We start from the raw sequence: 66,931 nt of genomic DNA, 5'->3' as shown, positions 1-66,931 counted from the left end.
TTGTGAACGTCCGGAAGGGGCAGGGGTTGCTGCTGGAGCCACAGCCCGAGTGCTGTCAGGGCTCAGGGGCGCCACACGTCGGGATGGGGCTGTTGGTCCGGCGGGCGGAGGGACATCTCCAAAGGCGGCGTCTCAAGAGGGCGGCATCCACCACAAGGACCCTCACCACCCCAGGACATGCCCTCTTCACGTTACTACCCTAGGGGAGGAGGTACGGGAGTCTGAAGACCCACAGTCAACGATTCCGGAACAGCTTTAATTCCCCTCCGCGATCAGATTTCTGAACGGTCCATGAACACTACCTCTTTTGCACTATTTATTTTCATTAGACAGTCATTTTTATGCCTTGCACTGTACTGCTGCCACAAAACAACAAAGTTCACAACATATGTCAGTGATAATAAATCTGATGCTGAGGGATTGCAGCCAGACTTTATCAACATTATGCCTGGATTCCCAGAGTTAGGTTATGAGCAGTGAATGTAGAGAAAAATTAAACCGCAGGTGCTGGAATCTGAAACAGAAATGCTGGAAGAACTCTACCAGTCAATCAGCATCTTTGGAAAGAAACGAGTCAACATTATGATTCAGAATTCTGAGGAAGAGTCCCTGATCGGAGATGTTAACTCGTTTCTCTTTTCATGGATGCTGCTTTACAGTTTGAGATTTTTTTTCCAGCACTTATGAGCAAAAAATTATGGTGAGGGTAATTTAAGGTTTCCAGGACATTATGGGCACTGATAGGCAAATAGAGAGAAAACATTTCTGTTGTTTGGGAAAATTTCTAACTAGATTACAGACTAAAATTACATCCACATCATACTTAACCTCTTTCCTGTCAAGATGTCAGTAACTAGATGATGTCGGCTTTGTTCTTAATTAGAGGGATCAGAGAATGTTTACAGCATATTGTGTCCATGCCAGCTCTCTACCAAAGCAACTCACGAGTTCTACACCTTAGCAGGTTGGGGAACATCTCTGGAAAGAGAACCAGTCAGTTTGAAGACCCTTTGTCAGAACTGGGAAAGAAAGAAATAAGTTGCAGAGAAGGTGAGGGTGAGACAAGTGCAATAGATTGAGGCCAGAGTTGCTGTGGGAGTGAGTTGTTAATGGAATAGATAGACAATGACAAAGAAGCAAATACCTGGTCAGGGTGCGTTAATCGAAAAGAAAAAAAATTGTGTCAATATCACAGATACACAATTTAAAGAAATGGCTAGTTCTGATATGGACAGAGAAATTGGAAATTGGAGAATTCAATATTGAGTCCAGAAGGCTTCATCGTGCTGAGATGGCAGATGAGGTGCTGTTCCCAAAGTTTGTGATGGGCCTCGTTACAACTGTGCAGGAGGCAGAAATGTCAGAGTGGAAGTGGGACAAAGAATTAAAAGAGGCAGACAACAGGAAGCTCAGGATTGCTGCTGTGAAGACTGAACACAGGTGGTCCACAGAGTTTCTCCAACATAAACGAGACCAAATTGTGAACACCAAATGCAGTAGACTGGATTTGCAGAAGTGCAAGTGAATCGCTGCTTTACCTCCTGGAGAGACAGTTTGCCTCCTGGAAGGTGGGAAGGGAAGTGCTGAAAGGACAGGTGCTGCATTTCCTGCAGTTACTTTGGGAAAGTGCCATAGACAAGGAGTGATTAGTCACACAAAAGAGCAGGCTGCGGAGTTATGAAGGAAAAAGTACTTTCAAAAGGTTGAAAGTAAAGGAGAGGGGAGGATGTGTCTGGTGGTGGAATCTAGTTGGAGTTGGCAGAAATTGTGAAGGAAGATCTTTTGAATATGGGGGGAGAGGGGTTGAAAGGAATATGCAGCAAATAGATGAGATGCAATTAAGGGCTCTCTGCACACTGTTGCAGAGAAGAAGCCACAGTTCAGGAAGAAAGTTAAGAAGCAACCACAGGTCCATCCCAGCTTACAAACACCTAACATGTGCAGCCCATACATATGAACAGGCATTTGGGAAACTGGCAGAATGGATTTGACGGCTGCTGCAAGGCTGCAGGCAGCTTCAGCCATGTGGGAACTTGGTTTGTGGCCACATTTCAGACTTGCAAACTGGGTTACAAACAGTTCACAGGAAATGAACCCTACTGTAACCTGGGGAGGACCTGTGTGTGTAAAGGCAACAGGAAACTCAAGGTCTATACCCAACCCCTTCTCTGTCCGCTGGGGATTTGGGAAGGTGGTGGAGGAAGAAACCCTCTGTCTATTTAACAAAAATCTGGATGAGTATTTGAAGAGCCATAACCAAGGCTGCAATCAATGAGCAAGGAAGGGGGATAAACCTGAAAATGGGATCCTGTCTGTAAATTTATATAATTCCATGAGTTGAAGTAAAGAAACAATTCTTCACCCAGAGGGTGGTAGAAATTTGGACACTATTCTAGAAATAGCAATTGTGATCAGTTTGTCTATGTTTACCAGAAGTACTGAAGGTTAATACGTGGAGCTATGTCATAGTTCAGCTATTATTTTACTGATTGGCAGAACAGGTTTGAGATCCTAAATGGTTTTTCCCTGTACCTATGTCCACTGCTCCTGTGTAATAATAACTAAGATTTATCAATTTTTTGTGGTTTGGGGAGACCATGTAAAGGACAAAACAATGATCTGAAAAATACAAATATAATATCCAAAAATTGATGAGGAAAACATTCACCTTAAATCTCTGTCCTCTGGCAACTGTCCTATCTGCCAATAGAAAATAATTTCTCCTTGTTCATGGTGTCAACACTATTTGAACATCTATGTTAAATCTCCTTGCTCTAAGAACAATCCCAGTTTTTCTATTCATTCCATGTTATTGAAGTCTGTCATTTCTGAGCTCATTCTGGCACATCTCTTCTGCATCCCCTCTCAGGCAATGATTTCCTTCCCCTAGTGTTCCAGGTGAGCCGAAAGTATGCTGCTTTAAAAAATGTTTATCTCAACTTTCCTTTTGTCTGATTCCATTGTTCATCAAGATGTATATTGGGAGTAGAGAGATGGACACAAATCAAGCAAGAATCCCAGAAATAAATTCAGCCTTTGTGCTTTTTAATTTATCCAGTTCATGAGAATTTTACTTTTGATTTTAGGATACAATCAGCGGAAGTAGCTGTGATGAGCCAAGATGACACAACCTTGGCTCCAATGCTTAAAAATCAAATCCAAAGATGTAATTTGGGAGTATTGTGAGGTTCAGAATAAAAACAGCATTCATAGAAAATGGAAATGGAGTGGTCAGTGCTGTGACTCCAAATAATGACCTCTGGCCAGGTGACTCACCTGTCAGTGGGTGAGCAATTGGGGAACAGTGACTACAGCTCATTAACTTTCAGGATAGCTGTAGATAAGGATAGGTATGGGGCTAGTGGGAGAGTTTTAAATTGGAGCAGGGCTAATTATGAAGGCATATGGCAGGAACTAGGTAGAGTAAACTGGGAACACCTTTTTAGTGGCAAGTCCACATCGAACATATGGAAAGTGTTTAAGGTACGTAGGGTACAGGATAGGTATGTCCCGATTAGAAGGAAGGACATGAATGGCAAAATAAGGGAACCTTGAACGTCCAGAGAAGTGATGAACTTATTCAAGAAGAAAAAGGACAAGTATGTAGAGCTTCGGAAGTTAGGATCAGATAGAGGATGTGAGGACTATAAAGAAGCTAGAAGTGTACTCAAGAAAGGAATTAGGAAAGCCAGGAGGGGCCATGAGAAGTCCTTAGCAAGTAGGATTAAGGAGAATCCAAAGGCATTCTATACCTACATAAGGAATAAGAGGATAACGAGGGAAAGAATAGGACCACTTAAAGATAAAGAAGGGAATCTATGTTTGGATGCAGAGGATGTGGGTGAGGTTTTGAATGAGTATTTCTCTTTAGTATTTACCCAGGAAAGGGACATGCAGGACACAGAACTTGGAACTGACGGCGTAAACATGTTAGGGCATCTAGAGGTCAAGGAAGAGGTAATGTTAGGTCTCCTAAACAGCATTAAGTTGGATAAATCCCTGGGGCCCGATGGGATATACCTCAGGTTACTGAGGGAGGTGAAAGAGGTTATTGCTGGGGCCTTGACCAGTATCTTTGTGTCCTCTTTGACCACGGGTGAGGTCCTGGAGGACTGGCGAGTGGCTAGTGTTGTTCCTCTATTTAAGAAAGGAACAAGGGAAAATCCAGGGAACTATAGGCTGGTGAGTCTCACATCAGTTGTAGGGAAATTGCTGGAGAAAATTCTTAGAGATAGGATATATGAGCATCTGGAATCCAATTGCCTGATTAGGAAAAGCAAGCATGGCTTTGTGCGGGGCAAGTCATGTCTTACTAACCTGGTTGAGTTTTTTGACAAGGTGACGAGAGAGATTGATGAAGGTAGAGCTGTGGATGTCATCTATATGGACTTCAGTAGGGCATTTGACACGGTCCCACATCATCGGTTAATCAAGAAAGTTTGGATGCATGGGGTCAGTGGAGAATTGGCTCTGTGGATCCAGCACTGGTTTGCCCACAGAAGACAGAGGGTGGTGGTGGTGGTTGAAGGGACTTATTCGGGCTGGAGGCCTGTGAGTAGTGGTGTTCCGCGGGGATCTGTACTGGGACCTCTGCTGTTTGTGATGTACATAAATGGCCTGGATGAGTATGTTGATGGGTGGGTTAGTAAGTTTGCAGATGATATCAAGATTGGTGGAGTTGTGAATAGTGTAGAAGACTGGTGATGGATACAGCGTGATATAGATCAATTGCAGATGTGGGCAGAGAAATGGCAGATGGAGTTTAACCTGGATAAATGTGAAGTATTGCACTTTAGTGGGATTAATGTCAAGAGGCAGTACACTCTAAAGGGCAAGACCCTTAACAGTGTTGAAGAGCAGAGGGGCCTTGGGGTGCAAATCCATGGCTCACTGAAAGTGGCTACACAGGTAGATAGGGTGGTAAAGAAGGCCTATGGAACACTTGCTTTCATTAATCGAGGTATTGAGTACAGGAGTCAACGTTGTGATGCACCTCCATAGATCTCTGGTTAGGCCGCATTTAGAGCATCGTGCACACTTCTGGTCACCTCACTACAGGAAGGATGTCAAGGCTTTAGAGAGGGTGCAGAGGAGGTTTATTAGGATGCTGCCTGGATTAGAGGGCAGTTGCTATCAGGAGAGGCTGGACAATCTTGGGCTCTTTTCTCTGGAGCAGCAGACGCTGAGGGGTGACCTGTTGGAAGTGTCTAAAATTATGAGGGGCATAGATAGGTGGACAAGCAATATCTTTGTCCTATTATTGAGTGATCCAAGACCAGAGGGCATGCATTTAAGGTGAGAGGGGGTAGGGTCAGAACAGACATCAGGGTAATTTTTTTTTACTCAGAGTGGTGGATGCCTGGAATGTGTTGCCTGATAGGGTGGTGGAGGCAAATTCATTGGGGGCTTTTAAGAGGGGCTTGGATGGGCACATGAATGAGAGGAAAATAGAGGGATATGGGATTTCTGCAGGTAGAAATGATTAGTTATGTCGGCACAACATTGTGGGCCGAAGGGCCTGTTCTGTACTGTACTGTTCCATGTTCTTACTAGCTGGGGCTTGTGAGGTGCTGAAGAGAAATGCTCTTCAGTAATTGGCTGAAGAAAGTTGCAGCCACAAAAAATGCTATGCCTGGAGATTTCCCAAGAGGTCAGCAATCAGAGAGTAGAGTCATATTTCTGGTGTCAGTGCTCAAATCACCGAGAGAATTTGCACATCCACATACATCTTGCACCGTGCCTCACTCCAACCTCAAACTGCCTAATTAAAACTGATCCATCATATAACTTCTTACAACCACATACTTGGTATGTCACCCATCCTTTCCTTTCAAGACACAATCTCACATCCTATTGATCTCTACATCTACATCTTTATGCAATATCATGTTGAACCAACAGAGTTATCATCCCCAAATATACTGCAACTGAAGATGACCACATTTTAGCAATAGGAGAGAGCAAAAAGCAAGAGAACAGCAACTGGAGATGGTGATCCAGGCATTGATAGGGAAGTGAAGGTTCCCAGCTATTCCATGACAATTTAAAATAGTGACTTACGGTTGAAAGTACCAAGTCATTAAATGATAAATTGCAAAATTCTTGCCTTGGCAGTAATAATACATCTTTGTTATCTCAGGCAGCCTTCACTAGTGAGGCAGAAGTCATGGGTGATTGAGGATGACAACTCTTAGAGGAGATAAATCCTTCTTAAGGACTGCCATCACAGGACTCGTGGATATTAAAGACGACTTCAAATAATCAGATTCCAACGAAATATTACAGTGTTGCATTTTCACCTGGTGATGGTAGTTGCAAGGACAGCAATGGGAGATCAGTGTCTAAAAATTCAGTACCCGCCATGCTGTGGTGAGCTGTGTACAGATGATGTACTCTGGAGGTCATTAATGAAAAGGAGAAATCAATGAACAGCAGTAGGTAACATGCAAAGCACTGACAGATATACTGACTGTTATAGAGAGTACAGAGGAGTCTGCCTGAAGAATGTGTTGGTTGATGTCATGGGCATTGCAATGATGTGCTCTTACATCGATAGTCTAGTCAACTTCAAGGAACATCAAACATCAATCAAATGAGCCTATGAAAAGCAAAAACTGAAGATACTGGAAATTTGAAACGAAACCAAAACATTCACTCTGTTTCTCTTTCCACAGAAGTTGCCTGATGTGCCGAGTCTCTCCAATATATTCTTTTTTAAATTAGTCCATGCATGCCTTTACTACGTCAATGCAAGATCTGTATGATAACATGTCTGCTAAATAGGTATTTGGTACCTTGGATGCACAAATTCATTTGGGAAAGAAAAAATAATGATGACATTAGAGGTTATTCTGAGATCCAGAAGTGATGGAGAAATATATTTCAGTCCTGCAGTGTGAGTCTCTGGACGGGAACCAAACTGCAACTGAAGCTGAAAATCCAGCAGGACTCACAGGTGAGACATAATCTCAAAAGGTAGCAGCAACAATGGAGGGAAGAAGCTTTAAACTGAGCAAAGTTATTTAGAATGTAAGCAACTGAAAAGAATATCAAAGACAAAGCAGCAATGTCCAGTACTGTGTTGCCTAGTGCAGAGGTATTGTCTTGATGTTCAGAGAAATCCATTAATCTGGAGCCTAAAATTGAGAAAAAGATCTATTAATGTCTGAGGAAACCAAAGAACAAGCAAAATGGTATGGACTCTGGCTGATCAATTGGCTAATTGACTCCCTATTAGGGCTAAAGTATACCAACTTTCAGACCCATGATAAACTGCATTGCTCAGAGGAATCCTAATATATTTCTGTATGAAGATAAAAATGGAAATTGATGCACTATTTGATAGTAGAATCGATGATCCTGTATGCCTAGTGGGTTGCTTCATTCAAAAGCTGCATCAAGCTGGAAAACTGGCACTGAAATTGGTAACATGGAGTAGGGAATCAAACTGGAAAGGAAGTGCATTGTTGTGCATTCAAATTTAAAGTGAAACACATAGCACTGCAGTGAAAAAGGTAATTCATTTTTGATGAAAATGCTTTATTGATTTTAATTTCCTATTGAACAAATGAAAAGTTCCAATAGAAGATATGATCTAGAGTCTACATTCCCACTTTCATCACTTAGGTAATTTGGAACAGATACCATAATATTTTCTTAATATCACCAAGAAACTATTGCTTATTCTATCCAGGGTAATTTGCACACTAAACATTTATTTTATAATTTTCTGTAAAATTTAAAATGTAATCATGTAAACTCAATTCTGTTCAGTTGCCCTGATATACAAACTACATCCATCTTTTGTCCTTGCAAAGTTTGCACGTGCATGTCTTTGCAGAGGTGTATTTGTACTTTTGAGTCTTCCCATTCTTGCATTTCAGTGTTGCTTCTTTTTGCTCTATTTCACTTTCTTGACAGCATTTGCAGTTCTGCATCATGCGATTTCTTTTGGAATCAAATCTGAAAAATAACCAGATCACAGCAGGTCAGCTTTATACAAATTTTAATCAAATTAAGATGCAGCAAAGTGCATTGGCATCATGGTGGAATATATCACAAATATAAGAACAAACTAATTCTAACCAAATACACAGCACAAGAAAATAATAGTAGTCAGCTACCATGCCCTTCAAGCCTGACCTTCCATTCAATATGATCATGCTGAGCTGCCCCAGAAGGTGGACAGGGTGGTGAAGAAGGCTTTTGGCATGCTGGCCTTCATCAGTCAGGGCACTGAGTACAGGGGTTAGGACGTTATGTTGCAGTTGTAAAAGACCTCGGTAAGGTCTCACTCAGAGTATTGTGTACAGTTTTGGTCGCCCTGTTATAGGAAAGATGTCATTATCTGGAAAGCATGCAGAGAAGATTTACACAAGTATGTTGCCAGGACTCGAGGACCTGAGTTATAGGGAGAGGTTGGACAGGCAAGGACTTTATTCCTTGGAGCTTAGGAGACTTCGGGGTGACCTTATAGAAGTGTATAAAATCATGAGGGCATAGATAGGGTGAATGCACACAGTCTTTTTCCCAGGGAAGGTCACAGGTTTAAGGTGAGAGGGGAAAGATTTAAAGGGGACCTGTGGGGCAACTCCTTCACACAGAGGGTGGTGGGTATATGGAATGAAGAACAGGTTGAGGCAGGTACAATAACAATGGTTAAAAGGCACTTGGACAGGTACGTGGATCGGAAAGGTTTGGAGGGATATGGGCCAAATGCAGGCAAATGAGACTAGCTTGGTGGGCACCTTGGTTGGCATGGACAAGTTGGGTCAAAGGGCCTGTTTCCATGCTGTATTACTCTAACCTCAATTCCTGTGCCAGTTCCCCAGAGCCCTCAATTCCCCAACAGTTCAAAAAATTATAAACCTCCTTGAAATATCTCCAATGATCAATCTTTCACAACCCATCAGGATAGGGAATTTTAGAGCTTCACCATCCTCTGAGAAGAAATTCCAAAAACCTGTTTTAAATGACTGCCCCCTTATCTTGCAACAATGTCCCTCATCTTTGAGACTCTCCCACCAGCATCATGTCCCATTGGGATCTTATATGTTTTAAAAGTGATCACCTCTCATTCTTATAAACTCCAAGGAATACAGATCCAGCCTCTTTAGCTAGATATGAATGGACAACCTTCTCATCATAGGAATTAGCCTCGTGAATCTCTTTTGGATGGTCTCTATTACTAGTGTTATTCTCCTGAAATAAGGGGACCAAAATTGCACGGTACTCAAGGTGAAATTGTAACAGTATTTCCCTATTTGTCAACGCCAATCCACTTGTAATAAAGGCCAATATTCCATTTGTCCTTCCAGCAACTCTGCACCACATGCTAACTTCTTGTGATTCATGCACAAGAACACCTACATCCCTCTCTATTTCACTCACTTGCATTCTCTCGATTGAGGTAAGAGTCTGCTGTTTGATTCCACTAACTAAAGTGTATGACATCTCTCTTTCCCATATTAAGCTCCATTTGTCACCTTTTTGCCCACTCACTCAACCCATCAGTATCCTATTGCAGATGTCAAATATTTCCATTGTAACTTCCCCCTTCAGCTATTGTACTGTTATCGGCAAACTTGGATACCTTATACTCTGCCCTCACCCTCAGGTCATTAATATAAATAGTATATAATTGAGGGCCAAGAAGTGATCTTTGGGGAACTCCATGTGTTATATCCTTCCAGCATGAGAAAGCCCTGTCTATTTTCAATTCTGTGTTCATTGTGATAATCAGTCTTCAGTCTATGCCATGTGCTCTTGTGCACCAGTCACACGCTTTCTGGAAATCCAAATGTATCAAATCTACAGGTTCCCCTCCATTGACTCTGCTTCATATATCATCGAAGAACTCTAGCAAATTTGTCAACACACACAAATTGCTGGAGGAACTCAGCAGGTCAGGCAGCATCTATGGAAAGAAATAAACAATCAACATTTTGGGTCGAGACCCTTCATCATGACTCCATAGATGCTGCCTGACCTGCTGAGTTCCTCCAGCATTTTGTGTGTATTGCTCCAGATTCCAGCATCTGCAGAATCTCGTGTCTCAGCAAATTTGTCGAACATTATTTACCTTTCATTACACCATGATTAAATTACATTAAGTTTTTCTAAATTACCAGCTATTCTTCCCTGATTATAGACTCCAGCATCTTGCCAACAACAGAGAAACAAAGGACTGCAGATGCTGGAACCTAGATGAAAAACGTGATGATGCTGGAGGAACTCAGCAGGTCAGGAGGCATCCGTGGAGAAAAGCAGGCTGGCAATGTTTTGGGTCAGAACCCTTCCTGACCTGAAACGTTGACCGCCTATTTTTCTCCACAGATGTTGCCTGGTCTGCTGAGTTCCTCCAGCATCATCGTGTTTTTCACCTTGCCAACAACAGTTGTTAAGCTAAATGCCCAATTGTTTCCAGCTTTTTGTCTCCCTTGTTGAACAAGGGAGTCACATATGTGTTTTTCCAATCCATTGGTATCCTCCTAAAACATGATGAGTTTTGAAAATCTTCACCCAATGGTTCCACTTTCTCTGCAGCCACTTCCTTGAAAATACTTGGTTACACACCATTGGGTCCTGGCAACTTATCTACCTTCAGTCCATTAGTGTTTCCAGTACCTTATCCCACATGAATAAGGATTGTCACAGGTTCTTTCATATAATTTGAAACTAGTCCATTTGTTATTTTTGGGATATTTACAGTGTCCTTCTCTGTGAAGACTGATGCAAAATATTGTTTTAACTCGCCTGTCATTTCCTTGTTTCTTGTTATTAATTCCCCAGTCTTATCCTCTGGGGAGTCCCATATTACCTTAGCCATCCTCTTCATTTTTCTATATCCATAGATTACTTGCTGGTTTTCTCTCATAATTAGTTTTCTCCCAGCAAGTCTCTCGCTGCTGGCTACTGGTCTATCACTAGCCCCTGCCACTCTTTAAGTTCCAGTTTTAGATTTAATCTTTTCCTTGACCTCCTTTGTTAATCATGGATGGTTCATCTTTCTCATGGAATCCCTCTTCCTAAATTTGAGAAGTTTCTATTTATTGTTATGAATTAACTGCTTAAGTATCTGCCATTGATCATCCACTGACCCATCACAGCCAATTTACCCAGCCCATTCTGGACAAATGTATCTTCATACCCTGGTAATTGCCCCTAATTAAGTGAAGGACACTGGTTTTGTGCCCAAGCTGTTTGACCTCATACTGCATCTGGAATTCTACCATGCTGTGGTCACAACTTCCTCGTGGATCCCTAACCGCCAGGTCTCTTATTTATCCAAACTCATTACATGTGAGCAAATCTAAAAAGGCCTATTTCCGGGTAAGTATTTAACATGCTACTCCAAGAAGCAATCCATGACAGAATTCCTCTTCCATGGTACCCTTGCCATTTTCATTAGTGCAGTCAATCTGCAGATTAAAATCACCCAATAATAATTGCAGTTCCCTTACGTTCCTTCGATATTTCCCCATTTATGCTTTTCCCATTGAGAAACAACACTTCAGGGGACTGTAGACTACTCCCATCCATGTCTTCTTTCCCCAGCTATTTAGTTTTTCCACCCAAACCCATTCCACATCACTATTCACTCCATCTCCATCATGACTCAGCATCGCCTTGATACCTTCCTTGATTAGCAACATCATCCCAACTCCTTTGCCTCTTTGCTTATTCTTTTGGAACATTGAATAACTTGGAGTATCGAGTTCCCTGTCCTAGTTACCCTGCAACCAAGTTTCATTCTGTCCCTCACAATTCTGTGCCAATGCTCCTTCATTGCTTTTTGATTGATTAAACGTCCAGCCACTAGAATCCTCCCCACCTGTAACGAGCTAAAAGCCCTGTTACAGCTGTCATTTCGCAATTTGCCAGTACACTGATAATAGGACAGTTCAGATGAAGCCTGAGCCAATTAGACAGCTCGATCCCCAGCACTGGTGTCAGTGCCCCATGAATTGGAAACCATTTCTTCCACACCAACTTCTGAGCCAAACATTTACATCTCTAACCCTATTTACCCACCATCAATTTGCATGTGGCTCAGGTAATAATCCAGAGATTATCATCCTTGCGGTCTGCTTTTCAATTTTGCCCTAAACTGTTCAGAATCCCTCAGCAGCACCTCTTTCCTCCTTATAACTATATTTTTAGTGCCATGAACCACAGTGGAGTTCACCAGGTCCCACATGTTGCAACCACTACGCATTTCCTGCCCAGCCAACTCTGTTCTATATAATTAGCTAGATGAATTAGATTAATTAATTTGAATGGATTGAGTTGTTTTAAACTTGCACTCCTGAGATAAACTAATGTCCCCTGATTTAAATTTCTTGGTTAATCAGAAGAGACTGGGAAGAAATACCTACTGCTCACCTGTCACATCACACTCAGTAACTTAAAATCAGAAACAAACTGCATCCAGGTCTGTATCTCCCCGTTCTTTAAAACTGAACTCTGCTTCACACTTCCCTCTTTCTCTGCTCTCAAGTCTTGGGCCTTCTGCTCTTTTTAAATGCACCTCAACTCATTATATAGCATTATATTTAAACATAAAATACTGATTACTGTCAAAACAAAAGGAGTTAGAAGCTCAAAATGCTTAAAGTTGGCCTCCTACGCATTCACTAACTTCTGCAGTTTTGTGTTATTGCTGGATGACAAGCTTCCCTTTCCATTACTTTAGCTGTTAAGAGGCAGTAATCATTCTGCTCTGTTTCTTTGCTTTTCTCTCCCCATTTCTGAATCTATAAATATTCTTTTAAATCTGTTAGGAGGATATGAATCCAAACCACAGATTCTCTAATCTGCCAGAAATTCTCACCTTTTAACTTGGTCTAATTCATTCTTCAATTTAAAACACAACAAATACATTAGATTACATGACTTACATGGAAAATGACTTGCAAAATCCTTCACATGAATTCACTTCAACAAATGCTGAACAACTGTTCTTCGCTAATTTAATCCGCTTGGGTTGAACTTTACATTGTTGGACTGTGAAAAAGTATAACATGGAAATTACATGAATCAATAAGTATTTTTAAATCATTTTAAATGCATTATAAATATAACTTGAACTTTAAATTAAACCAATTAAAAAGTGAAAAAAGGTCCATTTGGTAAAATGTTTTTTTCATGTTTTGTCAAACTCTACATCTGCAACAAATGGCAACCCCCATAGAGAATTTCCATTTTGCATGTGGTTTTCAAACTTGCTCAAACAAACACATTTGTCTATGGGATGTGCGAGTTGTTGGTGATGGTCAGTGGTTAACAAGACCAGAAGAGTGAAAGCATGGGCAGAAATGGGACAAAAACCAAAAGTGTGGACATCTGCCATGTATTTGCTCACTCCTTCAACCTGCTCAAATTAACCTGGCCCTTCTCTGCATCCTCTTCATGGTGCAGCCTCCCACCCAGCTTTATGAAGTTTGCAAACTTGGGAGATATTATATTTAATTTCCTCGTCCAAATCATTAATATATATATATATCATGAAAAGCTGGGTTTCCAGAACTGATCCATGTGGTACTCAGCTGCATTTTTGAATGACAGAGCTGGACAAAACCTATTCTGATCAATTACTGGCTTTGACACAAGTCAAAGTTACACACTAGCTTTTCCACTGTGAAAGTCTGTCAGTGGCATTTTGGGAACAGGGCAGCTGAAGCTTATCGGCACTCAAATCCAGCATGTGGAGGGCCAGCAAGATCAACCTGCTGATGCAAACCAACTGAGTGTGGATAGGCAAGGACCACAAGTGGCTCTCAGCAACAGGCCAAGTTCAGTAAGATCTAATTCAAAGATTTTGAGTCCAGACACTTGAACTTAATCTTCATCAACTGATTTTGTTCTGGCCAAGAAGGCCTAAGCTCACAATTTAAAAATTGTGAAAAAACCTGCCAGGAATATATCTTGCTTCAATATCCTCTTATATAGAAAGATATAATAGAAAACCTCAGGACACAGCACAAGCATTTTATGGCTAAATTAAATGTAGTCAGTCTTATATAATGGAAATGGTAAGTTTCTCCAGTTATAAATTTCCTCATTTTTATAAAATGTATAATATATATAACATGGTTATGATTCATACCACTCAAAAGATTGCTTACAATACAGATTGCTTAAAAACTACTTACCTTTTGAGGGACAATCATAGCAACAGTGAAATTCATCCCATACTTTGGAAGCCTAAATAAGTAGAAAATATTGAATTGCATTGTTGTCCACATTTTATTTAAATTTCAATTGTTATGTGTGATATTTACAAATTACACAGGAAATACAAAGAAAGATATTGGTGAAAAATAAGTTCCGGTTAAATTATGGCAGAATGCAGATGTAATTAATCACCTGTCTTTGAAACATGATTACTATTCCAGGTTATTATACAAATATTTATTTCAGTCATCTATAGCAAGGATATGGAGATGGCCATTTCATTGTGATGACAACTATCTATCATGCAGGGCTAAATGTTAACATGTCTGTTTTAGGTTGATGGTCAATTTGCATTTTACTATTTCTGTATATTTCACAGCACTTAGATCTGTGTTCCTTTCAATTGGGTTTTGAATTCAGTTGTGCACCATGACAGTCATGGTGAAATTACAATTAGACTTTGGAATTTTGTTTCACTGCCATCTTTCTTTCAATCATTTATCATATACTCTGTAATTTCTAATAGATATTGTACATAAATGCAATAAATCTACACATAAATGAAATACTTACCTGCAGTGTCAACAGTAAAGCCTCCCTGCTTAGTATATCAAAGAATTGTTGCAGAATAAAATCTTGTCAACCTATTTATGTTTCTTTACCCTCATTTCGGAACTATAACAATGTTTATTTTGGTAAACCTTGCATTGTTATCAATATGACCAGAATTGAGTGGATGAACTGCTTTAGCTGGGAGGGAGGGGAGCCTGATGCTGAAATGGAATGAATTGAATTAGTAGGATGCACTGCTAGGTCAAATATAGCATGTCTAAATGTAGATTAAGGCTCTCCCTATTCTGTCTCAATGAACTGACATATAACATACTTGAGTGAATTGAACAAAACCATTGCAGCTTGGAGTTTCTCATTCTGACATGATTGCTATTTTCATGTCAATTTGTAATTTGTTCCCAACATAAGAGAAAGTAATAAGATTAGTCAATTCTTTTTTATGAAAAATCTTTAATAACAACCAGAAGACAGCATCCATCCCAGTAATCTGGGCTAAATCTTTGTTACTGAGATGAACTGGCATAATGATGGTTCCTGCACAATCTATATCTTGAAAGGATGGTATGTTAATCCTCTGAGCCAAATAATCCTCATAATGTTAAGAGATTTTGTTTTACCTTTCTATTACTGGTAAAATCTTTCTAACTAATTTGGATTTGTTTCTTGTTTTGCTGTTCTTTTATGTTTACCACTGATTGGTCAATTTGTTGCACGAATAAGAATTATAGAAAATCAAATCAATATATCAGTGACAAAAACAGAAAACAGTAGAAAGACTCAGAAGGTCAGACAGCATCAATGGAAAGAGAAACAGAGTTAACCTGTCAGGTTAAAGAATCTTTGTCAGAACATTTCATCTGACAAAGCATCTTTACCTGAAATGTTAACTCTATTTCTCTTTCCACAGATGCTTCCAGACATGCTGAGTGTTTCAAGCATTTTCTGATTTTGTTAATTTTCAAGCGCTTTCAGATTTTCCAGCATCTGCAGTTTTTTTTTTATTTTCAGTACATTGGTGTTATGAAAGTCGGGATAAAAGGAATCTAGTACAAATCAAATCGTGTATTGTACAAACCTCATTACAGCTTGGGCGAGAAGAACATGTAAATTTTGTCTCTACTACCACACCCTGTGTACATCTGAAGTGAATACATGTATTATTGGGATGAAGCCAAAATTCACCTTCCTGAAAGAGAAGAAATATAGTCACAAAAAAAATTAAATAAACCCAAGACATTTATTTCCAGTTGAAAATGTGGGCAGAGAAATGGTGGTTTAATCAGGACAAGTGTGAGGTGTTGCATTTTGGGAGGTAAAATGTAAGAGGAAAGTATACAGTAAATGACAGGACACTCAGGTGCATTGATGTACAGAGGGATCTGGGAATACAAATCCATAGCTCCCTGAAAGTGGCAACGCAAGTAAATAGGATAGAAAAGAAGGCATATTTACATTCATCAGTTGGGGTGTTGAGTATAAAAGTTGGCAAGTCACATTGCAGCTATAATAAAGCTTTGGTTAGGCCAAATTTGGAGGGTCGTGTGCAGTTCTAGTTGCCATATTATGGGAAAGATGTGGAGGCTTTGGAGAGGGTGCAGGAAAGGTTCACCAGGATGTTGCTTGGATTAGAGAGTCTTACTATAAGGAGAGGTTCGACAAACTTGAATTATCTCCTCTGGAGCATTGGAGGCTGAGGGGTGACCTCATAGAAGTATATAAAATTATGAGAGGCATTGATAGGGTAGATATTTAGAGTCTTTTTCCCAGGGTGGAAATGTCAAAAACTTTAGCATAGCTTTAAGGTGAGAGAGGGCAAGTTTAAAGGAGATTTACAAGACAAATTTTTTCACACAGAGTGGTTGGTGCCTGGAACATGCTGCCAGGAGAAGTGGTGGAAGCAGATCCATTAGCAATGTTTCAGAGGTATTTCGACAGGCACATGGATAGGCAGGGAATGGAGGCATATAGACCACATGCAGACACACAGGATTAGTTTGGAATGGCATCATGGTCAGCACAGACATAGTGGGCCGAAGGCCTGTTCCTGTGCTGTACAGTTCTATGTTCAATGTAACTCCTCTCAACATGATTCAGCTGCCTTTAGGAGTAAATATTTGAATTATGTGATCCAAAAGGACCAATTTTGACATAATTAACATCAGACGATGAAATATTGGATCAATGCAATTGGTATTTGGTTGGGAAAGGAAGAATCCTGCCTTGATTTATATCTTGCCACTCCTTCTCAATTAGTATGTGGATATTATGCGAGATCTGATCTCTCAGGTGTAATTTCCCACACAGTTGTCTGTGAATACCTTGCAACCATTCAATGTCAAGGTTCATACATAAAGCATGGTCATTCTATGGATGTACTGATGGATGATCATTGGCTGTAAGATAACTCTTAAACATAAAGAGATGATGAAAAATTGACATGAAGAAGCATAAAAGAATTACAATGCAACCAATAAATCTCTGTGAACAATTAGATAGTGGTGCATTTTCCTGCTTTAATGTACTGAAGAAATGAAAACATATTCCAAAAATAATTCCCTTTTCTCTCTTAAAAGTACTAATTGGAGGGAAAGGCCTATTGTAATGAGATCAAACTGACTTAGAAAGACATGCATAGTTCTGACAAAGGAGCTACAACCTGAAATGTTAACTCTGTTTCTCTACCCACAGGTGCTGCTTAACCTGCTGAATGTTTCCAACATTTTCTGCTTTTATTTCAGATTTCCAGCATCTACAGTTTAATTTGATTTTCATGCACAATGAATACCTCACTTGTCCGAAAGACCAAAGACACTAATTCCGTAATTGTTGGAAATTCAGCCCATGAGTGTCAGGAACAATTCACACTGAGAACACCATTGTACTCAAGTCTGCACCCATTCCCCATGTATTTATTCTCAATATGTGGACTTTCCAGAAGAACTTTTGCTGAATAATATTGGTAATGTAAATCCTGATTGATTTATGTTTCCCTTGCTTGGACGAATGTGGGCTAATTCAGGAATTTAACCATGGGATTTCTTGTTCTTTTTGACTTGGTCAAAGGGGATTTCACAATGTTAAAATTGTTACATGGACACTTGAGCCATCAACACCAAGTACATTTTTAGAAATTTTGCTGTGAAAACAGCCACATTATATCAAGATACAATGTGAGCCTAACTGGAAAATAAAACAGCATCAAAAATGTGAAACTATAGGCAAGCAAAGCAATATTCAATAAGGTATGACACAGGAAAAAACAATGAAAAGAATGGAGGAATGCAACTGTGAGACAGAGCTTCAAAATTAAAAGGAGAAGGAGTGGCATGATAGAAAAAGTAAATTTCAAGGTGTGTGGGGCCGATGGAGATTCAAACCATTTGACTTGGTGTATTCTGGAATCAGATTAGGAATTGATTGCCCCCTTTGTGCCTTAACAAAACTGAAACTGCACTGTATTAATAGGAAAGTGACAGTATAATTAGAGACCAATAAAGAATGAAAATCTTTGATAAAGTAAGTAAGGAAAAAAACCGTGACTGCACTCACAGGAAGTGCAATAATGAGAGGGGAAATTAGAAGAGGGAAATGCAGAGAACTATTTTCACCAATGAACTATTATTGAATGTACTGCTTCAAAGTGTGATGGATACAGACTTAACAGTAACTTTGTTCTGAAATTGCAGGGGTACTAGGAAGAGCAGTGCTGTGGGTCTAATTGGATAGTCACAGGCACAATGATCCAAATGGACTCCTTCTGTGTTGTAGACCTTAAAAACTGCATTTGAACAGTTTTACCATGTAACTAATAACATCAGAGTTTCATTTGTTGAGGCTTCAATATGACTGCAGAACAATAAAATCATGAAACATGGTTAACTCAAATGATGTTAATGAACTGCAACTATAAATAAGGATAGTTCATTCTCTTGGAAAATTCTGTCTAGATGTTCAACAAACATTGTAATGAGAAGAAATAACATGACTTAAAAATATCAATTCTAATAAATCATTGAAAAATTTTCAAGTACTCACATTTCTTAATTTTCCTAAATAGTCTTTGCATCCTAGAGAAAAAAATGAGGCAATGCACAATTAAATATGTACATGCTTTCCTAGTATTAAGGAAGGTCCACAATTATTTTTTCCTATTTTAATTGTGATTTATAAACATTTGTAACTCTTCATGGAAATATAACAACTCACAAGTACATGAAGGAACACATTGGGTCTCATCTTCAGATAGCATCTCCAACATCCATTCCAGAAGTTTTTGGGTTGAAACTGATGACTCTCAATGCATACTATGATAGTTTGATGCCCACCAATGGTTTACCCAGGGATGGCCTGTACTACAGATGATGATACAGAAGCCTCTACAGTGTGGAGACTCCATCTCTTATTTTCAGTTGTCCCTACCCGTCAAATGCGAAATATTGAAGCTGGATGACCAATGTGTTGTCCAGTAAGTTACTATAAATAGCATGTTTACTTATAATTATCATTTTGGGAAATGCTTTTCATGCTCAGAAGGACTGTCTGATTTAAAAGCCTTTCAATGAAAGAAAACTGTTTCAGTGTATCTATTAAAATAATTTGCAACAGTCTGTACTGAATATGTAGGCTAATAACCTCCTGTAAGAATGGACCCAAAAGGTAGAAAAGCAAACAAGTGGACTTTCATTGTGACAAGCTGAGCTTGAAATTAAACAAATGTATCTAAATATATCTCTGGCATATATTGAAAGAAGCCAACACTTACGTGTTGTGGAGGAAATGGTGGTTGGTGTCACAGTTGTAGATGTTTCTTCTGGAAAATAACAAGTTCAAGTTACAAAGCCAACTCAATTCTTACACTTCTCAAGCAGAGTTCAAACAAAAGACCAATAAAAACAGAAAATGCTGGAAACATGAGGCAGGTAAGGCAGCATCTGTTGAAAGGAAAACAGAGTTAACATTTCAGATTGAGTACCTTTCACAAGAAATGGAAACTTTAGAAAGAAACTAATTTTATGCTGCAGAGAAATAGAAAAGAATGAAGAAAGCAAAATAGAAAGTCTGTGATAGGGTGGAGACCAGGACAAATTGGGTGACACAAATTTACTTAAGGAGGGAGAGAAAGGATAACAAAGAACAAAGGGCATGTCTGGAGGAGGTGCTACCATGAAGAAACAAGTAAAATCCAAAATTACCAGAAAAGTCAGAGAGTATATAAAAAAAAGGAAGGTCCATAGTAGAGCGGAGGCCAAGAGAGACTGACTGTTATATATATTTTGAGTGTGAGAAATTGTTTGTAATTTTAATTCTCTCCACATTCCCACTCTGACTTCCCTATCTCCAGCACTGTTCTAATAAAGCTTAGTACAAGCTCAAGTTATCACACCTCATCTTTCAACTATGCATAGGACTTCAGGACTCAAGACTGAATTTAACAATTTCAGATAATCAGCTCATTTTGTATCTCTCATTTGGTCTTTAATCTCTCTCCACTTTGGTACCTCAGATTTCATTTGTCTCCTCACGTATATATAACATCCAATCATGAAGTTAGCACTTCCTTTCCAATGTCATCATCACCATTTGCGACATTCATTCTCTCCTGGTTTTGCTCCCATCTGAAACATGATCAAACTCTCTTCAAACCTCTGTCTTACAACTTAAAGCTTCTTTCATTTCTAACATTTCCCAGTCCTTAATAAAGGTGAAGGATATGAAAACACATCTTTGGTTCTCTATCCAGAGAGCTTGTCTGAACTAATGACAATATTCAGCATTGTCTGTTTTTATTTCAGACATCCAGCATCTGTTCTTTCCTTTTACACAGGACAAATGAAATTGTGTCGAACAAAAATAAGTCATGAACCAAAAGTAGATTTACATTCCTCAACTCAAAAGCAGCAAAGGTCTGGAAGTAGAATGTAAATAGATGAAGTTCCAATGGTGCAATTGTTTGAAAGGAATTTCTAATGTTAATGCAAGCAATGCCCTTGGTCTGCCCTGTGTCAGACCACCAACCAAGAATGAACCCTTAAGACTCTAAACTGGGATATCATTCCACTGACTTGAAATTGCAAAGACTGAAGCAAGTCAATAAAATTGCAATAAAACATAGCTGTATTTAAATATCCATTAATGAATACTGAAAGAGGGAATCACTCACCTGTTGTGGAAATAACAGTAGACTCAGTTGTAGTTGTCTCTGGAGTTGTTGATTCTTCTGTAAATAAAAGCATTCAGGACAATTACATTCAAATTGATGAATGACACAACTGAGACAGTTTTAAATGAACCCGTATTTATTGTACAGATCAAAAGAGATGGGGCAAAATAATTTCAGCAAGTGACTCTAAACTTATATTCATACTCTATCCAGCAGTAATATTTACTGGGTGTTTCGTGTGCATCATGATCAAACTCTACATCAAATGAGCATCATTTGGTGAGCACGAGTGTTAGCCTCATTCAGCATAGTGTTGATGAGAAGGAACTTCCAAGTGTAATGCTGAGGAATCATTGAGAACATGAAGACAATTTAGATATGGAAAAATATCTCCCATCACTACAAACTTGCACAGGTGGAGATGTAGCAGCAACAGCATTGTAGAGCCCTGCACGATTTATTCTCAGCTTTGAATCCCTCTCAAGATCTCAGTATAGTTTGGTGTGGTGTAATTAGATATTCATAACAATGATGAAAAGGTGACAACCATTGCATGTTGAATTCGAGTAGCAGATTTAAAAACCCTTAAGAGAAATTTTATTCAGGCAAACACAGGCTGGCTGATTTTGGTAGTTATCATTTGAATAAGAGGATTACAATTAATTTCTGTAGAAATAAATTGCAGAATTCGACATTCAATATTTACACCAATAACCAATTCCCTGTATTGGTAATAATACTCAAGCGCTGAGGGCAAATGAATGGAATTTCATTGTAGTCAAGTTAAAGCTGAAATTGGATGAGTGGACCTAATGGCTGGTAATAAAAGGCTGACAGTGATGATCATTCAACACTTGTGGAGGTCGTGGTGGTTGTTGTTTCTTCTGGAAAATAATAAAGGCATTCAAGTTGTTTTGAACAAAAATAATAATGTATTGCAAGTGTACTCTGTCCACCTAAGTGCAAAAAAGTGATCTGGAAGAGGAATGCAATGGAGCTGAAAATGTTAGAGTGAACTTGGTTAAAAAGATTCACAAAAGTTAATTGAAAAACGCATCACTCACCAGTTGTGGATGTGGTTGTGGACTCAGTTGTGCTGGTGGTGGTCGACGTTTCTTCTAAACAGAAACAAAAGCATTGACAGTTACTTCATCTATTATTAATCGTAGAGTTTGAACAACAGCAATTCAGCAGATTTTGCACAATGCAAAAGAGATTGTGCAAAGTAGAGATAAACCTCCTTACCATCTTTTGTGAGACAAAGTACTCATAGCCAAGGAATTGATCTGAAATATTGGTGCCTGCTTAAATCCAGGGAAAACTGCAACCAATACAATGCTTCATAGCATAAAGACTAAGGTTAAAGTGGCCAAATAATATTTCCGAAAAATGTTGGTTCAATCAGTGTTATTAGTCAGGGTGGTGGAAAGATTTTACTGTTCTTTTAAAGATTTTGCCACAAGATTTTATACACAACATACAGCACATTCACAGCCGAAGAACTGAGGCAGTGCCGTTCTTCACTTGTCATGCGACACAGCGCCATCTAGAATTAGCACAAAAGAATCTCAAATGGGTTTTCATTCCATGAGCTGATCTGAAATTGCAAGAGTTGAAGTATTGGAGGACAAAGGCCAGTTAATGTACATGAGCTTGTGCGGTATATGAGCAAAGTCATTATAAGCAAAAACAGTTTGTGTAAATTTAAAGAAGGCACCAGTTGTGGAATTGGTGGTAGATTCAGTTGTGTTTTAGCAATTTTAGCAAGTGACTCCAACTTTAAGATCAGACACTATCCAGCAACAATAGTTACTGGGTATTTTATCTGCACCACAAACAAACTCTACATCAAATAAATATCATGCAGTGAGCATGAGTGTTAGCCTCATTCAGCATACTGCTGTCCAGTTGGAACTGACAGACATAATACTGAGGCATGATGGAAAACAATGAAGACAAATTAGATATGGAAAAAATAATTTCCATCACTCCAAACCGTCACACGTGAAGATGCAGCAACAACAACATTGTAGAGCCCTGCAACACTTCTTCTCAGTTTTGATTCCTCTCAAGCCCTCAGCGCAGCTCACTGTTGGATAATGAGATGTTCATGGCAGTGACCAAAAGGCTACTACCATTGCAATTTGAATTTTAGATTCATGATTTAAATATCCATGAGTGAAATTTCACTCAGGTTAACACTGATTTTAGCAGTCATCTTCTGAAGAAGAGGGTTCCAATTAATTTCTGTAGAAAAAGTTCGTAGAATTCTTCATTCGATATTTAGACCAATAACCAATGCTCTCTGTTGGGAATCATACTGAAGTGCGGAAAGGGCAAATGAATGCAATTTTGACACAGTTGAGAGAGTAATAAGAAAATCAGCATATATTGCACAAATTAAAAGAGATTGACAGTGGATGAAGTAATAACAGACTGAGAGTGGTGATCACTCACCGGTTGTGGAGGTAGTGGTGGAAGTGGTGCTTGGTGTCACTGTGGTGGTTGTTTCTTCTGCAAAATAATAAAGGCATTTAGAACACAAGAAGCAAATCTGCACCTAATCTACTCCAGCAGTGCTGCTCCATCTGCAAATGCTGTTCCATGGGCTAGTGAGCTGAAATTGCAAGACTTGAAACAAGGAGGTTCAAGGCCAGTTACTGAACATGAGCTTGCAGTGTGTATGAGCACAGTTCTGATTGAAAAAACATGTTGGTGTACATTGAGAGGAGGTATCACTCACCAGTTGTGGAACTGGTGGTGGATTCAGTTGTGGTCGTCGGCGTTGTTGTGGTTGTTTCTTCTGTAAACAAATGTATACACGGCCATTACATTTAACTGGAACTATGACAAATTTGAGAGAGTAGTAAGAGTATCAGCATATATGGCACAAATTAAAAGACAGTGTGCAGATTAACTTCAGCAAAATCACTGCAAACATCTGATCACACTCCATCCAGAAAAAATATTTCTTGGATTTTTCATCTGCAGCCTGGGAAACTCTGTGTAAAACGACTATAATTTGGTGAGTATGAATAGGAACTCCATTCAGCATACTGCAGTCCAGTTTGCACTGCCAGTTATAATGCTGAGGAATCATTGAAAACATAAAGAGAATTTAGACAGCAGAATATACTTTGGGCATTGCAGCCCTTCCTCTGTGCTGCATTAAAGTGCCAATCTGCTTTGGATCCTCAAGACTTGGGGATGCGGTAACGTTCCATGGCGTGCTCAGCTGAAATTGCGACAGATGAAGCAAGGCTGATCATGGTCAGTTACACACACAAATTATAGGGTTTATAAATGTAGCTGTATTAATATATCTTTCAGTCAATATTGAGAGAAGGCATCACTCACCAGTTGTGGAACTGGTAGTGGACTCAGTTTTAGTTGTCTCTGTGGTTGTTGTTCCTTTTGGAAATAAAAGCATTGATGACCATTGCTTTCAATTTGAAAAATGACTCCACTGAGACAGGAGTAATAGAATCAACATTTATTGTATGGATTAAAAGAGAATGTGCATAGTAATTTTAGCAAGTGACTCCAAATTTAAAATCAGACTCTATCCAGCAATAATATTTACTGGTTATTTTATCTGCGCCACAAACAAACTCTACATCGAATGAATATCATGCAGTGAGCATGAGTGTTAGTCTCATTCAGCATACTGTTGTCCAGTTGGAACTGACAGACATTATACTGAGGCATGATGGAAAACATGAAGACAGATTAGACATAGAGAACATAATTTCCATCACTCCAAACTATCACAGCAGCAACAACACTATACAGCCCTGCAGCCCTTATTCTCAGTTTTGATTCCCTCACAGTGCTAGATGCTGCACATGTGCTTGTGGTTTATATGAGCATAGTTGTGATAAGAAAAATCTGTTAGTTGACATTGAGAGAAGGCATCACTTACCAGTTGTGGGGCTGGTAGTAGATTCAGTTGTGGTCGTTGTTGTTGTTTCTTCTGTAAACAAATTCATCAATAGCCTTTACATTCAACTTTAAAGATAACACTTTTCAGAGAGTAATAACAGGATCAGCATATATTGCACATATTAAAAGAGATTGACAGTGGATAAAGTAATAACAAGCTGAGAGTGGTGATCACTCACCTGTTGTGGTGGAAGTGGTGCTTGGTGTCACTGTGGTGGTTGTTTCTTCTGCAAAATAATAAAGGCATTTAGAGCACAATAGGCAAATCTGTACCTAATCTACTCCAGCAGTGCTGCTCCATCTGCAAATGCTGTTCCATCAGCTAGTGAGCTGAAATTGCAAGACTTGAAACAAGGAGGTTCAAGGCCAGTTACCGAACATGAGCTTGCAGTGTGTATGAGCACAGTTCTGATTTAAAAAAAACATGTTGGTGTACATTGAGAGGAGGTATCACTCACCAGTTGTGGAACTGGTGGTAGGTTCAATTGTAGTTGTTGGTGTTGCTGTTATTTCTTCTGTAAATAAATGCATACATGGCTATTACATTCAACCGTAACAATAAAAAATTTGAGAGAGCAGTTAAGAGTATCAGCATATATTGCACAAATTAAAATAGTGCAAACTAATATCAGCAAAATCACTGCAAACACACCATCCAGATAGAATATTTCTTGGGTGGTTCATCTGCAATAACTCTAGCCAGCAACATTATTTACTGGGTAATTTACCTGCACCACAAACAAACTCTACATCAAATGAATATCATGCAGTGAGCATGAGTGTTAGCCTCATTCAGCATACTGTTGTCCAGTTGGAACCGACAGTCATAATGCTGAGGCATGATGGAAAACATGAAGACAGATCAGATATGGAAAAAATAATTTCCATTCCAAAATAAATTATCACAGCTGCAGATGCAGCAACAACAACATTGTAGAGCCCTGCAATATTTCTTCTCAATTTTGATTCCCTCTCAAGACCTCAGTACAGCTCACTGTGGTGTGACAAGATGTTCATGGCAATGACAAAAAGGCTACTACCATTGCAATTTGAATCTTAAATCCATGATTTAAATATCCATGAGTGAAATTTTACTCAGGTTAACACTGATTTTAGCAGTCATCTTCTGAAGAAGAGGGTTCCAATTAATTTCTGTAGATATAATTTGTAAACATCTTCACTCGATATTTAGACCAATAACCAATGCTCTCTATTGGGAATCATACTGAAGTGCGGAAAGGGCAGATGAATGTAATTTTTAATTGAAGATGAGTGGAAGTTGAAACTGAAGTTTAGGCAGTGCTCCCCCCTCTTGTCATGTGCAGGACACCCATCTAGATTGAACCTACAATAATGCCACAGGCTACTGAGCAGAAATTGCAAATCTTGAAGCAAGGAGGATAAAGGCCAGATACTGTACATGTGCTTGTGATGTATCTTAGCATTGCTATGAGAAGAAAAGTCAGTTAGTCTACATTGAGAGAAGACATCACTTACCAGTTGTAGAACTGGCAGTAGATTCAGTTGTGGTCGTTGGTTTTGTTGTTGTTTCCTCTGTAAACAAGTTCATTAATTGCCATTACGTTCAAATTGAAAGATGACACATTTGAGAGAGTAATAACGGAAATAGCATATATTGCACAAATTAAAAGAGATTGACAGTGGATGAAGTAATAACAAACCGACACAGGCGATCACTCACCTGCTGTGGTGGAAGTGGTGCTTGGTGTCACTGTGGAGTTTGTTTCTTCTGCAAAATAATAAAGGCATTCAAAACACAAGAAGCAAATCTGTACCTAATCTACTCCAGCAGTGCTGCTCCATCTGCAAATGCTGTTCCATGAGCTAGTGAGTTGAAATTGCAAGACTTGAAACAAGGAGGTTCAAGGCCAGTTACTGAACATGAGCTTGCAGTGTGTATGAGCACAGTTCTGATTGAAAAAACATGTTGGTGTACATTGAGAGGAGGTATCACTCACCAGTTGTGGAACTGGTGGTGGATTCAGTTGTGGTCGTCGGCGTTGTTGTGGTTGTTTCTTCTGTAAACAAATGTATACACGGCCATTACATTTAACTGGAACTATGACAAATTTGAGAGAGTAGTAAGAGTATCAGCATATATGGCACAAATTAAAAGAGCGTGTGCAGATTAATTTCAGCAAAATCACTGCAAATATCTGATCACACTCCATCCAGAAAGAATATTTCTTGGGTTTTTCATCTGCAGCCTGGGAAACTCTGTGTAAAACGACTATAATTTGGTGAGTATGAATAGGAACTCCATTCAGCATACTGCAGTCCAGTTTGCACCGCCAGTTATAATGCTGAGGAATCATTGAAAACATAAAGAGAATTTAGACAGCAGAATATACTTAGGGCATTGCAGCCCTTCCTCTGTGCTGCACTAAAGTACCAATCTGCGTTGGATCCTCAAGACTTGGGCATGCGGTAACGTTCCATGACATGCTCAGCTGAAATTGCGACAGATGAAGCAAGGCTGATCATGGTCAGTTACACACACAAATTTATAGGGTTTATAAATGTAGCTGTATTAATATATCTTTTAGTAAATATTGAGAGAAGGAATCACTCACCAGTTGTGGAACTGGTAGTGGACTCAGTTTTAGTTGTCTCTGTGGTTGTTGTTTCTTTTGGAAAATAAAAGCATTGATGACCATTGCTTTCAATTTGAAAAATGACTCCATTGAGACAGGAGTAACAGAATCAACATTTATTGTATGGATTAAAAGAGAATGTGCATAGTAATTTTAGCAAGTGACTCCAAATTTAAAATCAGACTCTATCCAGTAATAATATTTACTGGTTATTTTATCTGCACCACAAACAAACTCTACATCGAATGAATATCATGCAGTGAGCATGAGTGTTAGCCTCATTCAGCATACTGTTGTCCAGTTGGAACTAACAGACATAATACTGAGGCATGATGGAAAACATGAAGATAGGTTAGACATAGAGAACATAACTTCCATCACTCAAAACTATCACAGCAGCAACGCTGTAGAGCCCTGCAGCCCTTATTCTCAGTTCTGATTTCATCTCAAGTCCTCAGTGCAGCTCACTGTGGTATAATGAGATGTTCATGGCAATGACCAAAAGGCTACTACCATTGCAATTTGAATTTTAGATTCATGATTAAATGAATGACTTTTTATTCAGTCTCACTGATTTTAGTAGTCATCCTTTGAAGAAGAGGATTCCAATTAATTTCTGTACAAATAATTTGTAGAATTCCTCAATCAATTTTTAGACCAATAACCAATGCCCTCAAATTGGGAATCATCCTGAAGTGCTGAAAGGGCAAATGAATGGAATTTTCATTGAAAGTGAGCACAGCTGAAATTGAACTTTGGCCAGTGCTGCCCTTCTCTTATACTATGAAGGACCACCATCTAGATTCAACCCACAAGACACAGAAATGGGATGTAATGCCACAAGCTACTGTGATGAAATTGCACGACTTGAAGCAAGGAGGATAAAGGCCAGATGCCATACATATGCTTGTGCATATGACCATAGCTGTGATAAGAAAAAAATGTTAGTCTACATTGAGAGAAGGCATCACTTACTAGTTGTGGGACTGGTGGTGGATTCAGTTGTGGTCGTTGGTGTTGTTGTTGTTTCTTCTGCAAACAAATTCATTAATGGCCATTACATTCAACTTGAAAGATAACACTTTGGAGAGAGTAATAATGGAATCAGCATATATTGCACAAATTAAAAGAGATTGACAGTGGATGAAGCAATAACAAACTGAGAGTGGTGATCACTCACCTGTTGTGGAGGTAGTGGTGGAAGTGGTGCTTGGTGTCACTGTGGTGATTGTTTCTTCTGCAAAGTAATAAAGGCATTCAAAACACAAGAAGCAAATCTGCACCTAATCTACTCCAGCAGTGCTGCTCCATCTGCAAATGCTGTTCCATGGGCTAGTGAGCTGAAATTGCAAGACTTGAAACAAGGAGGTTCAAGGCCAGTTACTGAACATGAGCTTGCAGTGTGTATGAGCACAGTTCTGATTGAAAAAACATGTTGGTGTACATTGAGAGGAGGTATCACTCACCAGTTGTGGAACTGGTGGTGGATTCAGTTGTGGTCGTCGGTGTTGTTGTGGTTGTTTCTTCTGTAAACAAATGTATACACGGCCATTACATTTAACTGGAACTATGACAAATTTGAGAGAGTAGTAAGAGTATCAGCATATATGGCACAAATTAAAAGAGTGTGTGCAGATTAATTTCAGCAAAATCACTGCAAATATCTGATCACACTCCATCCAGAAAGAATATTTCTTGAGTTTCTCATCTGCAGCACTGGGAAACTCCATGTAAAATTATTATCATTTGGTGAGTATGAATAGGAACTCCATTCGGCATACTACAGTCCAGATTGCACCGCCAGTTATAATGATGTGGAATCATTGAAAACATGAAGAGAACTTAGACAGCAGAATATACTTTGGCCATTGCAGTCCTTCCTCTGTTCTGCACTAAAGTACCAATCTGCTTTGGATCCTCAAGACTTGGCTATGTGATAACATTCCATGAGGTGCTTAGCTAAAATTGCGACAGATGAAGCAAGGCTGATCATGGTCAGTTACACACACAAATTATAAGGTTTATAAATGTAGCTGCATTAATATATCTTTCAGTCAATATTGAGAGAAGACATCACTCACCAGTTGTGGAACTGGTAGTAGACTCAGTTGTAGTTGTCTCTGTGGTTGTTGTTTCTTTGGAAATAAAAGGATCGATGACCATTGCATTCAATTTGAAAAATGATTCCATTGAGACAGGAGCAACAGAATAGACATTTATTGTAAGGATTAAAGGAGAATGTGCATAGTAATTTTAGCAAGTGATTTTAGCCCTTCCTCTGTGCTGCACAAATTTGAGAGAGTAGTAAGAGTATGTGCATGAGTCTTAGCCTCAATCAGCATACTGTTGTCCAGTTGGAACGGACAGTCATAATGCTGAGGAATCATGGAAAAGATGAAGACAGATTGGTCATGGAAAAATAATCCCCATCACTACAAACTACCACAGGTGGATATGCAGCAGCAACAATACTGTAGTGCCCTGCAGCCCTTATTCTCAGTTTGGATCCCTATCACGACCTCAGTGCAGCTCATTGTGGTGTATATAGATGTTCACAGCAAAGACCAAATGGCAACTAGCATTGCAATTTGAACTTTAGTTTTGTGATATAAATATCCATGAGTGAAAATTTACTCAGGGTAAAAAAATCCCGCTGATTTTTTGAGTCATATTTGAAGAAGAGGATTCCAATTGATTTCCGTGAAAATAATCCAGAGAATTCCTCATTCAATATTGAGTCCAGTAACTAATGACCTCTATGGGAATGATACTGAAGTGTTGAAAGTAAAAATGAATGGAATTTTATTGAAGGCAAGCGGAAGCTGAAAGTGAACTTTGGGCAGTGCTGCCCACCTCTTGTCCTGTGCCGGAGCACCATCTGGATTGAACCCACCAGACTCTGAAGTGGGATATCAAGCCACCAGCTACTCTTGAAGCAAGGAGGATAAAGGCCAGTTACTACACATGAGCTTGTGCTGTATATGAGCATAGCTGTGAAAAAAAAAACCTGTCAGTGTACACTGAGAGTAGGCATCACTTACCAGTTGTGGAACTGGTGGTAGATTCAGTTGTGGTCATCGGTATTGGTGTTGTTGTTTCTTCTGTAAACAAATTCATTTATGGCTATTACATTCAATTTGAGCGATGACACATTTGAGACTGTAATAACATAATCAGCGTATATTGCACAAATTAAAAGAGATTGACAGTGGATGAAGTAATAACAAACTGAGAGTGGTGATCGCTCACCTGTTGTGGAGGTAGTGGTGGAAGTGGTGCTTGGCGTCACCGTGGTGGTTGGTTCTTCTGCAAAATAATAAAGGCATTTAGAACACAAGAAGCAAATCTGCACCTAATCTACTCCAGCAGTGCTGCTCCATCTGCAAATGCTGTTCCATGAGCTAGTGAGTTGAAATTGCAAGACTTGAAGCAAGGAGGTTCATGGGCAGTTACTGAACATGAGCTTGCAGTGTGTATGAGCACAGTTCTGATTAAAAAAACATGTTGGGGTCTATTGAGAGGAGGTATCACTCACCAGTTGTGGAACTGGTGGTGGATTCAGTTGTGGTCGTTGGTGTTGGTGTCGTTGTTTCTTCTGTAAACAAACATATAAAAGGCCTTACATACAACTGGAATAATCACAAATTTGAGAGAGTAGTAAGAGTATCAGCATATATTGCACAAAGTAAAAGAGATTGTGCAAATTAATATCAGCAAAGTCACTGCAAACATCTGATCACATTCCATCCAGAAAGAATATTTCTTGGGTGCTTCATCTGCATGTCTAGGAAACTCTATGTCAAATGACTATAATTTGGTAGTATGAATATGAACCCCATGCAGCATACTGCAGTTCAGTTTGCAACAGCAGTTTTATGCTAAGGAATCATTGAAAACCTGAAGACAATTTAGACACAGAACATACTTTGGCAATTGCAGCCCTTCCTCTGTGCTGCACTTAAGCAACAATCTACTTTGAATCCTCAGGACTCTGGTGTGTGATAACATTCCATGATCTGCTCAGCTGAAACTGTGATGAATGAACCAAGGGAAGGGTGGGTGGGAGAGCAGAGGTGCGGGAAATGGCAGAGATACTGGTGTGAACTCTCTCGACCACAGTCGGGGGGAAGATCCGGTTAGAAAAGAAGTTGGTCATTTCCAGCACCTCTGCTCTCACCGCACCGCTCGCAGACCCAACAAGGATAGGGTCCCCCTTGTCCTCACATTTCAATCCCACCAGCCTACATATCCAACACATCATTCTCCACCACTTCCGCCATCTCCAACAGGACCCCACCACCAAGCACATCTTCCCCTCCCAACCCCTTTCTACCTTTTGCAGGGACCGCTCCTTCTGTGACTCCCTAGTTCACTCCTCCTGCACACCCCCCCCACCACCCATCCCTCTCCCACCCTGGGAACTTTCCACTGCCCCTGCCATAGGTGCAACACCTGCCCCTACACCACCTCCATCCAGTGATCCAAACAGTCCTTTCAGGTGAGAAAGAGATTTACCTGCACCTCCCTTAATATCATCTACTGCATTTGGTGCTCCAAGTGTGGCCTCCTCTACATTGGTGAGACCAAACGCAGACTAAGTGACTGTTTTGTAGAACACCTGCGCTCTGTCCGTAACCGCGATCTGCATCTCCCATTTGCCAGTCACTTCAACTCCCCCTCCCACACTATCACTGATATGTCAGTCCTCAGCCTCCTCCACTGCCAGGAGAATTCTAAGCGCAAACTGAAGGAACAGTACCTCATTTTCCATCTTGGAACCTTGCAGCCTAATGACATGAATATTGAATTCTCCCACTTTAAGTAATCCCCACCCCACTTCCCCACAACCCCCCCCCCCGCCCCACTATGCTTCTTCTCCTTCCCTTTCCCAGCCTCTCTCTCTTTTTTCTACCCCCTTTTTTTCTCTCCTCACCTTTGACCCATCCCCCGGTGGGTCTGCTTTCCCCTCCTCCCCCACACCTGCCTATCATTATCTCTTACCTGCATCTGCCTGTCACCACCTTGTGCCCACCCCACCTCCCCTCTTTTGTCCACCTATCACTGCTGTGCTTTTCCCTCCCATATATTTGGCTTCCCCTTTTCCTATCTTCAGTCCTGAAGAAGGGTCCTGACCCGAAATGTTGACCGCCTGCTTTTCTCCACGGAAGCTGCCTGGCCTGAGCCAAATTGCTAGAGTTCTCCAGCATCATAGTGTTTTCCTTCTAGATTCCAGCATCTGCAGTCCTTTATTTCTCTATGTGCAAAGTAATTTTAGCAAGTGACTCCAAATTTAAAATCAGACTCTATCCAGCAATAATATTTACTGGGTAATTTACCTGCACCACAAACAAACTCTATATCAAATGAATATCATCTAGTGAGCATGAGTGTTAGCCCCATTCAGCATACTGTTGTTCAGCTGGAACTGACATACATAATGCTGAGGAATCACAGAAAATATGAAGACAGATTAGACATTCAGTAAATAATTCCCATCACTCCAAACTATCACAGGTGGAGATGCAGCAGCAACAACACTATGGAGCCCTGCAGCCCTTATTCTCAGTTTTGATTCTCACTCAAGACTTCAGCACAGCTCATTGTGGTGTAACAAGCTATTCATGGCAATGACCAAAAGGCTGCTGCCATTGCAATTTGAAGTTTAGTTTCATGATTTAAATATCCATGAATGACATTTTACTCAGGTTCACACAGTCTCACTGATTTTTGTAGCCATCATTTGAAGAAGAGGATTCCAGTTAACTTCAGTGATAATAATGCAGAATTCTTCACTCAATATTTAGACCAGTAACTTCTGCCCTCTACTGGGAATCATACTGAAGTGCTAAAAGGACACATGAATGAAATTTTGACTGAAGGTGAGTGAAAATTGAAATTGAATGACTGAACCTAATGGCTGTTAACACTCTGACAGAGGGTATCATTCACCTGTTGTGGAGGTTGTGGTGCTTGGTGTCACAGAGGTAGTCACTTCTTCTGAAAAATAATAAAGGAATTCAAATTGTTTTGAACAAAAGTTATCTTTATTGCAAGTGCAGATGTACTTTGTCTAACTAAATGGAAAAAAATGTTCTGGAAGAGGAATGCAATAAAGCTCAAAATGGGAGAATGAACTCATGTTAAAAAGATCTGCAAATGTTAATTAAAAAAGGCATCACTCACCAGTTGTAGAAGTGGTTGTGGACTCAGTTGTACTGGTGATTGTAGATGTTTCTCCTAAAGAGAAACAAAAGCATTGACAATTATTTCATTCATCTTGAATCACTGATTTTTAACAACTGCAAATTCAGCCAATATAGCACAATGTAAGATAAATTGTGCAGAGATAAGCCTCTTTCATTCCTTAAAATCTTTCAAGTATTTTCAGCCAAGACGTTGTTCTGAAACACAGTCACTGCTTTAATGTAGGGAACACTGCAACCAATTTATGCGCCTCTTCACTGCATAAACAGTCATGCTTATAGTGACTAAATAATATTTTCTGAAAAATGTTCGTTCAATCATTGTTATTAGTCAGGCTGTTGGAGAGATTTTACCGTTCTTTTATAAATTTTGCCACAAGGTTTTGTATATCCACCACACACATTCACAGAACCAGCCTAATAACTGAGGCAGAAGACCACACTTCAGGCAGTGCCACCCTTCCCTTGTCCTGTGACACAGCACCATCTAGATGGAACACACAAGGCTCTGAAATGGGATATCACAGACTTGAAGCAGGTCTGTTGTGGTTTGTATAAGCATAGTTGTGATCAAAAAAAAAGTTGTTGGTGTATATTGAGAGATAGGTGTCACTCACCAGTTGTGGAACTGGTGGTAGTTTCAGTTGTGGTTGTCGGTGATGTTGTTTCTTCTGTAAAAAAGTGCATAAATGGCCACTAAAGTCAACTTGAACAATGACACATTTGAGAGAGGAGTAACAGAATCAGTGTATATTGCACAAACTAAAAGAAACTGTGCAAAATAATAGCAACAAAATCACTGCAAATTTATAATCAACACTACATCCAGCAATAATATTTGCAGCACAAGCCAACTCTGCATCAAATAATCATCACTGGGTGAGTTTGAATTGGAACTCAGTTCAGCATATTGGTGTTCAGTTTGCACGGTGTGAAATAATACTAAGGGATCATTGAAAACATAAAGACAATTTAGACAGCAGAGTGTACTGCGGGCATTGCAGCCCTTCCCCTGTGCTCACTAAAAGAGCAATTATTTTGAATCCTCAAGACTCTAGAATTCGATAACATTCCATGATCTGCCAGCTAAAACTGTGATGCATGAAAAAAGGCTGATAAACGTCAGTTACAACAAACAAGCTTAAAGAGTATATAAGCATAGTTTTGTCGAATATCTGTTGATAAATATTGAGAGGAGGTATCACTCACCAGTTGTGGAACTGGTAGTAGACTCTGTTGTGGTCGTTGGTGTTGGTGTTGTTGTAGTTGTTTCCTCTGTAAACAAATGTATACAATGCCATTACATTCAACTTGAAGAATTACTCAATTGAGACACAAGTAATGAAATCAACATTTGTTGTACAGATTAAACAGATTGCGGAAAAGGATTTTATCAAGTGATGCCAAATTTATAATAAAACTATCCAGCAATAATATTTAGTGGGTGTTTTATCTGAATCACAAAATCCACATGAAAGGAATATCATACAATGAGCACAAGCCTCATTCAGCATACTGTTGTTCATTTCAAACTGACAGTCACAATGCTGAGGAGTCATTGAAAACATAATGACAGTTTAGAGATGCAAAGAAATAATTCCCCTCACAACAAACTATCACAGGTGTAGATGCAGCAGCAACAAGATTGTGGAGTCCTGCAGCCCTTATTCTCAGTTTTAGCTCCCTCTCAAAACCCCACTACAGCTCAGTGTAGTGTGAGGAAATGTTCATGGTAATGACCAAAAGATTTGGTCAAAAGACCAAAAGACCATTGCAATTTGAATTCTAGTTTCATGATTTAAATATCCATGAATGACGTTTTACTAAGGCTAACCAGTCTCGTTGATTTTAGCAGCCAGCGTATGAAGAAGAGGAGTCCAATTAATTTCTGCAGAAATAATTTGCAGAATTCTTCATTCAATATTTTGACCTATAACCAATGCCCTCTTTTGGGAATCATTCTGAAGTGCAAAAGTGACAAATAAATGGAATTTCATTGAAGGTGAGTAAAAGTTAAAATTGAACAAATGAATCAAATGGCTGGTCATAACACAGACAAAGGTAATCTCTCTCCAATGTGGAGGTAGTGGTGCTTAGTTTCAACATGGTAGTTGCTTCTTCTGGAAAATCATAAAGATATTTAAGTTGTTTTGAACAATGGTGATCTTTATTTCAAATGCAGATGTACTCTGTCTACCTAAATGGGGAAAAAGTGTTCTGGGAAGACAAATGCAATGGAGCTGAAAATGGGAGAGTGAACTTGTGTTAAAAAAATTAGCAAAGGTTAATTGAAAAAGGCATCACTCACCAGTTGTGGATTCGGTTGTACTGGTGGTTGTAGATGTTTCTTCTAAAGAGAAACAAAAGAATTGACAATTATTTCATTCATCTTGAATCATTGATTTTGAACTGCAAATTTGGCATATATTGCACAATGTAAAAGAGATTGTACAAAGTAGAAATAAGCCCCCTTCATTCCTTATCAGCTTTTAAATTGTAATGTATTTTCAGCATAGAAATTGCCCTGAAATATGGTCACTGCTTAAATGTAGAGAACACTGCAACCAATTTATGCACTTCTTTATTGCATAAACAGCAATGTTAAAAGAAATTAAATAACATTTTCTGGAAAACTATGCTTCAATCATTGTTATTAGTCAGGGTGGTGGAGAGACATACTGTTCTTTTATAAATTTTGCCACAAGATTTTATACATACACTGCAGCACACAACCAGCCTAACAACTGAGGCAGAAGAACACACTGCAGGCAGTGCTGCCATTCCTTTGTCCTGTGGCAGAGCACATCTGGACTGAACCCATAAGACTCTGGTGGGTTTTCATAGCATGAGCTACTGAGATGAAATTTCAAACCTTGAAGCAAGGAGGATAAAGGCCTTGAAAGAAGGTATCACTCACCAGTTGAGCTTGTGGTGCATATGAGTATAGCTGTGTTAAGCAAAGCCTGTTAATGTACATTGAAAGAAGGTATCACTTACCAGTTGTAGAACTAGTGGTAGATTCAGTTGTGGTTGTCAGTGCTGTTGTTGTTATTGTTTCCTCTGTAAACAAATGTATACACAGCCATTACATTCAATTTAAACAATGCACATTTGAGAGAGTAGTGAGAGTATCAGCGTATATTGCACACTCCATCCAGAAAGAATATTTTGGCTGCTTCATCTGTATCACAAGCAAACTCTGCATCAAATCAGCATCATTAGGTGAGTATGAATAGGAAGCCCATTCAGAATGTACTTTGGGCATTGCAGTCCTTCATCTACGCTGCACTAAAACACCAATCTACTTTGAATTGTCAAGATTCAGGTGTGTGAATACAATGATCTGTTCAGCTGAAATTGTGACATGTGAAGCAATGCTGAGAAAGGTCATTTGCAACACACAAACTGGAAGAGTATATAAACATAGTTGTGGTCAAATATCTGTTAATAAATATTGAGAGAAGACATCACTCACCTGTTGTGAAACTGGTGGTAGATTCAGTTGTGGTTGTCTCTGTGGTTGTTGTTTCTTCTGTAAATAAAAGCATTCACAACCATTACATTCAACTTGAAGAATGACTCGATTGAGATATGGGTAACAGAATCAACATTTATTGTATGGAATAAAAGAGATTGTGCAAAATAATTTTAGCAAGTGACTCCAAATTTACCATCAGACTCTATCCAGCAATATCAATTACTGGGTAATTTATCTGCATCACAAACAACTTTACATCAAATGAATATCATGCAGTAAGCATGAGTGTTAGCCTCATTCAGCATACTGTTGTCCAGTTGGAACTGACAGTCAAAATGCTGAGGAATCTTTGAGATCATAAAGACAATTTAGACATGGAAAAAATAATTCCCATCACTACGAACTATCAGAGATGGAGGTGCAACAGCAGCAACATTGTAGAGCCCTGTCCCCCTTATTCTAAACTTTTATTCCCTCTCAAGACTTCAGTGCAGCTCAGTATGGTGTAACTAGATGGATCCGATCAAATGGTTACAACCATTATGAATTCTAGTTTCAGGTCTTAAATACTATTGAGTGACATTTTACTCAGGTTAACACAGTCACTGATTTTAGTAGCCATCATTTGAAGAAGAGGATTCCAATTCACTTCTGCAGAAATAATTTGCAGAATTCTTCATTCAACATTAAGGCCAATAACCAAGGCTCTCTGTTGGTTATCACATTCAGGTTCTAAAAGGGCAAATGAATGGAATTTTATTGAAGGCAAATCAAAGTTGAAATTGAATGAGTGAACCTAATGGCTGGCAATAACAGATTGATAGTGGTGAATACTTACCAGTTGTGGAGGTAGTGGTAATTGGTGTCACAGTGGTAGTTGTTTCCTCTGAAAAATAATAAAGACATTCAAGTTGTGTTGAACAAAAATTATATGTATTGCAAGTGCAGTTTTTCACTGTCTACCTAAATGGAAGAAATGTTTTCGAAGAGGAATGCTATGGAGCTGAAAATGAGATAGTGAATGTGCTAAAAAGATCTGCAAATGTTCATTGAAAAAGGCAACACTCACTAGTTGTGGAAGTGCTTGTGGATTCAGTTGTGCTGGTGGTTGTTGATGTTTCTTCTAAAGAGAAATGAAAACATTGACAATTATTTCATCCATTGTGAATTGTAGGGTTTGAACAATTGGCAAATTCAGCAAATATTGCACAATGGTAAAGAGATTGTACAAAGTAGGGAGAAGCCTCTTTCATTCCTTACCATCTTTGAAACCACCAAGGATTTCCAACCAAGAAATTGTTCTGAAATATGGTCACTGTGGAAATGTACAGTTCACTGCAACTAATTTATACACTTCTTCATTGCATAAACAATCATGCTTATAGTGGCTAAAAATATTTTCTGGAAAATGTTGGTTCAATCATTGTTATTCAGGGTGGTGGAGGGACTTGACTGTTCTTTTATAAATTTTGTCACAAGATTTTGTACATCTACCACAGCAGTGCTGATCCATCAACAAATGAGTATTATGTAGTGAGTGTGAGTGTTAACTTCATTCAGCATACTGTTGCACAGCTGGAACTGACAGTCAGAAAGCTGAGCAATCATTGAGAACATTGCCTTCTTCTGAAAAATGATTAAGGCATTCAAGTTGTGTTGAACAAAACTGAAACGTACTGCAAGTGCAGTTTTATTCTGTCTACCTAAGTGGAACAAATGTTCTCAAAGAGGAATGCAAAGAAGTTGAAAATGGGAGAGCGAATTTATGTTAAAAAGATTTGCAAATGTTTATTGAAAGAGGCAACACTCACCAGTTGTGGAAGTGGTTGTAGACGTTTCTTCTAAAGAGAAACAAAAGCACTGACAATTATTTCTTCCATCCTGACCAGTAGATTTTGAACGACTGGCAAATTCAGCAGATATTACCCAGATTAAAGGTCATTGTGCAATGTAGAAATAAGCCTCTTTCATTCTGAGGTGCAGAGATTTTCCTTTTTTTTTACATATTTTGCCACAAGACTTTGTACATCCACTACAGCACACTCAAAGTCCTAACCTCAAAACTGAGGCAGAAAAACCCACTTTGAGTAATGCTGCCCTTTCCCTGTCCTGTGTCAAAGCACTATCTAGACTGAAACTGCAGTCTCTGAAGTGGGATGTCATACTACAAACTACTCAGCTGCAAACACTTCAAGATACAAATAGTAAATTCCCAGAAAAAATTTGGTGCTTTCTTTCTTTCTGTCTTCACCATGTTTGCTGTTGGTTTTTAAGATTACCCTGTTCAAAAAACCCATTGCAAGATACTGCAGAAACTGGGGTGCTTTAGACCATTATTCATTTATAATTCTTTGAATCTAATCCATCTCTCATGTTCTTTCTAATATCCCTGCAAGCTTTGTGGTAATTTCATTTTAAAAATTGTTATTGAAACTGCTTCTACCATCCTTGTTGCACACTAGTGCAACTCTGCACTTAATACTAATTCTCTTAATTTTGCCTTCGGTTCTTTTCCCAATTCCTGAAGGACTTTTTGTTTGGTATTGCAGCCCATCAATCATTGGTCACACTGTATACAAAAGGCATTCACCACAAATTACTTAATGATTTTTTATGTTGCAGCAAGCCAGTCTCATCTCAGCTCTGCGTTTTCCTTTTCACTTGGATCCAGCATTTTTCTAAGATTTTTATAACTTTTATCATTGTTTTCTCTTAGCAAGGTTAACAACTGAATATATCAGTTTCAATTTCTTTAACGATTCAAGAACTGTCCCTGAAAACCAGCATAGTAAAAGGGACTTTTCCAACAGAGTATTCAGAGAAATGCAAACTTTAATTTTAATTATCCATTCACTTTTTTACTTCAATTTTTGTGTTGTTACTGGTTCAGTGAGGCCAACATCAGTGAATGGCAGAAATCAGGCAATGGCCAGCTATAGAATGGAGCATGATGTGAATCCTCATGATTTACACTGATCCTAATCATCTTACTTCAGCTGAGCTGGCAGCATGAAGCCCAGGCCTGACCTGCATTTCACTTGTGAGCTTCAAGTATAAGCTAAATTCGAGACTTTTTCCCGTACATATGAGTCGAAAAGGCTGCCTATGACACCAGCAGCTGCTTTTGGCTTGGTCCAATGAGGCACGAGGGGTTTGGGGTGGCAGCAGTGGTGAATATGAATGGAGATGAGTCCTAGTTAGCTGAATCCCTCATTTGTCTTGTGAAGCCAGGAGGGGCACACAAGAGCTTTTTTTCAGCCGTGTTTGTCATCTTTTCAATACCCAGGAGGTCCATGCAGAGTATGGTTGTTGATCACCAATTAAACATTTTGTGAATATTATGTCCAAAAATACAGACATATTGATGCCCAGTTTCACTCCTTTGGTCTTTCAAAATTTGTTCTTACTCTATTGCAACCACTAATTTGTGTTAATCATCATTTCAAAATTGCCATTTGTTATTGCAATTTTGGGTTCTGTCATATTTTTGTCTCTTTGAGCTGGTTCAATAGTAATGTACATCCCGGTTTGGTCATATTACTTTGTGAATAGGTTCTTTGTAATTAAAATTCAAAACTGATAATCTCTTCACCTGTGCTCGTGGTTGTTGAAGAAATTGCTGTTGAAGTTGATGTCAGTGGAGTTGTGGTCAATAGTGTTGTAGATGGAACCGCTGTGGTTGTTACTCCTGTTGTTTTGAAAACACACACAATAAAACTGCAGTCCTAATCTATTTGTGATATTTCTGTAAAGTGCAGGTAACCCCTCCCCCCCCAATCATTATAGCAGATTGTGTAATGGAAACTTGCCCTTACAGAATTCACGAAACACTACCCAAAAATTTGAGATCCAGAATAAAATTCACTCTTATAGAAGTTATGTGGGAAACAAACACATAAACACAAAATGCGAAGGAAAGAACAAATTTTGTCAATTTTTTATTTTTAGTCACTCAATACTATGAGACAATAAGATTTGGCTCTGATGTCACTGTGTCAATTGGGTTGGCAGGCAGAGTCAAGTCCCTCCTTTGCCATGCCCTCTCTGTCCAAGGACATGTGAACAGATGTCTCAGGGTGCACTCTCTCTACTGCGCTGCACTGTGGGAGCTGCAGTAGCCACAGCCAGCTCCTTAAAGTAATCCCTCAGCCTTTATTCCATTTCCACTAAGTCACCTTGCTTTAACCCATTACCCGCTTGCCTGAATTCCTGCACCATCTTTCTCCCATGAACCCTCATCCTCGGATATCATCCCTTTCCCTGATATCCCCGCTTCCTAAACCCATCCCAAATCCACGAACCTTCTGTGTCAGAGAAAATGCCTCGCAGACGAAGAGCACTGCAGCACTACACCCTAAGATGTCTGTTCACATGTCCTCGGACTGGAAAGGGCATGGCAGAGGAAATCAACTATGACTGCAAACTCAATTGACACGGTGACATAATATCCAAATCTTAGTGCCCCACAGTATTGAGTGACTAAAAGTACAAATTGACAAGATTTGTTCTTTCTTTTGTATGATTCTTGTCCAGCCCCCAAATCTCACATTGGCCTCAGCTGTTAAGTTACTTTGTCATTGCTGGTAAAATGGCTTAATATGAGAGAAAAACATCTCGTCGGAACACATTCAGAAAATCTGATATGGATGGTTTTCAAGGAATGCAACCTCTGTGTATGTGTGTCTGTGTGTATGTGTCTGTGTCTTGCCTCTGCTTGCAATACCCACGTCTCATAAATGAATACAAAGAAATCACTCTAGTTCTGCAGCTTTTGAAACAAAGATAAAAGAGTAACTGTTCCGTAGCAATATTAACAATAAATGAAATATTTAATTAGTTCTATTGGCATGAAAGATCAACTGCTGAGGGTTAGCCCCATGGATGGCAAATCGCATCTTCTGTAACTTAAGCAGAAAAGCTATTCAAATTGTAGAACTATAGTGTGAGTACCCCATATACTACATTTTTCTCAGGTTTTCCATGGATTTTCCATCAAAGTTGTGATGGAGTTTTGATGGAGATGGAGAACCAAAATATGGCCCAATATAGAAGAAACCCAGTTTGATCCAGCGAGCAAAATGCTTAGCAGACTCTGATCCTACTTTTTTTTGTCATACTAAAAATTATACCTAATGGAGTACTATCTATTCATTTGTCTAACCAAATTTTCCTTTGATGGTTTCCCGTAGAATTAATTTATACCTGACATTTGGAATTTCAGGATATACAGTGTTCTAGAGATATTTAAAATAAAAATATAACAACAACTGTTGGTATGATAAATATTGCACTGCAAATAAGTGAACATTCTCCTATTGCGAAAAATAATAATTCATTATGTATACTAATTCTTTTAACAGGTGAATGCTGAAAGTCATTACTTACGTCGGCAAGTAGTGATTCCATTATAGCATGTACTATAAATAAAAACAAAGAAGACATTACAGCAACAAAGAGCTACTTGAAGGTAGTGGTTCAACCTTTCTAGAATGATGAACAACAAATACATATAAAGCAGGAAGCAGAAAGGGAAAAAGTCTGTTCTGAAATCATCACCAAAGGCAAGGGTCCTCAGGAGGTTTCTAAAATGCTAGGTGTAATGTATGGTTTCAGTGCAGAATGAATTGCAGAATGTATAAAATACATGAGGACCTTTAACAAAATTTGTTGGTTCATTCATGGGTGCTTAGTAGACCCTCTGGAACTTTGTATAGAACATTGTTGTAATTCAAGAAGTAGTTAAGCTTTAAAGGGGTGATATCAAATTAATGTTCATTGTTCACAACCAAAATTAAAATATAGTGCAGGAGAATTATGAAGGGATGGACTCTCAGATGGATGAATGGTCAAATGGTCATGGGGTACAGAGAACAAAGAAAATGAAGGGTGCAAGCAGACTTTTGTCGGAGGAACAGAAAATTAACAGAAGTACAGAATGCACAACAAAATCACAGAAGTAGGTGAGGGAGGGTGGCAGGTGGGAAGGATTTTGAAGACAATTATTCTGGTCTTGTTTCATATGGGAAATTATCACAGATTGCATGTTATATTTCAATTATTGAAATATCTATTTTATAAGCTATTGAGACTATTTGAACATCATTAAATAGTTTTATATTTTATATGAGGTATCCTAAAGTTTCAAATGTTCTTGTATAGTTCATCTTAATTGGAATATGTCAAATAGCTACATGTCTGAATTCAAAGTGGGTCATTTATGGTTTATAAAAAAAAATCCTTTGACTTTAAAATGTATGCAACTCAGCTTACTAACGAAAATTACTTATTGCCTTTTTTTTGAGAATGGTTACATAAGTAAAAGATTCAAAACCCAGCTTTATTACAAGTATATTTTTTGCTTTCAAGATTAGAGCAATGCAAAATATTCACTTATATGACTGCTTTACCATTCTTCACAATCATTTATCGTTGTTTCACCGGGTAATAAAATCCTTCCATCATAGTAACATGTGCACTGAGGTAATGTAACACATTTCATAGTATTTTCATCCAAGTAAGGAGCTTTATCTGGGCACTTGGCATAACAACCTAAAACAGAGGGAAATAAAAGTCACCATGAAGATAAACAAGAACTCTATAAATACTGGACATCTTGAGGCCAATGTTCCATTCTGAAAATGTGTAGATCTCCCCCAAATGACCAGCATAACCTAGTACAAGTTATACACTGTAAATGCATGCTCCCTAACCCAAATTCCTCTTCCTGGTCTGCCACCATTTTGGGCCTTGTGCTGCCAGGCTTAGTCACAGTACAGCAGGACAACTTTCAGTCCTTCTGGTGTCCCTGGCACTTGTGTTTTACTGCCTTAGCTGTAAGCTACAAAAAGTTGATGTACCTCTGTGTTCCACTCATTAATAGGAGGGCTTATCCTTTGGAAACAGAGAAAACATTAAAGACACGTGGGTGATGCAGACACATGAAGTCTGAAGTACCCTTATCCCACGATGATGAGAATAGAAAGAGCACTGTCTCATGAAATTAAATGTTAACATCAGTAAAATACCATGTGACTGGGTAGTGAGTTTATTGAAAGAATTAGCAAAGTGCATCCACACAAACAATGTTTTCCTCTTTAAATGTTTTTTGTTTAACTTCTTAACAGGCATGGTTTCCTTATGTTTCCAGTTTGACACACTGGATTATAGCAAGGGCTATTCTTTGGTCAGAGTCAGTGAGTCATAACAGGAAAGTATGAGGCCATTTGGCTTATTATCCCTGCCAGGTATCTGTGGAGCTATCCTGTGAGTCCCATTCACTTTCTCTATTTCCACATCCCTGCAAGTGGATTTCTCTCAAATGTCATCAATTTCCTTTTGATATTATCAATCAGCTCCATTTCCACCAACCTTGCAGCGTCTCGGACATTACCACATTCAGTTTTTAAAAAATGCTTCCTCATATCTCCTCTGTATCCCTGACCTACAATGTTAAATATATGTCCCTTAGTTTTTGTACTATCAACCAATAGGAACAACTTATTCTCTTCTTACTTAAACCTGTCATAATTTTGTATACCTATGTAGCATGCCCTTCTGTACTTCTCATTTAACCAGTGTTGATCCCTTGGCTAGATTTTAAAATGGACACATTTCTGCTATTATCACTGCATCATATTCCTACATGGTTACTTATGCTTGTAATTCACCTGTCTTATTCATCACATTATATTAATTTATTAACATGCATTCACATACTTGCATGCTAAATTTGCCTTTGTAACCCTCATAGTTGAACTTGGTCTGGTCCTATCTGAAATTGTTCTACCTTCTAATCTTGTGTTACCCAATGTTCTCACTTCTTAATACACATTATCACTCTTTCTTATGTTGGTGCCCATCCTCTTGTCAGGACTGCGCATGGCGTGAGAGCCTGAGTATCACCAGCAATCATTTTCATAAGATTTCAAATTTGCCTAGTCATTTTGTTTATAAAATAGATTCTGGTTCCTCCCTTACTCAAGATTTCCAGAAATGGTAATTGACTGCACAAAATATAAACTCATGTTAAAACAACTCTTTAAAGTATTAAGATCAAAGAGATCTCTTGACATACCAGAGCACAGTTCAGGACTATGCAAAGGTGGGGTTGTGCTGTGTCCTGATCTGTATCTGTGTCAGGATCAGCAAAAGCAGAAGTTGTCCTCTTTTATGACTTATTGATTGTGAGAAAGTGTGATTCTTTGTGGACATTCATCAAAATAAATATACATATAGTTTAACTGAAGAAACGTAATAAGCTGATTACAATGATTAATTTTATAATGGAAACTCAGTCTGACTGAAAAATAATTATTAAAAAAGGAAACAGGTTGTAACATATTTGAATAAAGTCTAAACAGCACCTTCAAGAACTGCAGAATACTTTTTTCCAACGTAATGGCCTGAGCATGTTTTTGTTGTTATTGTTCCACATGGCTGATAGTGCCAACTGCAATCACCAGGGGTATTATAATAGTCACAGTACACAGCTGCAGAATAGAAGAAAAACAATTACATTGTGATCTTAGCTCAGTGATTCATTCCTCAAAATGAACATGATTTCAGTCCTCTGTGGCAAATAGTGAGTGTATATTCATTTCATACATATTAGTTTTTGATCTGGAGTGTTAGACTCTCATACTTTTGACTCTACAATTACAGATACCCCAATAAATTTATTCCCTTGCTCCCAAGAGTAAACAAGGTTGATAGATCGGCTGATTTATGAGGTAGGTGAAAGGGAATTGCCAAGAGGAGAAATACAATCACCCTGCAAAGCATCCTTTGTTTCTTAATGCAGACCAGCAGCAACAGTGATAGCTGTCATGACATATGCATTGATTCCCAACAGTATGCCATACTTGGAGGACTGAGACTGGATGTTGGCAGTTTATCAAAACTCCAAATGAATGGCCACAAATATCCTTAATTAAGTAAACAGATGAGATGAAAAAAAACAAATATTTTGGATTAGATGCAGATCACCAAATGGTGGGATATTTCTCTTTGGGAGGTGCTGAATGTATTGTACTGTGACAGTGACCTGACTTTCATTGACAGGACTGGAGTCACGTTTGAAACAGATGCTGCCCATCCTGAGGCAGAAGGTGACTCATCAAACAGTAAACAAACAATAGGCCAAGAGTATTCTTCCAAACAGAATCAAGTAGAAGATAAGGGATCTTGTAGCAGAAATGATGGGGAACTGAAGAGGAAAACCTGTCTTTTTTATTGTGATTACAAAATAACACGTTTCAAACAGCAGCAAGCATAAATCTGAACAATGATGTTACTCTGTGAACCAATGTGCTCCACAGTCTATAAAGTTGTGTTAATAAGCTCTTGTACCTTAATTGTTCTTGACAAGGAGTATAGAAGTTTAGACTTACGACATAGATCAGGGGTTCTCCAGCGAATACAAACATCGGCTTTGTTACATGCTTCTGCATACACAGCAACAGCAGTACAGAAACCCAGATACTTTCCCTCCATATCACAGGCACAAGCTTCTTGGACACAAGCATCATAATATGGGGTTGGGTCAACCTAATAAACAGCCAGAGTGTCAGAAATAATGGGTGCAATTTGGAAATATTTTATTTCAAATTTGACTGGTATCTTACCATTTTATGACAAGCTTGAAAGACGGGGCCAGTGATTATGTTGCACCTCTTTTGAGCCCATGCTAAACAATATGGATTCCTTTCACAAGGGAATATTTGATATATTGTATTAGAGCATGATCGCATGGACTTCCAACTGTTCCCAAACTCCACAAAGTTGGTCACCAAGGAATTCCCCTTCGTTGTTAAGTCGTCTTCAAGGTCATCATTGAAATTTCCACAAAGGCCACAAACTTTATTCTTGTGTGTGTGTAAGAGAAGCAAAACATGATTACTCTTCTAAAATCATCATTCATGTTTCATACTTTTTCTTAGTTAACACAAGGCTGAACACAAATCCCAGAATGATCAATCTTTCAGTACAATAAACCACTTGGGCACTTCTTGAGGTCCATATAAATGGAATATAAATGCACCATATAAATGGAAATAATTAATCAATTAAATATTTAATTAATGATTTAATTAGTTGTTTCTCGACCTAGTCCTTGATCATTAATATAACTTTCAGTGTTCCTTGTTTCAGGAGCACAGTCTTTGTTCATTCCAAAAATGACCACAGTCATAGAGTGGATGAAACATCAAGAGTCTCTTCCATCACAACTGCAACCAAAGACATTGGTTATAAAGGCCTTTGCAGCAAGTTTAGGTTGTGAAATAAAGAACATTCTTTCAACCTTTCATTCTTCATTTCCCATGGATTAATGCAGTTGAAAACTCCAAGTGTTTTCAATAGATTGCTGAATCCTACCTTTAGGGGATCTTGGGAAGTTCTGGATCAATTAACTAAGGTCTTCACCATAAGTACAGTGCAACAACTTTCACATGGGCATTTTCATGAAAGAAGCAAATACAAGTATATAAAATGGAAATAAACTGCTAAAATGTATAATTTAAAATGGAGAATAATTTGGGATGCATTGTTAGTTTCAATTATACTTCATCTTCCTCATTTTCAACTTACTCTTGGTCTGGACTCCTCACGATCCTTACCGTATATGTACACTTTGTTCAAATTTCTGCTGCTATTGTTTATCTCCTCATAGTTTTAAGTTGTAATTCAAAATCTGTACACTAACAGTTGCCTGTAACTAAACACCTGCAGACTCTTGAAAATAGATGGCATAAGAGGGGTATTTTTTTAAAACAATCTCTCTTGTATTTCTACTTTCAGTTAAGTGATTTAACAGTTCATGTAAAACTTCTACTGAATGCACATGAATAGTTAATGATAGTCTTTTGATGAGTTTGGGCAAGCCTCTTGCCCCACCCATGTGTCTGTTTTCCTTTCCCACACTGCCTTTTGCAGCTTCTTGAACTTGAGGCAACCTCTCAAGCTGGGATTGTTCTTGCAAAGGTTTCCCACCTTAGCCTCCAGTCACATGCTGGAACACCTTCTTGGGAGTTCACATGAAATGAATACAAAAAAAAAGTACAGCTGCTAGACATCTGAAATAAAAACAGAAAATGCTGGAAATATTCAACAATTCAGGAGACATCTATGGAAAGAGAAACAATTAATGTTTCTGATCCTTCAGTGTTCTGCAGATGTGACTTTGACCTGAAATGACAACTTTTTCGCTTTTCACAGATGCTGCCTGATCTGCTGAGTTTTTCCAGCATTTTCTGCTTTTATTTCAAGTTCACAATTTTTATTCCCAGTTTAACAAGTCCCAATATTTATCAAAATGTCAAAATGTATTTGCTTAGAAATTCGCAGTTGCACATTGGTGCTTTATTCAATGTTACGCAAATGAAAATTGGTATTTCTATGACTGAAACATGATAATAGTCATTTCTCGGACATGTTTCACTGTTTTTAGAATTTGACAGCAGACCTCCTGTCATGCATCTCTCTTGTGACCCCAATGCTATTTCTGTGTCAGAGATACACAGGAGGACATTATAGGCCATCCCTAGGTTACAACAGGGTTCTGTACTTGTGACCTGTTCGTAACCCAGATGTTTCACAAGTCAGAAATGCAGCTGTGAGGATGTACGGGCTGTATGTAAGTCAGGCGTTCGTAAACTGGGGTGGACATGTTGTTCCTAAGCAAAGCTCCTATTGGACACATATGTTTTCCACAGTGACAGTCTGATTTCTACCCTACCCCGACATCATACATAAGAAGGTTGCTGGAGTGCTAGTGTTTCACTGCAGTGACAATAAATCCCTAATCTTTCAACCCTGTGATCGACCTATCAAGCCTACATGAACCTGTGCAATACCCCATCTCCGGCAATCTGGGCTACAAATGAATTTTAATACCATGGGAGAATGATCATAGTAACCACTGCCCCACACGTGCTATTCTAGTGCACCTTTAATAAAGAATTTTATTGACATCTCTGCTTAACTTTGTTCTCCACAGATGTTTTCTGCCAGCTTTTCCTCTATTGATGAATAATGCTGCTCCACACCCCCTTTATAAATTATTATCTAACTGATGGCAATGCTTCTAATTACTGGTCAATATCATCTCTGAAAAAAAATCAGAAATATTGTCCAACTGCTTCTTAAAATTTTATAACTGCTTACTAGCCTAATAAATAAATGAAAATCAGGCCCATAGTTCCACTTTACTCTTACTTTGGATCCTATGCTGCAGATCTTCAGTGCATATTTCCATCATTTATTCCCAAACTCTGACCTGCCCATTCAAGCTATGGCTCCATGCTCTTTGAATTTCTTGATAAACATATTTCACACCACACCCTTTTTTCTTAAATGAATTATGCCTCACAAGTTTTTTACAATTTCTGAATATGTTTTCACTATTGATAAACAGAAATGAAGGAAATGTCTTAATTTATAACCCTACGTACCTTCCATCTAGGATCCAATGTGATTGAAAATCTTGTACGCTTGTCCCATATCACAGTGATCCCATTGGTAAATGTCAAGACTAAGTAGAGTCCAACAGTGTGAACTGTGTATGATTTATCTGTGCATTGATTTTTGCGAAGCGATACCTCACTTACACCATTTCCACTTAACAGAATTATTTCTTTTTCCTGTCAGAATACATTTGAAAATAGGTTAGTTTATAATATGCTTAATAATTATCACAAAACACCAGATTGAACATCCTAATTGTTATAAACCAAACACATTTACCTCAAATAAGATTCTGATATTTCTTGAACATGTCACTCCATTTTCACAGCAGGGAACACTCTCTGTCAGTACTTGGAATGTGCCAGTCTCTCGTAGACATTGATCCTAAAATTAAGATAACTTGAATGAATTTGTGCAGCAGAATTCAATCTATAATCTGGGATAGAACACAGAACAGTAAAGCACAGAACAGGCCCTTTGTCCACAATGTTGTGTCGACATAGCTAATCCCTCCTACCTACAGAATGCCCATATCCTTCTATTTTCCTCTCATTCATGTGCCTATCCAAGCCCCTCTTAAATGCCCCCAATGAATTTGCCTCCACCACCCTATCAGGCAATGCACTCCAGGCATCCACCACTCTCTCAGTAAATAAGTTACCCCTCATGTCTCTTCTGAACCTACCCCCTCTCACCTTAAATGCATGCCCTCTGGTATTGGATTGCTCAATAATGGGAAAAAGATATTGCTTATCCACCCTATCTATGCCCCTCATAATTTTATACACTTCCAACAGATCACCCCTCAGTCTCCGCCGCTCCAGAGAAAAGAGCCCAAGTTTGTCCAGCCTCTCCTGATAGCACAGGCTCATTACCCAACACCAGGTCCAGAGTAGCTTCTCCCCTTGTTGGACTGTCAACATATTGATTTAAGAACCCCTCCTGGGTACAACTAACAAATTCTGCCCCATCTAACCCCTTTGAATTAAAAAGGTCCCAATTTATATTTGGGAAGTTGAAGTTTCCCATGACCACAACCCTGCAATTTTTACACATTTCCCTAATCTGTTTGCATATTCATTCCTCAATGTCCCAGTGGCTATTGGGAGGTCTATAGTACACCCCCAAGAGAGTGATTGCACCCTTCCTATTCCTGAGTTCTACCCAGATAGACTCTGTGTCCGAGCCCTCCATTATGTCTCCCCGGAGTGCAGCTGATATATTATCTCTAATTAGTATTGCAACTCCTCCCCCTCTTTTACCCCCCTCTCTATTCTTCCTAAAACTTCAAAACCCTGGTACATCGATCACCCATTCCTGTCCCTTCCTCAACCAAGTCTCTGTAATGGTAGTTACATGTACTGACCCATGCTCTAAGTTCATCACTCTTGCCCATAATATGCCTAGCATTAAAGTACAAACACTTCAAACCATTCATCCCATCACATCTGTTATTAGGAATCTGCCTAATACCACATTCCCTGACATCAGCTCTCCTGCCCGTTCCCTCACTTACTGACCTGTTGTTCCAGTTCCCATGCCCCGTGAAGCTAGTTTAAACCTTCCCCGGTAGCATTAGCAAACCTCCCTGCCAGCATATTGGTTCCCCTCCAGCTCAGGTGCAACCTGTCTCTCTTGTGCAGGTCACTCCTTCCCCAGAAAAGGTTCTAATGATCCAAGAACTTGAAACCCTGCCCCATGCACCATCTCCCCAGCTGCTCATTTGTCTGTGCTATCATCCTGTTCTTTCCTTCACTAGCTCGTGGCACAGGGAGTAATCCAGAGATTACTACCTTGGAAGTTCTGCTCTTCAGCCTCCTTCCCAACTCCCTATACTCATTGTGCAGGACCTCTACCCCTCTCCTGCCTACCTGCCTATGTCATTGGTACCAATATGCACCACGACCTCCGGCTGCTCACCCTCCCCCTCAAGAATATTCTGCAGTAAATAGCGCAGACGGCACAGCCAGTTCAATAATTCCGTTATAATACGTAGTTTGTCAAGATTTACATATATTTTCATAACCCACTGAGCTCAAGAAAATATAAGGACAAAAGAGAGGGACAAAGCAAGGTCATAATAAGAGCTCTTGGAACCCTGAGCACCACGTGGTCATCAGCACTCTCAAAGACATTAACATGTTGCTGAAAAACTATTCATATTTAAGAATATCAGATGATTTCATCTGATTTGTACATTTTGTTCAGTTTTACCTGGCCCTTTCACATACCTCTCTGTTTACACTCAGAAACATTCATGCTGATGTCAAAAGTCAAAGTTGAGTTTCACGTCATATGCACAAATACATGAATGCACAAAAGCAATGAAAAACTTACTTGCAGCAGCATCACAGGCTCATAGCATTAGAGACACATCCACAAGAAAAACATAAATTAAACATAAATTATGTAAAATTATACAAGAAAGAACACAATTAGAACAAAAATAACCAAAGTCCATTGTTGTGTAGAGTGGCCATAGTGTTGCTGTACTGAAGTGGTGATTAGGGTTATAGGTCACTGAATAGCTCTGAATTATCATTTCTACCTCAGAGCATCTGAGCCAATTCATAATTTTAAACTTACAATCTGATGTGCTGCTGCATGTTTGTAATCTCCAATGTAATAATTTCAAAGTATGAAATTTTTAGAGTGAGCGAACAAGCAAAAATGTGAACAACTTCAGTTGCACTCATACATTGCTCCCTGTACTCCAATAACCATTAGTGGCGAGAACCAAAGGCCAATCACATGAAAGTGAAAAATAATTGACATGATCTTTCCATTCTAAGTGAACAAATTACACTTTAAAGAACATTTTGAATGAGTATTTCAATGAAATGTTTTAATTTCTGACCAAAAATCATTATTTCAATTAAAAATGACCTATTGCATATCAGTGTGAACTTGGTAATAGTGTGAAGACTTTCGAAATGAATTGACGATGATTTCATTATTGATAACACACTTTATCCGATTCAAAGGATTTCAGTATATGCTTACCACAAATTAATAGTTCATTTGATGTCTGTCTCCCAAGCATCCCTGTGCAACACCTATATCCTTTAATGCGCAATACAGAGTATTTAATTGTCCCCACAGTTTTTATATTCATTTCAAGATAATGAAATGGTTACAATTTCAGCCATTGAGGCGCATTCACATAGTAAATTGCTGGAGTTTACGCACAACTTTTTCCAAGTAATTTTTTTCAGCAAAGGTCAGGTCTGAAGCATTATGTATGTTTGAAAGTAATGAGAAAGTGGAAATCGGCAGATTGAACGTGAATCTTACCTCAACAAAAATATATTCACAGTTGCCATCAAAGCTGTATCGTTTTCCATCAAAGGTTATGTAATGTCCATCTCCATAAACATGGCAGGTCTTTGGACATGGATCTTTGGTGCATTTCCAAGTTCCACCTTTGCATATGCTGTAATATAGAGCAGAGTAGTATCTTTCTACAATTCTCTGCTGTTGGTGTCATATTATTTAGTGGTTTTATTTTATTTCAAATTTGTCTATGCTCACCATTTATTGCAGTCACTTTTGATTGTTTCTCCAGGACCAAAGGTTTCACCTCTAAATAAACAAGGACACTGGGATGGTACAATGCATCTTCCACTGGAATCTTCCACCAAACCGTGAGGGCAGACACAGCCAGGGACACATGGTTTTGACTTTTTAAAGGAGAAAACATTTTATCAATTGGCAGAGCTGGCATTAAGTCCTACAGATGGACAGCATGTATGCATAATCATCACATAGGTAAAATTTACCTCCAATACTACCCACGTAAATGTCTTAGGCTGTGATCGCACAGAATCACACTCTCCCTTGCCCTCCTCAGAAACAATAAAATAATACTCTAAACAGCATTACAATGATCAGACCCACTTCTCAGCGAAGACAGACATCAGTGAAGAAATTCACCATTGCCTTCAACGCATGAGCACAACCTTTGGTCAATTGATGAAAAGAGTATATGAAGAACAAGACCAGACCTGGCACAAAACTTGGCAACCAGACACCAATGATCCCTGCAAAAAGCAGACTGCTGGAACTCAACAGGTCAAGTGGCATCTGTGGATGCAAAACGGATGTGTCGACATTTTGGGTCTAGACCCTCCATCAGCACTGGGGAAGGATGGGGGGAAGAAGAAAGATGGCCAATATATAGAAGAGTGGGGGAGGGGGTTGGACAATACCCGGTAGGTGACAGGTGGAACCAGATGAGGGGGGAATGATGGGCAAATAGAGCTGGGGGTGGGGGGGGTGGTGGTAGAAAAGGTGAACAAAGGGAAGAAGAACCTGAGAGGACTGGTTGGAGTGGGAAAGGAACACAGGGGCTGTGGGTTACCTGAAAATGGAAATTTCGATTTTCATAGTCTTGGGTTGTAAGCTACCCAAGCAGAATAAGAGGCGTGTTCTCCTAGTTTGCATTTGGCCTCACCATGGCAGCAGAGAAGGCCGAGGACATACAAGTCGATGTGAAAATGGGAAGGAGAGTTGAAATGACATGCAACCAGAAGCTCAAGATATCCATTGTGGACAGAGCACAGGTGGTCTGCAAAACAGTTGCCTGGCCTACACTTGGTCTCGCCAATGTGGAGGAGGCCACATAATGAGCACAAAACGCAACAGACCAGCTTAGAGGAGGTGCACGTGAATCTCTCCCCCTCCTCGAAGGGCTGTAAAGGTCCCTGGATGGTGGTGAGGGATGAGGTAAAGGGACAAGTGTTGCACCCTCTACAGTTGCTGAGATAAATGCCAGGGGAAGAGGAGGCAGGTGGAACGGAATGAGCAGACCAGGGAGTCACAGAGAGAGAAAGAAGCAGAAATGGGGGGAGAGGGAAAGATGTGACTGGTGGTGGGGTCCCATTGGAGCTGTGGAAATGGCAAAGGATGATATGCTAGATGTGGGGACTAGTGCAGTGAAAGGTGAGGACCAAGGGAACTCTATCATTGTTCTGTTTGGGGAGAGGGGCGTGAGAGCTGATGTGTGGGAAATGGAGGAAGTGAGTGTGAGGGCTCCATCAATTACGGCATAGGGGAAGCCATGTTTCTGGAGAAAAAAGAACATTTCAGAAGTCCTCGGGCAGAAAGCCTTGTCTTGAGAACAGATGTGGTATAGACAGAGAAACTGAGAATAAGGGATGGCGTCCCTAAAGGGATGGGAGGAGATGCAGTTGGGGTAGCTGTAGGAGTCTGTGAGTTTATGGTAGATATCAGTAGCTGGTTTGTCTCCTGAAATGGAGACAGAGAGATCCAGTAAAGGAAGAGTCAGAGAGAGCCCAGGTGAACTTAAGGGCTGGGTGGAAGTTGGTGGTAAGGGTGAAAAAACTGACAACTTCTACATGACTGCAGGAAGCAACACCAATGCAGTTGTTAGTGTAGTGGAGAAAGAGATGGAGACGGGTGCCAGAGTAGGTTTGGAACAAGGACTGTTCCACATAGCCAAGGAAAAGACATGCATAGTTAAGACCCGTTGTTCACCTTTCCCATCCCCTCCCCTCCCTGCCTCCATCATTCTCCCTCTCATCTGGTCCCACCTATCACCAACCAGATTCGGTCCCACCCCTCCCTAAAACTTCTAAATACTAGACATATTTTCTCTCTCCCATGCCCGACCCCCGACCCAAATCCCGAAACATCAACACATCCCTCGCCTCCACAGATGCTTCTTGACCCTCTGAATTTTTCCAGCTGTTTATTTTGGCTCAAGATTCCAGCATCTGTAGTCTCTTATTTCAGTACTGATCCCTGCTCTCCTATTTGCTTCCGAGACCTAGACTACTGACAGCACATATCTCAAGGCAATGCAAAAATACTGCCAATGCTATTTCTGTAAAATCTTCCAAATTCACCATAAGGACAAGAAAATCAACATCACTGTCTTCACCTAGACCATCATCCACTGTACTGAGGCCCTGCTTACTCTTAGTTGGCTACTACAAGCAAGTCACGGCATTCACGTGCCTGATGTCAGATTGCCGAAACCGGTACTTTTCCAAGCTCTATTTATGGGAACAGTCTACCAGGATCCTATGATGTGCTGAAATCCTCCTTGGAAAAATGCAACATCTCCACTGACTTATGGAAATCTCTGGCTCATGACAACTCAAAGTGGAGATGGAGCAATTGGGAATGATATGGAAAACCTTGAGGTCATGGATCGGGAACACAGTGTATGAGACGGAAGGAGTGGATTACCTCACAAACTACCCACCAGTCATGCCATCAGTCATGATCTGCCCCATCTGTGGAAGAGCCTATGGATCCCACATGGCCTCATTGACCATCTCAGAACTCAAGAAACCAAAGTAACATTAAGTCATCCTCGACCCTGAGGGACAGTGTAAGAAGACGAATATTAGAATGGATCCAAATTTGTCCCATGGCAGATCCCTATTAAATTAAATTACATCGAGCTGTTGTTTGACCCACTCGCCTCTAAATTTGAACAAATGAACACCAGAATGATATTGGTTCATGTTCACTTACACATGGTTTGTTCAGAGTTTCACACGTCCTCTTGCATACACCAGCAGTGGCACAATCTGAAAATATTTTATTTTCTTTCTTGCAATCTAAAAGAAAAAGGTTTTTTTGAAACAACCAATACTCATTCCTTTAATTCTAAATTTAAATTGTGTACTTCAGCAATTTAAACAGGGTTAAAAAAAAGTTTACCTTGTGAGATTTGCGGATTGCTCATATGAGGGCAGGAAGGAATTCCATTGAGACAGAAACTGCAGAGAAAAATTACACTTCTTATTTTATAGTTGCAGGCACTTAATCTTTTAATCTGAAATGTACAGAGCAAAGTGTAAAGTACTCACCATTGCATTCCATTCCAAGTAAGGACTTGTCCTTGTGGTATATTTAAACCATCAACATAGCAGGGGCATTCAGATCTGCTCACGCATGCTTTCTTGTCATTCATGTACATTCCCTCAGGGCAACCACAACCATCAACAGGAACATCTCGAAGCTCACATGTGAAATCAGGATTTGACAGAAATCTGCAAGTACGGTTGCAAGACCTCATATTGTGGTGATAAACCTGTGTACTGGGGCAACTTACTCCTAAAGAAGAAAAAAAAATTCCATGTCAGCCATTTGATTTTTGTGATAAATCCCAAATGTGGTTGAATGCTAATGCTTGCATGGCTAATTGCTCAAGATGTCATGCAATTGGCAAAGGTATAGTGAACTAAGTTTTTGTTTGCAGATGACCATGTTTTTCAAAAATGGGAAAAAAACATGTTTTATATTTTTTGAGACAAGACCGTTCTTATTCACCATTCTAATGAATGAACTAAGTTTTCCAACAGTGCCCTGTTTGGTTGTTTTCTTTAAGAGCAATCCCATAATGTTAGGAAATATCTTTAAGCTTAAAAATAACATTCAACATTGAGTGTCTCTTTTAAACTCTTTTCTGCTGTATTTGTTACAGGAATCTATAAATTCCTATAAACTATCCAAAGGATGTCCCAGATATACTGACTTCAGTCTTTCATTTGAGTTTCATTTTATTTTATTCAATAGTTCTCAATATTTCTAAATAAGAGTTTGAGACTTACAGATGTGCAGCTATGCTCTATCCAGAAAAAAACATCAATAAGTGAATGTTAAGAGGCCATAGGGTTTTTCTCCCTTGGGTGTGACAAAGGAACAATCTGATTGAAATTTTAAAGTTTTATACACATTTTCATTAGGTTGAAAATAGCTATGCTGCTGTGTGTCCAATTTCAGAAACAGGGAGTCTAAAATAGATTAGAGTGCCATTAAGATAGTGGGGGTGGGGGTGGGGGGGGGAGTCATCTGAAAGCTAATAGTGGACAGCAATTTCTAGACTTGAGTTATGCATTGAAAATATGCTTGCTGAATGTATGTAAGTAAAGTTCAATTATGACCACTTCTGAATAAACTTCCATGCTCTAAATCAATCGTTTCATAAGTTTCCACAAGATTATCTAATTTTGGAGATAAAATCAATTAAATCAAGATAAACTGGAAAAAGAAAATGTTATGCTGTATTTATCCCACAATATAATAGAGTTGAAACATTTACTATTAATGTTATATTTGGAATTTCCATCCCAAGAAGTCAGTAGGTACTAGAACAATGGAGCTTTCAAGCGTAAAGCCAATAAGTTTTTCCAAGGTAGGGGTACCAAGAGAAATGGAGCAAAGGCGGATAAATGAAATTGCTGTCTAAGTAAGCCATGATTTAATTGAGTGGCAGATATTGGCTTAATAAGTGAATGGTCTGCTCCCACTCTCAATGTTCCTCTATCACTTTGCTTTCTGCAATTATAATGTAAAATATGAGCAAAAAATACATACTGCATACTGATCTTCTCCAGTTCTTCACGATGATGCCCCTTGCAGCACAAGCATGAGCATATGTTCCCATTGCAGCACAGACACAGTCAATGACCTTCTCACAGTTACATGAGGCAACTTTACACATCTAAAAACAGAGAACAATTCTGTTATAATTTTAAATATCTCCATTATGGATATCATGATGACTTTAAAAGCTATATAATGGAACAATCATTTAAATTTTAATATTCTCCATCAATCTGAATCTATCCATAGGTCTCATATTTACTTTTAAAAATGCCAGTTTAAATTCTAACACAAGATTATATTATTTTGTTCATAGGTAGCTTACTGTTTCAGTATGATTATCAGTACAATCTGATTTCCAAGCCTTTTTAAATGCTCAGTTCTGTTCTGAAAAGCTATTTTTTGTTGTCATCCCAATTGTAATTCAAGTACTTAATTCAAAACAAATACAAGGATGTGGTCCCCATGGTTATCTATTAATTGATGTGTCCTGGATTTGGGAGCATAAACAAAATCCTGTTTAAAACAAACTGACTATTTAATCAAATATAATTTCTAAAGAAGATTTGTGGTGGTGTCTTGATTGTCACAGGTCAAATAGTGCTGACAGTTGGACTCCACTTTCAAAGGGAACCACTGACATAAGCCATTCACAATATCTTGGACTTCCAGGCACATGTAGTCAAATGGAAAAGGTGTTCTGAAAGTCAGATGCATCTGACTATCCACATCACTGCTGGACTCATCAGTTGGAACAGTCACTTGCTGAGAAGAGACCAGATGTGATGTACCTGTTGCTCAACTTAATGCCAGCACTATTGGAACTTGTGAATTGTGGTGGAGTGGTGTGGTGGGTTGGGAGGGGCGGGGGGGGCAACTCATTCAGCCCTCTACATCCACAAAGTAATTGCATGGTGGGTGGGGACCATGGGCAGTGAGTCCAGGCAGTGAGCCAAGTACCAGAATGATCTAGCCCAACATACTTTCATTTGTAGAAGTTTGTTTAAAATTCCGACTTACTTCATAATACTTGTCAACTTCTACGATGGAATGGCACCCAGAGAAAGCTCCTGCAGGGTCTTTCAAATAGGCACAGTGTTCTTTAGCAAAGTTTTCTGCAATATAGATATAAGTTATAATTACATTAAATATGAAATGATGTCATTGACCCAGTAGCCAGGATTATACAAGGTGGCTTGCAAGATAGTTGTATGTGCTGCTCATATACCGACTGACATTGTTAGTAGGAGTCATTAGTGTGCTTTGACGAGATTTGCGGGCATAGGCCCTGATCCAGTCAGCAGTTACCCACATTTTCCTGAATTGCCCCTGATACTGATTCCTTATTGAGTTACTCAAATTCCCATCACTAAGGGTGGATAATATGATTCAGCAACTTTGGCCAGGATAAACTTGAAACAGGGAGCTTCCTTTCATTAATTTCAATAGAGGAGAATAACTGTAGAGGACAAAGTTAAGTAAAATAATGTTTAAAACTTTTTAAAAATTGCTTAATTTTTGCTGGTTTTTGAACATTTCTGAGTGTCAAATACATTCAAAGTCCTTGACAATCTCAGCAACAAATTAACTCAAGTTTGTCAACAATTTTTCGACTGTCTTTTGGCCAGCTCTTGTTCTCCCCTCTTGCACCCCCCAGCTCCGTGTGATGAAATTATGTCACAGAAGTCCCTGACATGGCACAAGACCCTCTGATGGTAGAGTAAGCTTCTGACTCATTATTGGCCACAAAATTTTGGAGATTAATGTTAGATGCTTCATTTGTTGGAACACAACAAGGAACAACTGCTGAGGAACCCATACTCTGGAGGACACTGCCAAATTTCTTTATTGGCTCAACCTACCAATCCTCTAACAACAAAGGTTAAGTCTGGTCAAGCTGGAACAGGGGTTGTTTCAGAAATGTTTTGGTTGAAATACTCAGGGAATTCCTATTTACTAAAACTGTTATAAGACTGTTAGCAAATATCGACAGCAACCAGGCCTAAATCAGAGGCTAGGCTTGTGTGATCTATCATCAATGATGTTACAAGAAGGAAGAGAAATTAAACTTAAGTACAGTTTATTGTAACGAACATAATGTTTGTCCACATTTTAAATGTTCAATAAACCAGTTTAATTTGGGTCTATATTGTCTCATTTAAATACAATCCTTATCAATCTGTCTTCTAGCAGTTAGGAAATGACCCCTCCTATGGCCACCATAGATATTTAGATTAATTTGCTCCGGTTTGTAGGAAGCTGGTTCTCTGGTTCCTGTGGTGATTAAGGGAGAACAATTTCCACCTTAACTTTAGTTATTTCAGAACAATATTTAACCTGATTCATCCACTAGACAGAGAATCACACTGCTTCCATTAGATTCCTTATTTTTGGTTCTTACGCCTTTGTTTCTTTTCCATCTTTAGTCTTTTGCCCAAAATGTTAACAGTAATGTATCTTTATATTCTTAATCTTCCACTTGTGTGTTCTTCAGCCTCCCTACTTCGATTTTGCTGATGAGAGGAAGTGAGTTTTCAGTTAGCTTAAAACTCTCAAAGATTTATGTGTAAGTGTCCAGATCACTTTTTAATGCATGATAATGTGGCCAGAAGTGGGAGTTGTGAGGTGGTAGGGTCAAGATGAGAGGGGCTACTATTTGCAAGTATACTGCACTTTGGAGTAAAACCAGTTGACCAGTTTAATTCACACACTATATTGCCATGAAAATTACCATTTTCTGAGCTGACACATGTTGGATTCACTTTTGGAAAAGGGCATTTCTCATCATATTTCCAAGAATCACAGAATGGAAGGTAAGTGGGTTCCACAATGTTCTGTGCAGATAAAAAGTCATCTTCTGCATTATCATTGAAGGTGCCGCATAAACCTGGGAAAGAACAATTCAGGTCATCACAAGAAAGCAGTTATATTTGTATGTAACCTATTCTGATAAATGAATGAAACTGCATTCATCTCAGTAGTGACCTACAGTTTATTGCATTGTTATAAAGATTGTTTTTTTTTCCCAAAGCAGTCAATGTAATGTGACTATGCTCTCGGAAATTGACAAAATCAGGCATCAGGTGGTTTTCCATTCTACCCGATTTTACTTTCAAGCAAATTATTGGGAAACAGAGCAATGCACAGTCTATGTGATTATGTTGGTTTCTTGATAAGTGGGTCATCTTAAAGTCATCCACAGCTTGTTTTTGGGAATCTTCATTGACACTTCACTTCTTGTGTTCAATTTACCACATGATATATTTCAGAGATGCAATTCCAAATCCTCTTCTAAAAAAAAGAGCTCTGGTGGTTTAATGTGGATCAAGGGGAGGCTTTACAAAAGTAACTGACCCCTTGGTTGCAAACAGTGATGTTAATGTGCTTGGTCAAGTATTTCTGCCTCTGTTAGTATCAACTGCAGGGAAATCAACTCAATATTAGAACATTTTTCCTAAAGAGCTGATGCATGGGTTGGAATTTAAAACTCTGAAGCTGTTATTTCTGAGTAAATATTACATTCAATATTGTGTTAATTTAACATTTCACTGCTGAAACCAATAGGTGAAGACAGAATCAAACTACATTGACTTAGAAATTCTATTACGTAATGCAATCTTTATGCACACTATGTGGCAAATGTATAAAATGTACTGTTAAATTATTAAAATATATGATAAAATTGTACTATGTGCAAAACTGATTGCTGAGCAGGATTGCGGGCTTACTGCATCCATTACAAATGTTTGATTTTGCCTCTGGGTCCTCCATGCACATAATATATGAAGGTGTCCTGGAAAGCACGGGGGTAGCCAATGGCATACATCACAGACCTGTGCACCATCTCCACAAAATTCACTTTTACACACGTGGGCTGTGAAGAGCCTGGGCTTTTTTTTCAGAAGTGGGCCTTCACTACAAACATCAGGACCAGTTCAGTGACAACGAGGACCTGCCTGAACAGGATTCAGCTCCTGCAGTCCAACCCAAACTGCAGCATACAATTATGATGACATCTCAGCCCTACCCTGAAGGTTCCAATCCTCCCTGAACCGACTCAGACCTACAACTCACACCTACCTGTTTTTTTCCACTCTCTTCCCAATGTGAGAATGGGTGAAGGAACAGCCTTTAAGTACATTGAACAAGCAAGGCCTTCACACAAAGCATGCATTGGCTGCTGTACACTGAATATTTAACACAACTTTCTCAGCATGGGAAAATCTCAAGCCCATTTTATCAAATTCTATAGTTTTCTGTTAGGCAACAGTAAAACATCATATGGGTGCAACAGTGTTACTTTAGTATCCTACTTACTTAATTAAATATTCCCCTTATTCAGTCTGTGAACAAAGTCAAAGGAGCAAACAAATAAACGAAAGAGACAAGGCCAATTGATGAAGAAAGTGACTGGCACACTGTTTTATGAAGAATAAAAAGGACTGAGCAGTATGAAATAGAAACTGAATAAGTTCAGAGCTCTGTTTTTCAGCAAATGTCTTAACTCCAGCAACCTTAACTCACAACACTGCTCAAAATCAATAATTTTTTTGTTCCAAAAGATTTGCACAATTAGATGTACCTTTTGTGCTTCCCTTGACACTTCTGGGCAGTGTGATGTAAAGTTGCATGAGGGGAGATATCTGTATTTGCATCTTCAGTCCAGATTTTGCATGCATTTGAACATAGTGTGATGACGGCTGAAATATTATTATATCACCTATGAAAAATGTTAAGAGGTCAACTATGTTAATTATTGTCTGTTTAGTTGTTTTGCAGATAGATTGATGAATTGATTGAAAGCTATTTACCATTTCCTAGAGGCAATTCCATAATATTTCCATTTTGTTGAACAGTACCATCATTATTGATTGTGTAAATGTTCTAAAATGGAAAGATTGATGTTATAATATTTTTATATAAAAAATAACAAACAGAAAGTGCTTGAATGAAAATCTCAGAATTGTACCTGGTACTTTATGTATGTAACTCGTTGTAAACATGTCTGTTTGTATGCTGCATGACATGGATGCATTTCAATTTTCACTGACCAGTCCTTTGTCTGCAAAGAACAATTTGAAATCCAAAACTCAGAAATATATTTGATAAGCAAGCTGGGTAATAGATGCAAAGTGTATCTTTGAAAAATTAAACACAATGATTAAAGTCAGTTGATGCAGCAAAAGCTCACGTACAACAATAGCATAGTACGAGCAATCTCCAATCAAATTATAGTGCGTGCCATCAAATGTTGTGATGTGAGTTCCTTCTTCAATTTTGCATATTCCAGGACAGTTAAGGTCGGTACAATCCCAAATTCCACCTCGACAGGTGCTAAAGACATAAGTAAATATATTTATTGCAAATTACTTCTTTTTATTGAAATACTTGAACATTAATTAACTGATATGTTCATGACTTGTACCATTACCATGACTGGCAGGAAGAATTCCTCATTTCTCCAGAGCTATAAATTTTTCCACCATATTCACAAGGACAATCTATCTGTCTGATGCATCTGTTACCACCTCGAAGGTTATCAAGGACAGTACCTGAAAAACAATGAAATAAATACCTAAGTCTACTTGTTGAAAGAAAAACAAAGTCTGTGACTTTCATGTGAAGGATAGGAAAAGTTTTTTGAAGAACAGTTAAGTTTCCCAGTATAGAACTGCAAATTAATTTAACTCAATGGAGAAAAAAATTCTCTTGTAGGACTGCACATTCCCACAGCTGTTCCTATTTCCAAGAATCTTTAAAGAAAACTATCTACAATGTGGACAATTGATTAGCATTGATTTTAGTTACTGCTTTTACAGAAGAAGAGGTTGTCATTAAAGAAGAAATATGTGGACTTTTGTCAGAAAACAACGTAATTTGTCTGAAAATTACCTCCTGAAAAATTGATCTTTTCAAAGCTTTTTGAAGGATATCTCTTTGCTGCATTTAATCACAATGCAGCTATCTAAAACAATGAAAGCTGCTCACTCAATAGATTATTCCAAAGGAGAATTGAGAAATACGATCATGGATGTCAGGCACAAATGGAAGTTTAAGATTTTCACCTTGCCATCCTTTGAGTTAAATTAGCACTTTTATTCCCAAAAGAATAATGGAGTTATGGAACATGGGCAAATTGTTTGACTGACAGCTGGAACTTCTGAAGGGAGCTGTCAACTCTCAGTTATTCACAACTCAAGTTGTCAATGACTGCTTGTTCTTCAACGTTTTAAACTTTTTAAAAGAAGTTAAAAAATTAATTTAATTAATTGTGTTTATTACTTATTTTTTAAATATTTAAAATAATTTATTTCAAACCTATTGAATTTTTGAATTTATTTAAGTTTATTTGAGTAGTTTTTAAATGTAGCTGAATTCTCAGATAAATTTAAAAGCAGTTAAAAAGCCTTTGACAGCCCACAAACTGCCAAAGACTGTTTGGGTGTTAAGGCTGGAGCCTTGGGATGTACAGACTAAGGACTACTTGCCACTCAGACCCCATTTTCCACCTTGTGGGAGTCTGTGGCCAGGGTCTGGAATGGTCTGCTCCATTACTCATTAAAATGCTTTCTTCAAGTATCTGGACCATATGGAACTGTTAAATGTTATTACCTGCTTGACAACCGCATGTACTAATACATTGATGACACTGTTGTTGAGAGTTTGGATCAGTGCAGGTTGGCATACAGGCAGGACCACACTCTTGGTAAACCTGATTCCCTGGACAGGTGGGCGGTGCTGAAAAGGAAAATGTGTTGATTTTATAATTTAAACTGCCCAGTGCTGTTCAGCAACGGACGATAATTACCAAATTGTTAGTTTATTCAGGCAAGAGACTGAAAAAAAAATTGCAGTGGTATTAAGTTTTAAAGGAGTTTAGTTCAAGTTTTTCACAGAGGTAACTTACTGCATTTATGAGAATTCCTCCATGTATTCCAAATCGATGGATTTACATGTGTACATTGCTTTGATGCTTTTTCAAAGCTGGCACAATGACACTGTGGTGCTCCTTTACAAGCACAAATATCCATCTGACACATCTTCATGAAGTTATTGTTGATGACATCAGAAGAGCACAACTTAAAAAGTTTTGGGATTTCTGAACAGATCTGAGAAAGAAAAAAATATTTTACTGAAAATTTTCTGTACAATATATAAAATGAAGAAACAAATAAACAATATTTTCCTGTTGGGAGGATGATCATTGATCAGCAGCAAGATTCCTTCCAGTGCAATATGAATTCTTACCCTACAAAAAGTTGGGAAGGAGGTGAGGAGTTACATTGGATAATTAAACAACCATAATGCATAATCAACATATGCCCATTTAACATATTAGAGAAAAAAGCACGATATTCATGCTTTCCTTTTACATAATTTCAGTGAACAACTGGTGCTCACTAATGTTGATTATTGACTTACTGCATTAAAGTTGGGTTTAATTCTGAGAATGACAATGATTACTTCAAGTTGGTTGATGCTAATTGAAATCATGTTTGCAACTCTTAATGGGTAAGTATGCTGGAGCTACAAATGGTGGTGCAAGTCACTCAATAGATTTTTAGAACTTGCTGAATCATATCTGAACACAGGTAAGAGAAGACACCAAATTTTCAAGCACAGCATTTCATAGATAAGGAGGAATGGAAAGTTTGGTCATCTACCACAGGAGGTCAGGAAACCCTCCAGGCAAATGGGAAGACTCAACTAAGAAGGTCAACGTGAAGAGTTGTCTCCACGAATGTATGACAATAAAAAACCTAATCACTGCACCTGGAAATCAAAGTCAGAAAATTGATCTTCAAAGCTCAGCTCCTACCAACCATGCAATGAGCCTCACACACTGCTCAGTGCACCCATAGTTCTACCTTGCAGGAGATAGAAGTTTGTGATGACCGAAAATGCAATCTCACATGGCTCAGCCAGAAAAGAATCCCCAACATTGTCTCCACCCTTCCTCTTCCTCCTTGCCCTCTTTACTTCCTCATCACCATCCTCCTTCTACTATAGCTATAATGGTCACTGTATCTGTGATATATCTCTGTCAGGATCCCCTGATGCACTGCTTCTTACAAAGCTCCTTTGGTGGACATGGGGTCCTATGAAGGGTCCTTTTCCCCATCTTGTACTCTGCCAGTTGCCCTGCTCTGCAAGTTCTCTCCTCACTCACACTGTCTTGCTGCATTCCAAGGGGAATGCTCACAATATTCCATGATTGAGAGGAATTGTTCTTATAAAACTGACACCAGGAAGGCATCTCTCTCATACATTGTGGCCAGATCCAAAATCAGACTGAACATTCAGAAACAATTATATTTCCAGACAAATGTCTGACTGCTTCCTCTGACTGTTGGTGCTTCATTTATTCAGTATCCAGGGATTTCAGTGCTTCAGAATCTGGAGATTGCAGAAAAGAACTTAAAAGATGCCATACAAGAAATTGTATAAAACGTAAAATGCTGATCTCAGTTATGATCATCCTCTTCCTTTTAAAGCCTTTGACTTCTTGCTAAGTTTTTTTCTAGGTTGCTTGCTCAGTAGCTATTATTCTTGTGTAGTGCTTAATAGTGAGCATTATAGGTTTACACAGAACTTTAAAGTTGAGAAGCAGGCCATTTGGCCTGCCAGGTGCATGCAAACCTCCATGTTCCTCACTTTATCCATCCCAAAAAATCTATCCTATTACTTTCTTCTTCATCTATTTATCCAGCTTCCTCTTAAATCCATATTCAACTCAAACATCCTTGAGGTACCAAGTCCCATATTCTCACAAAAACCTCCTACATTTTTGAGTATAATGTAGGAGGTTGATTGGCTATGGAACCATCACACAATGCCTGAACCAACAATACTCTCAAAATCCTGCACATGGCCAAAACAAAATAATTGAGAAACTAAACCCGTACTTAATATATAAGGAGTAAACTGAAAATTTCATGTGAATCCTAAGAGAAATGTGAAG

General features: G+C 38.9%; 1 protein-coding gene across 1 annotated transcript; it reads right to left on the bottom strand.

The window, feature by feature from the left end:
- Positions 1-7,790: 7,790 nt before the first annotated feature.
- On the bottom strand, positions 7,791-56,659 carry LOC127580574 (mucin-19-like). Its single transcript, XM_052034162.1, has 42 exons — positions 56,451-56,659; positions 56,302-56,360; positions 56,113-56,198; positions 53,140-53,288; positions 52,903-53,041; positions 49,888-49,992; positions 49,596-49,784; positions 46,770-47,009; positions 46,536-46,692; positions 45,510-45,635; positions 43,554-43,695; positions 42,532-42,563; positions 40,739-40,834; positions 37,985-38,032; positions 37,144-37,200; positions 36,666-36,728; positions 35,977-36,018; positions 34,878-34,943; positions 34,286-34,339; positions 33,649-33,702; positions 31,001-31,060; positions 30,715-30,771; positions 30,507-30,566; positions 28,932-28,991; positions 28,646-28,702; positions 28,441-28,497; positions 26,830-26,889; positions 26,553-26,600; positions 26,348-26,404; positions 25,309-25,365; positions 25,030-25,077; positions 24,831-24,881; positions 23,652-23,711; positions 23,366-23,422; positions 21,973-22,026; positions 20,909-20,965; positions 19,511-19,558; positions 18,784-18,815; positions 15,824-15,934; positions 14,154-14,205; positions 12,900-13,005; positions 7,791-7,962 (listed from the first exon to the last, which is right to left on the bottom strand). Exons 1-42 carry the CDS (start codon positions 56,657-56,659, stop codon positions 7,791-7,793), a joined length of 3,534 nt encoding a protein of 1,177 aa, XP_051890122.1.
- Positions 56,660-66,931: the final 10,272 nt, after the last annotated feature.

The sequence above is a fragment of the Pristis pectinata genome, chromosome 19, assembly GCF_009764475.1.
Source record: "Pristis pectinata isolate sPriPec2 chromosome 19, sPriPec2.1.pri, whole genome shotgun sequence".
NCBI lineage: Eukaryota > Metazoa > Chordata > Chondrichthyes > Rhinopristiformes > Pristidae > Pristis > Pristis pectinata.
The sequence above is the reverse complement of the archived record's forward strand: the minus strand, read 5'-3'. Positions and strand labels throughout refer to the sequence as shown.

Bases quoted from the DNA above. Each gene is read 5' to 3' on its own strand.
- LOC127580574 (XM_052034162.1), bottom strand. From the start codon at position 56,659: ATGAGGTCTTGCAACCGTACTTGCAGATTTCTGTCAAATCCTGATTTC. The intron at 49,993-52,902 runs GTAAGATTCACG...TCTTAATTTTAG, and splicing joins GTGAATATATTTTTGTTGAG to GATCAATGTCTACGAGAGAC. The intron at 34,340-34,877 runs GTGAGTGATACC...ACTTTTTTACAG, and splicing joins TACTACCAGTTCCACAACTG to AAGAAACAACATCACCGACA.